This window comes from Gossypium arboreum, chromosome 5 (genome assembly GCF_025698485.1).
Source record: "Gossypium arboreum isolate Shixiya-1 chromosome 5, ASM2569848v2, whole genome shotgun sequence".
Taxonomy (NCBI): domain Eukaryota; kingdom Viridiplantae; phylum Streptophyta; class Magnoliopsida; order Malvales; family Malvaceae; genus Gossypium; species Gossypium arboreum.
In genome coordinates this window covers 47019166-47091254 of record NC_069074.1, presented here as the reverse complement: position 1 = coordinate 47091254, position 72089 = coordinate 47019166, and the positions used below count along the sequence as shown (strand labels likewise).

The window sequence follows — 72089 nt, the reverse complement described above, 5'->3', positions numbered from 1 at the left end:
ATTGAAAATATTAAAAATAACTAGCACAAATCAAATTGAAGTATAGCAAGGCAGAAAAGAATGAAAGTATCACACGTCCATGAAAATAGTATTTTTTTTTTCAAAATTACACATCTATAATGGAACAGGGTAAGTGGTGGGATAGAGTGTGCCAATTATCAAAAGGTAATGAATTTGATAACATTCGTTTCCACCTCGCTCTATTTGCAAGTAGGGAAAATTAGAGAGTTCCAAGTAGTGATTTATATTAATATAAAGTATTAAACTTCATTTCGTGATCCATCATTCATGGCAGCCAAGCCAGCCTATTTTATTCAATGGTTGGTTATTTGACCAATTTCGTGGACCTGCCCCGTATGATAACATTGTTATGTATATATCAAAAGATCAATGAGAGAAAATTTATTTTCTTGGTTCTATATGTTGACGGTATTTTTCTTGTTGCAAAGGATTTTAATATATTACGTGGGATGAATGTTTTTCTCTCTAATAACTATGAAATGAAATATATGAAAAAGGCATCCTATGAGATATAAATTGAAATATTTTGTGATAGATCATAAAAATTGTTAGTACCGTCTCATAAAAACTATATTGAAAGAGTTCTAAAGAGATTTAATATGCATAATTGTTCGGTAGAAATTGTTCATATACAAAAAAGGACAAATTTAGTCTTATGTAGTGTTCAAAGAATGATGTGGAATAAAAAGGAATAGAATCATTTTTTTATGCTTCTGTTGTGGGTAGTTCAATGTATGTCCAAACTTGCACAAGCATTGATATTAGCTTTGCAGTTGGGATGTTTGGTAGATATCAAAATAATTTTGGAATTGATCATGGGAAGGGTGCAAAGAAAGTTTTATAGTACCTACAAGAAACAAATAATTACATGCTCATGTATAGGAGATTTAATGGTGATTGAATATTTGAATTCAAATTTAACTAGATGTCTTGACAATAAAAAAACCCACTTTTGGCTATTTATTTTCACTTGTTGAATGAGTCATATCATGGAAAAGTGTTAAACAGTTTGCCATTGCATCATCTACAATGGAAGCAAAATTTATGACATGTTTTGAAGCCACTATTCATGCATTATTATTGCAAAATTTTATTTCAAGACTTGGGGTAGCAAACATCATTACCAAGCCATTATAAATTTAATGTGATAATTATGTTGTAGTATTTTACTCCAAGAATGATAGATTCCAAAGTGCAAAATATATGGAATTAAAATATTTTGTTGTTACAAAAGAAGTTCAAAAACAAAAAAGATCTATAGAGAATATTAGAATCAATCTCAGAATTGCAGATTCATTAATTAAAACATATTGTAACACCCCTCACTCGATCTGATCATCAAACCCGAGCTATAGGGTGCTACAATAGTTAACAGAGTAACTCACACACAATTCAGGCTTTAAAATTCAATTAAAAACACATTTCATAATCCATACATAACATGATTTACAAACTAATCTGAGTCTCAATTGAGCTTACGAAAGCTTTCAAGTAGACTCAAATGCAAACGAGGACCAAATTGAAAACTTTTCAAAAGTATGATAATTTTTTGAATTAGGGGTTACACGGCCATGTGTCTAGGCTGTGTAACAAGCTGTAACTGTGTAAAACTAGAGTCACACAGCTGTGTGTCAAAACCGTGTAACTCCTGTGGCTGTGTGGGCCAAATTGCAAATATTCATCAAAAGTCACACGGCTATTTGACCGGGTTGTGTAACAAACTGAGACCGTGTGAAAAACTAAATGACCAAATCTATAGTACATAAACGGGGGTGTGGCCAGCCTGTATGACAATCGAAAATCGTGTGGTACAAATACTTACTATTTTCCAGTGAGCACACAACCGTGTCACTAGCCCGTGTGTGAAACATGGTCGTGTGTCAGTACGTGTGGTGCAAAAATAGGTTATTTGGTGCTTGTTACAAGTCTAATTCTTAAAAGTGACCTATAATGCATTTTTTTCCATTAAAAACTTGTTCAGAACATGCCATTTCCATACCAATACCTATCATTTAATCACCCAATGAATTCATAAAACCAATATGCCATATTTGGCACCTAAACACAACAATATTATGTGAACTACTTCAACCATTCCAACTATTGAATCTCTTTCATGCCATACATTCAATCCATAGTACAAGTAAAATATATGCAATACCTATTGAACATGTTCTTCCATATTTGTATACCCCAAATACCAAAATATTGAACATAAACATTTTATCACATCCAAAAGTTGCCGCAAGTTTTCAACATCGATTATACCACATACATACTTAATTATAGCCACTTGACACTCCTATGTACATGCCATATATAACCAAGTTCAAAACAATAAAAAGTCTACTGAATCGGGAAAAGGATAGTGTGAGCTTCTCGCTGATCCAATCGACACATTTCGAATATCCAAAATCTACAGAGAAAGTAGTAATGACGGGTAAGTATTACGAATACTTAGTAAACTCATACAATATAAACAATTAACTTAATCATTTAACATATACAAATCATTATACAAAACAATTTCACCATCATGGCATAACACAACAACATCAACAAGGTAAGATTTGATATATAATCACACTCATAATTCTCAAATAAGAATATTCCAAGTTCAAACCAACATACTTCACATACTAAATTTCAGTTCATCATTTACCATTATCAATGTCATAGTTTCACATTTAATATCTTTTATATTTGTAACACCCTTTACCCGTATTCAATGCCAAAATAGGACTCGAGGCATTACCAAACTTTTATCACAAACAAACATACAAATCGAGTCATAAATTTTGCATCCAAATTAAAATCATTTGCATTTAATCATAAAGTCCCTAATACGAGCCTACGAGGCCCCAAACATGTTTAAAAGTGGTGTGGGACAAAACCGACAACTCGAGAAATTTTTACAAAACTTAGAAATTCTTGCTATGAACAAGGGTCACACACCCGTGTGGTTTGGGACACGCTCGTGTAGGCAGGCCAAGTGGTCATACATGCTCGTGTCTCTAACCCGTGTAACTCTCTATTTTGCAATGCATGAACAAATTGAAGTTACACGGCCAAGTCACACGCCCGTGTGCTAGGCCGTGTAATTAATTAAATTTTCATAAAATAGGTGCACACTTCACACGCCCGGGACACACGTCCGTGCCTAAGGCTGTCTCCCTCACACAGCTGAGACACACGTCCGAGTCTCTACCCTGTGCTCAATTCTGAGCATTCTGTTCCTCAAAATTAAGGTGCAGGGGACACACGGCCAAAACACATGCCCATGGGATAGGCCGTGTGTCACATATGGCCTAGACACAAGCCCGTGTGTCTACCCGTGTAGACAAAATAAAGGCTATTTACCAAGCCATTTGCCACCCTCATTTACACCTACACTTTTAAAATTTCAATGGCACAAACCATAGCATACTTAGACAACCAAACATTCACATATCATAGCTAGAACATGTTAATGCAATACCATCATCTATAATGTTCATGACATTTCATTATGCCAAATCAAACATACCAATTTCACATTTAAGGCATCCACACACATACTTTCATCATGTATAATATTCTACTTAAATTTTCTAAAATACCAATGAATTATACTTAACCATTCATCAACAACCTATTAAGCCATACTCAACCATTTGCCAAGCATTAGTATACCACATCACCAACAAGGCATTGGCACATGCATAAATATAGAAATAATATATAAGTTTACAACCAATTCCAACTAAAATGAGCCAAGTTACATGGCCAAATACCACATCAAACCTTTGACAATTACAAGCCAATACATTTGACCAAATTTACAATGACACATATAACAAAATGACCAAGTCCCTATATGTAACGCCCCTTACCCGAGACCGTTGCCGGAGTCGAGCACAAGGCACTACTAAACTTATTTGAGCACTTAACCAAATTTAGATAATTTATATAATACTTTTCAGACAAGCTGTCCAACTGTATCATAGTTGCTAAATAATTCATATATCGAGTTATAAAACTCGAAATCCAAATCCGTAAATTTTCTCTGAATTTATACTCATATATCTACTTACCAATTTTTTTCTAGAATGTTTGGTCAAGCCAATTAGTACAGTTTATTATTTAAAATCTCCCGTGTTTCAGGGTTTGACTACTCTGACCTTTGTGTATTACGAATCAGATATATCTCTGTACAGAGCTTCAATGACTATGCCGTTTGTCTCTAATAAAACTAGACTCAATAAGGAATCTGTACATATAAAGTATGACTTCTAACTATCTTTGTAAAATTTATGGTGAATTTCCAAAGTCAGAACAGGGGATCCAGAAATCGCTCTGGCCCTGTTTCACAAAAATTTAAACATCTCATAAAATATAGCTCATATACCTGTTTTGCTTCTTCCATATGAAAATAGACTCATCAAGATTCGATTCCATAATTTATTCATTATTTAATTCCATTTCTACTATTTTTAGTGATTTTTCAAAGTCAAACTACTGCTACTTACGAAAACTGTTTTAGTACAAATATTGTTAACTAGTTTATAACATCTTTACTTCAATTCATTCAAACTCTATACATGCCATATAAATCTTTAAACATAAAACAAAAACTACCGAATTGATCTGAATAGTGTGCCCTGTTGTGTTGATCCGATCTACCCACTTCACTTCAAGTCAATCTACATAAAAATATTAAACACACACAAGTAAGCTTATTGAAGCTTAGTAAGCTCATAGGCATATAAACACAAATCATATCAAATATCGTACACAATCATATATCTATTAGTTTAACTATTTCATCCTCCAAATCACAATTTCATTAATAACTCATTGGAATAATTTCCATATGGCAACTCACAATTTAACTCCCTTAGGCCCATTTCTCATTTACTTCATTGTCAAATTAGGGAACAATAAGGGAATTGAGTGCTTCATTATCACATTGCCATAGTAAACCATGGACTTTCACATTGATACGCATCACACACCGAAGCCATAGCCTTGCCATGGTCTTACACGGTTCACATATCATACCGAAGCCATATCCCAGACATGGTCTTATACGGAATCACATTATCACATTATACCGATGCCATAGCCCAGCTATGGTCTTATACGGAGTCACATTATCACATTGCACCGATGCCATAGCCCAGCTATGGTCTTAAACGGGCACACTTGTCACATATGTTTCGTCAACTCATCAGGGTCACAGAATAGAAGCACTCAAATCCATTGTTCCTACTAATTTGTACTTTTAGTTACACATTATTCATTAGTTAATGCAAATTGATAGTATTCATCAACAATAAAATACTTTAACAATCATAATATTTTCATATCAAAACATTGAACTTTGCCATATGAACTTACCTGGACTAATTTGTAAAAGTCGTAGAAATTCAGGGACTATTCTTGAATTTTCTCCTTTCCACGATTCAGTTCGTTTTCTTGATCTATAATTATAAAATCATTCCTTCATTAGCATCCATTTCAATTCTATTTCACTTCACAATTTATGCTGTTCAAATTTCAAAATTGCACTTTTACCCCAAAATTTACAATTTTCACAATTTAGTCCCTTCTCAATTCACCCATCAATTGAACTAATTTTTCTCAATTAACACTTTATTTTATCATTATAAACTATTTCAAAACCTTTTATATTCTTAATTTCAACAGAAACCTTCAATTCACAACTTTTTCACAATTAGGTCCTAAATATCCTTTCCTATCAAAATCACTTAATAAAACCACCTTAATATAAAATTAGAACTTAAATTTCATAATAATTCATCATAAAATTCCCTTATCCATCCAGGGTAACTTCCAATTTCACCCATAAAATCAAAACTAATGAATTCTACAAGTGGACCTAATTGTAAAAGTCATAAAACATAAAATTATCAAGAAAAGTAAGAATTAAACTCACATGATGTAAAATATGAAAACCAGCTTTCTCCAGACCTTCTATGGCGTTTTAGCTGAGAAAATATGAAGAAATGTCTAGACTTTTCAATTACATCATTATTTAACTATTAACTTTTATGCTATTTCCAATTTTGCCCTTGTTCCCATTGTTTTCTTGCTTATTTCATACCCAAACCGTCCAGCCATTAACCTTTGGGTCTAATTGATCTTTAAATCCATCTTTTAAATACTTAAGCTATTTACTCACAATTTAACAAATTTTGCGCTATTTTCAATTTAGTCCTTTTAATTAATTAGCCATCCAAGCGTTAAAATTTTCTAACTGAAACTTTAATACTAACTCAATGACACTCCATAAATATTTATAAAAATATTTATAGCTCGATTTTCAACTTTGAGGTCTCGATACCTCATTTTTGACCCGTTTGACCTAATAAATTCTTTTAATTCACTAATTTCACCATTTCACAAATTCTTCTAAATTCTTACTTGACTCATAAATATTAAATTACTATCTTGTTCAATCTTATTTGTCGAATTTAGTGATCTCAAATCACCATTTCCGACACCACTTGAAAATTAAGTAGTTATAACTCTCCCCTTTAAAAATTTCGTCCTCGAAATTTGTTACACAACAGATTTGGATATTGTGATCTCATTGACTCCTCTGTTTCCCAGGTTGCCTCCTCCAATCCATGTCGATGCCATAACACTTTTACTAACGGTTTCGTTTATTCCGTAGTTCTTTAACTTCCCGAGCTAATACTTTCACTGGTTCCTCCGAATAAGTCATATCTGATTGTAGCTCTATCTCAGTATGAGGAATCACATGTGAAGGGTCTGATCTATATCGTCTCAACATAGATACATGAAATACATTATGGATCTTCTCAAGTTCTGGAGGCAAGGCCAATCTATAAGCTACCGGACCGATCCTCTCAATGATTTCGTATGGTCCGATAAATCGTGGACTAAGCTTTCCTTTTCTACCAAACCGTAAAACTTTCTTCCACGGAGAAACTTTCAAGAACACACGATCACCCACATTGAACTCTATATTTCTTCTTTTCAAATCAGCATACGACTTTTGACGATCGAGCGACTTTCAAACTTTCCGAATAATCTGAACTTTTCTTTAGTTTCCGAATTAAATCCACTCGACTAATTTCGATTCACTTAATTCGACCAATACAACGGGTTCGTACTTCCTTCCATCTGAGCTTCAAACGGTGCCATTTTGATACTAGCTTGATAAGCTGTTATTATAAGCAAATTCATTTAAAGGTAAGTACCTTTCCCACCGCCATCGAACTCGAGTATACAACACTTTAACATATCTTCCAAAATCTGAATCACTCGCTCGATTGTCCATCATGCGAGGGTGAAAAGTCGTACTAAATTTTAACTTAGTACCTAAAGCTTCTGTAGTTTATTCCAAAATCTCAAGTAAACCTCGGATCTCGATCGAAATAATTGATGTCGGCACCCCATGTAATCTCACAATTTCGACACATATAATTCCGCTAACTTATCAAGTGAAAAATCTATTCGACGGAATAAAATGCGCCGATTTAGTTAATCATCTACTATCACCCAAATCGAATCTTTTTCTTGAGTCACCGGCAATCCAGATACAAAATCCATCGTCACATGTTCCCACTTCCATTCGGAATCATTACGGGTTGTAACAAACTGTAGGCACTTGATGTTCGTTTTTACTGTTGATGATTAAACATTTTGCCACAAATTCACAAATTTCCGTTTCATACCGGGCCACCAATACATTTTTTCAAATCACAATACATCTTCGTACTACCCGGATGAATCGAGTACATACTACTATGAGCCTCGATAAGATATCCTTCTTCAATTCTAGATTATTCGGGACACAAATTCTATTACGATGGTATAACATATCACTATTATCAATAGAGTAATCTAAGTTCAAATTATCCCGAACCATTTGTCGTTTCAACACCAACTTCGGATCTTCATCTTGCAATTCCGAATTCGTTGAAAGAATACTGGTTTTGTCTTTAATTCAACTAATATAGAACCATTTTCATTAATGAGACAAATGAGCATTTAACGCTCAAGAGCAAATAATGATGATTTCGACTAAGTGCATCTGCCACTACATTTGCCTTACCGGATGATAATCAATGATAAGATCGTAATCTTTCAATGACTCTAACCATCGCCTCTGTCTCAAATTCACTCTTTCTGCGACATTAAATATTTCAAACTTTTATGGTCTATACACATAACATTTCTCTCCATATAGGTAGTGTCTCCAAATTTTAAAGCAAATACTATGGCGCTAACTCAAGATCATGTGTAGGGTAGTTCCTCTCATGTGGTTTCAAGCTGTCGAGAAGCATATGCTACAACTTTTCTGATCGCATCAATACACAACCTAAACCATTCAGAGACGCATCACTATATACTACATATGGCACACCTGATTCAGGCTGAGTTAACACCGGAGCCTCTGTCAACATTTTCTTTAATTGATCAAAACTTTGTTGGCACTCATCAGACCATACAAACTCAACATTCTTCTGTAATAATTTAGTTATCGGTGAAGCAATCAGTGAAAAATCTTTCACAAATCGACGATAGTAACCACCTAATCCAAGGAAACTTCGCACTTCAGTAACATTCTTTGGAGTTTTCCAATTAATCACCGCTGACACCTTACTCGGATCTACCCGTATACCATCAACTGACACAATGTGACCCAAGAATCCCACTTCATGAAGCCAAAATTCACATTTACTAAATTTTGCATATAACTGTTTTTCCTTCATATCGTAGTACAATTCTCAAGTCTTGAGCATGCTCGGATTACGTCTTTGAATAGATCAGTATATCGTCAATAAACACAACCACAAATCTATCTAGGTAAGATGGAAAATTCGATTCATTAAATCCATAAAAGCGGCAGGAGCATTTGTCAAACCGAATGGCATAACTAAGAACTCATAATGACCATCTTGAGTTCTAAAAGTGCTTCGGTACATCACATTCCTTTACCTTTAATCGATAATACCCAGATCGAGATCTATTTTTGAAAACTCTTGTAGCATCCTTAAGTGATCGAATAAATCATCAATACGAAGCAAAGGATATTTATTTTAATTGTTACCTTATTCATTTGCTCGTAATCTATGCACGACCTCAATGAACCATCCTTCTTTTTCACAAATAAGACAGTGCACCCCACGGCAACATACTCGATTCGATAAACCCTTTATCTAATGACTCTTGCAACTGCGTTTTTAACTCTCTTAATTCTGCTGGAGCCATTCTATACGGTGTCACCGATATGGGAGCTGTTCCCGGAAGCACATCTATCACGAACTCAACTTCTCTATCGGGTGGTAACCCTGGTAATTCTTCGAAATACATCCATGAATTCATTTACAATAGATAGTTGCTCTAACTTTGATTCGAACTTGAGTATCAAGAATATAGGCTAAATAAGCCTCATTTCCTTTACGCAACAATTTACGAAAGACATAAAGGAAATCATTCTAACCATGTCATCCAAATTTCCAGACTCAACCAAAATAATGTCTCTGTTTGACATTTCAAACTAATTCGTTTTCTCGACAATTCACTATTGCGTCATGTTTCATTAACCAGTCCATGCCCAAGATAACATCAAATTCCCGAAAGGGTAGCAGCATCAAATCAGCGGGGAAATCACAGCCCTTAACTTTCAGTGGACAGTTATGACATATTAAATTAACTACCACACTTTGACCTAACGGATTTGTAACTTGTACATCATAATCGTGAGGCTCAACAAATAAGTTCTTTTCAAATGCTAACATAGTGCAAATATATGAATGAGTAGACCGTGGTCTATTAAAGCATACACAGGAACATCATAAAGATAGAAAGTACCAGCAATTACATCTGGAGCTATTGCTTTTTCTCTCACTCGAATGGCATAAATACGAGCAGGAGCCCTAACTTCTGATCGGCTAGCAGTATCTTTCATACCCGAACGAGTAGCCCAGAAGTAATCGCTTTCCGACCGAGGCGTCTTCCTTTTGAGGAAGAATTTTGGTTTCTCCTCTGTTCCACTTCTTCTACTTGTAATTGGGGACAATCACGAATAAAGTGATCAGTGGCCCCACATTTATAACAAGCCCCTAATTTACTTCTACATTCACCGGGGTGACTTCTTCCACAATGTTGACACTTGGGCCTTTGGGTATTTTGTACACTACCCACACTAACAGCAGGTCTGTCAGATGCTTTGTAATCAGATTGTCTTGGCCTACTTTTTCCTGATCTTTCTGGTACTGAAGTGGCTCGACTGAATTCCTCTTTAGATTTCTTCACTGGTAAAGCCGAAAATGACTTAGATGCACTTCTTTTGAAAGATTCTTTACTTCTTCTATCTCGTTGCATCTTTTTATTATATACTTCTTCAAGCTTCTGAGCACGATCTGATAGAACAACAAATTCTCGTATCTCAATGCCCCCTATCATCATTTTAATCTCATCAGCCCTTCTTCAAATCTGATACACATTTCTTCTTCAGTGGGTACTATATCTCGAGCATATTTGCTCAGATAAACAAATTCTCTTTCATATTCAACCACTGACTTGTTTCCCTGTCGCAAGTCGAGAAATTCTCTTTTCTTCTTATCCAGATATCTTCTACCGACATATTTCTTCTTAAATTCATTTTGAAAAAATTCCCAAGTGATCTTCTCAGCCGGTACAACAGCTTCTATTGTTTCCCACCGGTTACAAGCTTCTTCTTTCAATAATGACACGGCACATATTAAGTAATCATCTGGTGAGCACGCCATTTGCTTAAAAACCCTCATTATACTTTGTAACCAATATTCAGCTTTAACGGGGTCATCGTCTGTTCTTCCCCGAAATTCTTCAGCCCCATGTTTTTTGAGCTTTTCAAATGGAGAACGTTTGCCAGATTCAGTTGTCGGAGGAGGTGGAGGAGCAACCGGGGTACTACAGATGTTGAGATAAGGGAGGAGGTTATGAGTCTCGATTTCTTTCTCGCACATTCTCATTATACCACCGATTCATGAATCCATAAATCATATTTTGAGTTCTTGTTCTCGCATCAATGAAATCGAGCTTCACTACTTGTTCCTTGTTCAGAGATTTGTACTCTGCAATTAACTTCTTCTTGCTCAGTTTGTTCTGGTCTATCTGACATCTTTTCAAATCGAAGATAATCTATAATAAAAACAAGGATTAGATCGGATCATACACAACACACTATCACAGATTTATATGGCATGTAATTCTAGACACTTTTCACATCATACATATTCCGAGAATTGGCTAAACCGAAGCTCTGATATCAATAAATGTAACGCCCCTTACCCGAGACCGTTGCCGGAGTCGAGCACAAGGCACTACTAAACTTATTTGAGCACTTAACCAAATTTAGATAATTTATATAATACTTTTCAGACAAGCTGTCCAACTGTGTCATAGTTGCTAAATAATTCATATCTCGAGTTATAAAACTCGAAATCCAAATCCGTAAATTTTCTCTGAATTTATACTCATATATCTACTTACCAATTTTTTTCTAGAATTTTTGGTCAAGCCAATTAGTACAGTTTATTATTTAAAATCTCCCCTGTTTCAGGGTTTGACTACTCTGACCTTTGTGTATTACGAATCAGATATCTCTCTGTACAGAGCTTCAATGACTATGATGTTTGTCTCTAATAAAACTAGACTCAATAAGGAATATGTACATATAAAGTATGACTTCTAATTATATTTTTAAAATTTATGGTGAATTTCCAAAGTCAGAATAGGGGATCCAGAAATCGCTCTGGCCCTATTTCACAAAAATTTAAACATCTCATAAAATATAGCTCATATACCTGTTTTGCTTCTTCCATATGAAAATAGACTCATCAAGATTCGATTCCATAATTTATTAATTATTTAATTCCATTTCTACTATTTTAGTGATTTTTCAAAGTCAAACTACTGCTACTTACGAAAACTGTTTTAGTACAAATATTGTTAACTAGTTTATAACATCTTTACTTCAATTCATTCAAACTCTATACATGCCATATAAATCTTTAAACATAAAACAAAAACTACCGGAATTGATCTGAATAGTGTGCCCTGTTGTGTTGATCCGATCTACCCACTTCACTTCAAGTCAATCTACATAAAAATATTAAACATACACAAGTAAGCTTATTGAAGCTTAGTAAGCTCATAGGCATATAAACACAAATCATATCAAATATCGTACACAATCATATATCTATTAGTTTAACTATTTCATCCTCCAAATCACAATTTCATTAATAACTCATTGGAATAATTTCCATATGGCAACTCACAATTTAACTCCCTTAGGCCCATTTCTCATTTACTTCATTGTCAAATTAGGGAACAATAAGGAATTGAGTGCTTCATTATCACATTGCCATAGTAAACCATGGACTTTCACATTGATACGCATCACACAATCAAGCCATAGCCTTGCCATGGTCTTACACGGTTCACATATCATACGAAGCCATATCCTGACATGGTCTTATACGGAATCACATTATCACATTATACCGATGCCATAGCCCACTATGGTCTTATCTGAGTCACATTATCACATTGCACCAATGCCATAGCCCAGCTATGGTCTTAAACGGGCACACTTGTCACATATGTTTCGTCAACTCATCAGGGTCACAGAATAGAAGCACTCAAATCCATTGTTCCTACTAATTTGTACTTTTAGTTACACATTATTCATTAGTTAATGCAAATTGATAGTATTCATCAACAATAAAATACTTTAACAATCATAATATTTTCATATCAAAACATTGAACTTTGCCATATGAACTTACTCGGACTAATTTGTAAAAGTCGTAGAAATTCGGGGACTATTCTTGAATTTTCTCCTTTCCACGATTAGATTCGTTTTCTTGATCTATAATTATAAAATCATTCCTTCATTAGCATCCATTTCAATTCTATTTCACTTCACAATTTATGCTGTTCAAATTTTGAAATTGCACTTTTACCCCAAAATTTACAATTTTCACAATTTAGTCCTTCTCAATTCACCCATCAATTGAACTAATTTTTCTCAATTAACACTTTATTTTATCATTATAAACTATTTCAAAACCTTTTATATTCTTAATTTCAACAGAAACCTTCAATTCACAACTTTTTCACAATTAGGTCCTAAATATCATTTCCTATCAAAATCACTTAATAAAACCACCTTAATATAAAATTAGAACTTAAATTTCATAATAATTCATCATAAAATTCCCTTATCCATCCAGGGTAACTTCCAATTTCACCCATAAAATCAAAAACTAATGAATTCTACAAGTGGACCTAATTGTAAAAGTCATAAAACATAAAATTATCAAGAAAAGTAAGAATTAAACTCACATGATGTAAAATATGAAAACCAGCTTTCTCCAGACCTTCTATGGCGTTTTAGCTGAGAAAATATGAAGAAATGTCTAGACTTTTCAATTACATCATTATTTAACTATTAACTTTTATGCTATTTCCAATTTTGCCCTTTGTTCCCATTGTTTTCTTGCTTATTTCATGCCCAAACCGTCCAGCCATTAACCTTTGGGTCTAATTGATCTTTAAATCCATCTTTTTAAATACTTAAGCTATTTACTCACAATTTAACAAATTTTGCACTATTTTCAATTTAGTCCTTTTTAATTAATTAGCCATCCAAACGTTAAAATTTTCTAACGAAACTTTAATACTAACTCAATGACACTCCATAAATATTTATAAAAATATTTATAGCTCGATTTTCAACTTTGAGGTCTCGATACCTCATTTTTGACCCGTTTGACCTAATAAATTCTTTTAATTCACTAATTTCACCATTTCACAAATTCTTCTAAATTCTTACTTGACTCATAAATATTAAATTACTATCTTGTTCAATCTTATTTGTCGAATTTAGTGATCTCAAATCACCATTTCCGACACCACTGAAAATTAGGCCGTTACACTATACATGCCATATACTCAAAATGCTAAATTTCATCAATACCCAAATTGATAGTTTTGATAGTGTGAGGCGAATCTTCGACTATCCCCAATCCAAGCTAACTTGGCAGCACTATAAAACATGGAAAATAAACGGAGTAAGCTATATAGCTTAATAAGTCCGTATGCAAGAAATAAGCACGCTATACCATACAATCAACGTTCAAGAGATAAAATATAAGATGATATAATTTACCATAAGTTTCACTATTATAATTCATTCCTTCACAAACTTACCTTGAATTTATCATTTCTCGAGATTCAAATAAACATAAGCTTTATGTACATACCTGTACCATCTCGAAATGAACTTACATGTATTCTCATCTTTGGCATACCCATGAACCATTCGGAATAATAATGTCGGATACTCAAGAATTTTGCACACTAAGTGCCACATATGTAGCCAATGCTACTTAAGTCTTATATATCATAATTGCTCGCTCTCGAGCTATTGACGGGACTACTCACACAAGCTGTCAGTCCAGACGTAGCTATACGGTGCTGCTCACACAAGCTGTCAAGTAATCGCAACATATGCCAGTATACTCAGCCACCGGTAGGACGTATAGGACTAGCACCTGAATCACATAATCACATAACACAAGGTAACCCTAGTGACATGTCACTTGTATCCTAATCTATTCCTAAGGTTTAAACGAGATTTCTTACTTGTCGAATCATCGTCGAACTCGTTCATAGAATTAAACTTGTCGACATAGTAAATCATGCAGTTCATGCAATATTAAAGCATTTAAATACAATTATATTAAAACTTATTTAACATACGAACTTACCTCGGTTACAAAAATGACTATTAGTTCAATTTAGTCCACAACCTTGTTCTTTCCCCGATCTAAACTCGAACTTTATTTTTATTGATCTATAATATCAAATTTAACTTATTTAATCATCACATTATTCAATTCAACCCAAAAACACACTATGGAAAAATTAAATTTTTACCCCTAAACATTTGACATTTTATATTTTAATCACTAGGCTTGCAAAATGATTTTCATTCAATTTTTTCATTACCCAAGCCTAGCCGAACCTTTTTCATACTCATGACAGCCCACATTTTCCATTTATTCACATTTTACCACATTTTACAACCTTTTACGAATAGGTCCCGTTTTGACATTTTCATCAAAAGTCACTTTATAAATGTTGTTTAACTAACAATAAACATGCATTTTCTACCATTAAATATCAAAATACAAGTTTATTCAACATGGGTAAAAATTTTAGACTTAGATTTTCTTTCAAATTAGTCCTTAGAATAGCTAGATCAAGTTACAACATTCACAAAAACGCAAAAATCATTAAAAACGAGACAAAGATGGACTTACAATCGAGCTTGGAAGCTTGGCCAAACCCTAGGTATGGTTTCCTCTTCAAATTCGACTAAGGGGGGACTAAATTGAGAAGATGGACACTTTTATTTAGTTATTTTTGTCTTTATTTACTAGATTACCAAAATGCCCTTCACTTAAACTTTGAAAATTTTCCCTAACCATGTCCATTTTTGTCCATACTGAAGTATAATGGTCTAATTACCATTTAAAGACCTCTAATTTAGAATTTCATAACAATTTACTACCTTTAGCCTATAGAACTCAAAATTTGCACCTATTGCAATTTAGTCTTTCTAGTCAAATTGAGTACTCAATCGATAAAATTTCTTAACGAAATTTTCACACAATTATTCTATCATACTGTAGACCTTAATGAAATAGTAAAACAAATATTTTTACTTTGGATTTGTGGTCCTGAAACCACTATTCTGATTTGAACCAAAAAGGGGTTGTTACAATATTACTCGATGAAACATTGTAAAAGAACTCAATACATAGGTTGAGATCATATTTGATGCTTGACCACCTCTCGGTGTACTAACGTCAGAAGTGAGAATATTGCAACTAAAGATAAGAACTAAGGTGGTGTCCGCAAGTAAACGGGTGAGGTTGTAATATAAAAGTTACGACGGACACAGAAGTATTCTGAGGATCGTACCCAAAGGAGGATTGATTACATTAATACTAACTTCTATGCTAATAGGTTTAAATAGTACTTAATCCAAATTATATTATGATTATTCATAAAATAAGTAAAAACAAAAATAATGCAAAGAATATAAAATATCGGGAGAAACATATTATAGATTTCTCATATTCTAAAAGCAGAAGACTAACTTGCTTCAGTGTTCATAGTTAACTCCTATTTCGGGTTCTACTCAAGCAGCTAGTCATTAACTAAGTAGGGCCTCTTAGCCTTCTACTAACCTAATGAGTCGGCAAGCACTACTTATCTCTCGATGTCACAGGTCAAATCGGGTCAGGCTAAAGGGTGCCCAGTTAACTTCTCCTCTCAGATTCTTTTCTACTTAGATAACTTCCTAGGGTCGACAAGACTAGGGTTTAAGTCATCTTTTCCCAAAACAACTGATCTACTAAGAAGCCCTAATTAATTGTAAACTAATCCCACATTCGCTTGTTAATTTCCCTAAGGGTTTAGTTATTCATAGATCTATCAAACATCATCATAGATTTGAATTGAAACATGTAAATATTGAAAAACAATTAAGGAGAAATAGAAAGATTTTGAAGATTGTATTGAAAACTTGAAGTGTAATCCTTAACAAAGTCTAAGTGATCCATAGTTTGAATCAACCGAATGAATGGAATAAGAACAAGAATAAATTGAAAGTAAAAACTTATAAAATAAAAACCTAAAAACTAAAAGTATGAAAAAATAATAGAGGGGGAAAAATCCTTTAAACAGTTCTGAGTAATTAGATTTATAGGCCCTGGGTTAGTGTTGTGTGTGAATGTGTAATGCGAATGTGCAAGTATATACGTCAAATCAAGTAATAAAGTGATGATTGAGTATCGTCTCTACAGGGATCAGAATTGACTAAAATAATTGGTTATGCTATTACTATAAAACTAACTAATTAAACTAAACGAAAGGAATAGGTGATTAATTGATAAATAAATGTAATGAATGATTAAGAAAATCAATTATGACTAAAAATATGCTAGGGCAATTAAAATGTTATTGTAATTCTCAAAGAATAAGTGGGAAAGAGTTTGTACTATTGAATGATAAAGGTTGGCATTACTTGGGTTTATTTCTATAACATAATAATGCGATGGAAAAATCTTGACCATTTTACTGCTCAGGGAATCACTACTGCAGCCTAATTTTTTTGAAAGCCAAGCTTTAAGCTATCATTCTGAGTTTTTGTATGTCTACAGAACTCAAGAATGATATCCAGATTTTTCTCCCTTTCCCTGTACAAATTGCAACTTCTATGTCTAGAGTGCTACAAATATTCTTTCAAATACTTGCCTGTATCAACCAATTATAATAAAATCTAATTAATCTTTTCAGAATTAAATCAGATCTAATAACATGCTACACAGTCATCTATGTCTAGAGCTTGCATGCATGCATTAAAAATAATCACAAATCGAATGAAACAACATTCTACTCAAAATCAAACCATGGTCATTACAGATAATAAAAATTCACCCAAAATAATTCCAACCCAAAGAGAATTAACTCATGGGTTGAACATTTGAATCCACAATAAAACCATTCAACAACATTATTTAAATCCATAATATTAAGGCTATTATTGTTAATTTTTCATAAGTCTGCCTATTAAGATTTTTAAACTAGAAATTTATAGTTTTATTTTCATTTAGCAGGTCAACTAATTAAACATGTTAAGACGTTACCGATAATATGTGAGCTAAGTTAAGTATGATTAAAGAAGACATATTTGGTTGTTTTAGTCATGTTAATCGTACAATTTAATTGTAAATTGTTCATAGTTTTTTTAGATATGACGTGACATTTTGTAGTCAGACCCATTGATCAGGTCGGGTATAATGTGTTACATTAAAGCTTTTGACCAAATATTGGTTAGTACAATTTAGTCATGTTCTTGTAATTTTATAGATTTGAGGTCATGAGAGCATGATTTAGCTAGCCCATGTATCAATTTGTAAAATTGTTGATTTCTTGAAGTTTTTTTGTGTTAAATTGATACATTTTAAGCTTAGATGTGAAAAGGATTAAATTGTAAAGCTTAATTGATAATTCCGTACATTAGGGACCAAAGTGAATAAAATGTAAAATTGATTTTATAAATAAGAAATAGGAAGTCCCTAATGGATATTAGTGAAATTTGATTTCTATTTGGAGCTTTAAATTGAAATTTAAGTTAGTCTCGGTTTTAGGAATTAAATTGAATAAATTGCAAAGTTTGTGTAAATTGAAGATTGATTGGGAATTGATTGATTATTGATATTTTTATATGTTTTATGTTAATCTGTAGCTAACGTCGACCTGGATTCGTTGAGAAGGAAAGGAAAATCCAAAATCGTTGAAAAATAGCTTAGAATTTTTTGTTTGTATTTGTATGATTCAAGACCAATTTAATTGTTGCATTTTCATGTCACTTTATACAATTATTTAAGGTGATTTATTTAGGCTTACTTGAACTAATTTGATGTGTTTGAGATTAATTTCCGAGACAGGGACCAAATTGAATAAAGTAAAAAACTTAGAATTTACTTGATATTTGATAATTGACATGAAATTGTGTTGAAATATGTTATATAAGTTATTGAATTGTGATATTTTGATTGATTTGTGATTATTGAATTGTAAATTGAACTATATATAATTAATCGAAAATGGAATACCTTATTAGTTGTTCGAACTGAGTAGGATATAGTTGGTATGCTATAGGGTTAGAGTACTGAGTAAAAACATCGTTGTCAGGCAATTTGAGGTGATAGATATTATGTTTTGAGTCATCATTTTCGGGTAACCCGAGGTGAAAGATTGATTGAGTTGACAAAACCATTATTGTTAGGCAATTCGAGATGATATTATATATCGTTATAGCACCATCATTGTCAAGCAACCCGAGGTGATGGATCCATATATCCATACCGAGTCCATATTTGGTTAATAGAGTTAAAAATTCAAGAATTGGTTAAATGGTAACGAATGAAATGTATTGGAAATGTGAAATACGATATTATGCGAATTAAGTTGAAAATGAGCCCCAAGGGTTATTTGAATAATACTAATGCTTATGGACTCGGAAAATGTGGAAAGGATACATGAAATTGAGCATATATGAATGTGTAGTGTATGCTAAATTATTTAATACATATTTTTCAAATGAATATGAATAGGCTATATGGTAAACTAAGCTAATATGAATACACACTTGAATAGGTAAATAAAATTGGTGTAAGAATGATTACTTGGAATTGAAGTGTTTGATATAAATGGCATGAGAATGAATACGAATTGAGCATGATTTAGATTTGTGCATTGTATAACCTTTTTTTATGTTATCTTGATTCATAAATTTACCATTAAGCATTTTTCTCATCGTATAGTTTGTTTTTTGTGTACAAGTTAGGTTCAATTCGAGATTTCGAGCATCGACTTCAGCATCTAATCAACGATCTTGGACTCAACAATGTTTGTTCATTTTCTATTTTGTTCTTAACTTGGCATGTACCTAATAGGTTGAGTCATGTTGAATTTCATGTCTTAAACATGTTATATATATTTAGCTTGTTTGACATGTTAATATATCTATGCAACTTAGAATTGCCATAGTTTAATTAAGGTATGAAAGATGAGATGATGCCTTGAATGCAATGTATAATTGAACTAATCAAATGACTTGACATATGCTTAAATATGGTAGTATAAATATTATGAAAGAATGAGTATGTATATACATATATGTGAACATGTTTAAGGTGAAAGACATTAGGTAAAACTGATAATCTTAGTTTATAGGTTTGAAAGTAAAAGTTTTGAATGAATTTCATTGATTATTAGGTTTACGATTAATAAGATATTTGAGTGCATAAATTAATGTTAGTATGTTGCCTATATTGTTGTTGATGAATGGACTATGTCTAGAATTGAATTGGTAACATTGCAGGTTAGTAATTCATTAGAATTGCAAAAATAATATGTGACGTCGCGACGAGTAATGACCTACAATGTCATGGCGAGACGAGGAACCTCGTCGTCCCGATGAGACCAAAACAATATGTCACGTCACGACGAGGAACTTCCTTGTGTCGCGATGAGGAACTCCCTCATGTCGCGATATCAATCCTATAATTTGAATTTTTAACAGTTCAGTCCTAAATAGATCTCGGGTTAACTTTAAAGCTTTCGTAAGCTCGTATAAGACTCAAGAATGATTATTTATTATATTGCCTACTTATAATTTGTAATCCATAATTTCATCATAGTAGCTCTGGCAACAAATGTGGCACCTTATAACTCGAACCCAACGACCGAGTTGGGTATAGGGTGTTACATGAATAGTCCACCCACCGATTCTCGAAGCAATTAGTGCAATCGATTCGATCGCCAGACTAAAAATTATTAGATAAATAATTAAAATTTCATTAAAATTTTAAAAAATAAAAATATTTAACTAGTTCAACTGTTGATTTTTGTCTCAATTTTCAATTTTTACAAATTTCAAGCAACTTTTGAGTCAATCGATTCAACCCTTTTGTTCAGGCTGTTATATCAATAAGTTTTTGGCCCGTTTGATCCGGTCATGTTCCAGTAACATTGGTTACATCATCAAATTTTGACAGATTCCAATTGCAGGCACCAAAACGGATTTAGTTGTTAAGTTCAACAATCAAAGTAGAAAAAAAAAAGTAGAGTACTAAAATGGACCTAGCTACCAAATTCAAGGAATATGTAAAACTACTTCCTTTTATATCTCTTTGTATAAGTATACTTGAAGTTGTTAATATAAAATATGATAATTGAATTTTTTACAAATCCGAAAAGGTGTAAACTAAAACACCAGTGTAAATAGATCATCGCCTAAGGGTGTTCAATTGGTTATCCTACTCGAACTACCATTAACCGAATTAAACAACCCTTTTAAACCCTTAACCCTTAACCGAACCGAACTTTTTTCAAAAAAAATTAACCAAATCGAATTTTTTCGGTTAATTCGGTCAGTTAATTGAATTAACCGAAATTTATATTTTTTTTATTTTTGATTAAAACAAGTATAAAATATATCAAAAATTAACCAACTTAACCGACCGATTAATTTATATTTCCAAAAAATTAACCGACCAATCGAATACTTATATATTATAATATTATTTATTAAATTCGATTAATTCGATTATCTGACAAATTTAGAACTGAATTAATTGTTAACTAAACTTTCAAAAAATTATTAATTGATCCCGACCAAATTAATTCAATTAATTAACTGATTAACCAAATTCGATCAATTAATCAAATTAATTCAATTTTAATTTGCACACTTGTATCCTTGTATCCTCACCTAGTGATATTCGATGATGATATAATTTCTTACTATTTTTATCATAATGCAGATTTTTTTTGTTATATTTTAATGGGGAGCTGTAGCAAAGAACTACCCTTTTTTTTCTTCTCTGTGACAAAGGAAAGCTTCCAGGAGACTTTCAATTCATGGAAAACTGACCATTTTTATTACAAATACAACAAACGACAAGGAAACAAGGCATAGAAGGAAGCGAACCAGAAACAATGGCCACTCAATCCTTTCTTTCCAGGTAACCCACCTTTTCCTTTCATTCAATGTTCCAGAAATTTCATAGAAATCCCACTTTACATAGGATGTGAACCCTTTCTTTCTTTTCTTACATGCAAAATTTTCCTTCCTCGGCTGTTTCTAGTTGGCGTTTTCAATGAATTTCATTAGGCTGGCAATCACCATTGTTGATAAACTTATAATTGCAAAGACTTGTGTGGTTTGCCCTCTGTTTGTTTCTCCGTGTTTTTCTTTATTTCTAAAATTCCCATTTCTTGGCCATTAAAACTTGACTTAATGCCAACTAAATGGCATATACATTTTTTGTGAGGCTATGTTTTTTTTTTCCTTCTATTTTTTCTGGAACCCACAATTTTTTATTTTCTTATATTATCGTAAAAGCAAAAGGAAAAATGGAATTTTTGTTTCTGACTACTCTTGCTGAATTATTTCCCACCACTATTTTTGGATTGGTTGAATTTGCAGTACTTTATGTAGGAAATGTTATGAGGAAAAAAGAAAAAAAAAGTAGACTGGTTCACGTTTGTTTGTAGATTTCTGGTTGTCTGCTGTTAGATGATGTGTTTTGCCTCAAGGTAAGGTGTCCAAGAATATTCTGTTGGAGGCGCCGCCAAGAAATTTATATTAGGAACCGGAATAAAATAGGATCAAATTGTAAAATTTTGGGATAAGTAAGAAAATTACTAAGATCCTAGTGAGTTTAGAGGAGCCAAGTTGCTTCAAAGGTATCCGGTTTATCTTATATAATACAGAGAATTCGTAGTAACTTAACTTCAATAGTAATTGAGATATTGTTTGGAAGGAAAATGATAAATGTCTTACAATTTTACATTAAGCATTCTCACATATAGGTTGCTGGAGGAGGGCCTCCTTTATTTGTTTATTTCAAGCTGTTTTGTAAAATAGCCACGCGGAAACACCAGTTCAATAATTACTACTACTAATAATAGAAAATCTGACAAACACAGGGAAACTCCATTCATTTTCATTCTTAGTAACTGGGAATGATAATTGGGAAACCGCATTATGAAGTTTGCTTCTGCCTTTTAGAGCTCCAACACCAGATCTGCGAACACAAACCATTTTACGAATTAGGAATCTATTTTGATAACTCGAAATAGTCACACACTGGTATATATGTGCAACAGTTGCAAACAATCGACTTAAGCATATGCCTTTTTGGTATTCAATTCCACCATGTGCAAAAAATGTCATGACTCATCGACTGACACTATGCTCACTGTAGGGTCATTATGCTAGAAGGATAAAAAGACATTAGAACTATAAGTCGCCACTAGGTTTTATTGCATGGCTATAGGCATCCATATTAGGATCTCTATAATGGAAAGTAATTATCAGAAAAAAAAAAAACCAAATATTCTTAGAAAGAAATCAAGAAACAAACAACAAAATTAGACAAGTATGAGATTTCAACAATGAATTATAGGCAGTCCATGAACAGGGTTTCTTATGGATACTGAAAATGTTAAATGCTTGTATACTTACAGTCTGCATCTGTTTTGATCCAGCACTCCCTGTTCCCATTCGAATCATTGCAGCTAAGTGTGAATTGAGATGGATTTGCTTGGCTATTGTAACGTCGCATGTCCTTTGAAAGGGCTCTTTGAGGAAATATCACTATGTCTTCCTCCGCAAGGATCGGAACTCCATTCTCTTGACCTCCATTATAACCAATGCTTTTCTTGTTCTCATTCTTTTGGGGCTTGCCATGCTTATATGTGGCTGCTGAGCTTTCAGGATGAACTTTTCTGTGGAACTTGTGTAAAATCTACATGCCACAGTTCTGGGAATTAGGGAACTTGACCTTGTCTATAATATTAATCTTAAGCACATTGATTAAAACTCAAACCAACGGTCATTTTTTAATTATTTGTAAATCATGAAATAAAGAAGATATAGAGAAAAAAGCAACAGAAGAAAGAAAAAAGAATAGGAACTATCATGAATGCATACTTGATATGCAGACCATTCAAATTGGTCCTTATCTTGGTTGAGTTCTTTTTTTTTTCTTTTTTCTTTTTGGTTTCAGCATACCTTGTGCAGTTTTGTTTCTGCTGAGGCAGAATCCATATTTCCGCCAGTAGCTGCAGCAGAGCTCTTGGATGCATTGAGCATTTTTTTCTTCAAGATTTTTTTCATAATGTGCACTGCAGATTTATCTCCTTCCTTCTCCATTCGCTTCTCCTCCTTGTCATATTTACTCCCAAAACTCTCCTCTGTTAGTTTAGTCCTCTGAAACAGCTCTCCAAGTGAGGTCCTGTGTTCCTTTTTCGCTACTGTAGTTGTTTCTGACAATTCAATTGCTGAGCCAAAAAGATAACCTTGGAGTGGACAAACTGTATTGCCATTCCCATTGGAATCTAAACCTTCGATTGACTTTCTACTAAGTGTAATTGTGCTGCCATGGCTGCTTCTTCCAGTGCTTACGTGACTGCTTCTTCCAGTGCTGACATGACTGTTTCTTCCAGATGAGTCGTTGCAGCCTTCTTCTTTTGCTTCAGCTCCTAGAACCCTCTCCAACTCATAATTAATGAGCTTCAGCTCATTCTCTGTCACATCTGTTTCTTTTTCAGTTATGTTTTCTACAGAAATAGTAAATGTTGGTGTTGATGGGTCGGGAATGTTTGGGTCCGAACCAAGGGTACCAATTGCAAGAAAGCCATGGAATAGCTCAGATATTGCTGATGATGATTCTTCTTCATAGTCTTCTTCTTCTACCTGTGCTGATTCTATACCAGCAAAAGACTTCTGAAGATGACTCTGGGGTTGCCTGAAAGGCGTGGTGCCATAGTATGGCTTTGAGTAGAATTGTTGGTCATCCAATGATGGCTGCCCTGTAAGACAATTACAAGAATATGTTAAAATAGAAAATTTTGGATGATGGTGAGGTTAGATGGAAAATAAGTGATGGTGAGGTTAGATAGAAAATAAGTTCTAGCTTAACATTTCAGCAATGACAACATTTGAGTTAGAAGGGAAAAAAAGCTTTATATTTATTCCATTTCTACGTATTTATCATTATAGAGTTTGCTTTAGTTCATCTTAAGTCCTATCCAATATCAAAGTGAGCAACATGAAGACTATGATGTACAGATTTCTTTAGGATTCATGTTTTAAAGGCTCTTGTGGACATGTAAAATCAGTCATTATAAATGTCTTCGTAAAAAAGTTACATTGCAAGATGACACTTACCAATGGCAAAATCCTTGAGCGGTTCACTGCTATTCTGGCGGAACTTACGGTGCATCCAACCTAGTAACTGCATCCAAGAGAAAAAAAATCAACCCATAGAATTGAACATCACTTTGACCTGCCATAAGTGAAAAGTGTAGACCTTCATCTCTGCTCTCTTCAGGATACCAAATTCGGTCACTTGTTGTAGATGGTGAGTGGAGTTTGATCTACTTAACAATTTGATGTTGAACTGTTTATGAATGTGAGATAAATTAGGTCGTTGGTGCCTCCTATCGTCTGAGATAAAGATGGCTGGAGAGAAACACAGAGATCATTACAAGATTTGGGTTGGCTATTATTTGTCAAGATCACATCAGGTAGCCTAATGGAGAGGTGGGTCCTTTAGTCCTAGAGCTCGAAATTCTTTATGAGCAGGGGCGAAGCCAGAAAAATATTTTTTTTTTTGGGGGGGGTCAGAATTAAATTGTATAGTTTACAATAGTAAAAATGCAATTTCACCGTTTAATAGCCTATATCTTTATAATTTTTAAAGGATTAAATCAAATTTTTATTATTTAGGAGGGCAAAGTGCAATTTTACCATCACTAATTTAAAATTTTATAAATTATAAAGGGGCCTAAATGGAAAATTTTAGGGGGGGGGCGAGGCCCCTGCCAGCCCCCCTGGCTTCTCCACTGCTTATGAGCCATCCGCTATTGTTTATGTGCATGGTGGGTATTAGGAGTTTTGACTTTTTCCTTTCTTTATTTTGATTGTCACTTTTTTTTATAGTTATTTTTGCATGATTTGTCACAGATTGCTACACTTGAAAATCTTTCTTATGGTGGCACATATGAATCACTCACATGTCCATTAAATCTGTATGCTAAGATGCAATTAATCACCACATTCAACTATTTCAGATCATTGTTTTGAAGTGTGCCATGTTATATGTTACCGCCCTTTCCAACATGTAAATCTGCATTCAACTTTTTGCTTAGGATGTTGATGATTGACTATTATTATTACACTAAATGATTTACTTTGTATTTGGTGAAATAAACTAGTTTTACTAGTGGGGGCTTTGGAGACTATTTTGTCAGATTTCAGTTGGTTCAAAGGATATGACAATAGAAGATCTTTTCTCATTATGGACACAAAAGTTAAGTCTGCCGATGCTCCTTGGTTGGTCTGCTTTTGTGTGGGGTATTCCAACTGAATAGCCATTGTGTGATGGATGAGAATAAATGATAATTTACTCAAATAAACATCTTAATACTCAAAACATAACAATAATGTTGAAGTTGAATTTAAAGAATTTTAATTTTTCAACCAATGTTCTATTTAATTTTGCCAGTTTGGAACATGGAAAGCATTGAGTTAGCTTATAACCACAGTTGTGACTAAAATCTAACTCTTCACATACACGTTTCTTCCCATGTTATGTTTCATAAATCTAGTTGCATTTAGTATGTTGTCAATTTGCCACTGTATATGAATAAACCCTCAATCAGATTTTACATCTTTACAGTGACTGCTAAGAAATTGTCTGCTGTCTACTTGACTGCTGCCAATTAATGAACATTAGCAAAAGTTCATGGCTTGTGATCTCAGTACTTCGTAGTATTGCTTCCATGGAATCTTGAAGTTATTTGCATTCTTAGCCAGTCTCAGACATTATTCATTGACATTAGCATTTCTCTATAATATGTATTTTCTGCATTTGTTACTGTTGTCCATGAAAATGTCTTGCTAGCAACTTGGTGAATATGACTGAGCTGAAAAAGCGGCACAAAGGTAATAAAGCCATATTTCATGAATGGCTACAAATATGATAGACTATGTTGCTTGGACTCGATTTTTCTTGAAGTAAAACTGCCTGAGACTTATGTTTGACACATGGATATAGGGATATAGGCTCCACAGATTCTCCAAATATATGGAAAAGCTTAGAAAAATCTAATTATACCTGTTTTAGATACATACCCATATTCGACACTCACACCTAAGTCTGAGTAACATAGATCATAATAGATGTTGCTAGTGGATCTTTGCTAAAGCTTTAATTAACAACTGTGAAAACAATATATTTGAATTCCTTTCTAGTATAAGTTCCAAATCTAAAGTCTCTAATTTAGCAAAGCTCGTCTATGGATAGATATTCTTGTTTTTGTTGTACAAAAGGGAGTATTTGATGAAGCATTTAAATTTCTGCTAGATCTATTGCAAACTTGGGATAGTATATAAATTGATTGCTATGTAGTAGCAATGGATGTAACCGTTATCATGATGGAAAAAATATCTAATTAACTTTTCAAGAAATGTAGAAATTGTGAGTTTAATGAAGCTCCTCTTTATTATGCTATTATAGCAACTATTTAATCACTGAGATGTTAAGTTGAAGATATTAACTAGTCGAATGTGGCTGATAAGAACAATAGAGGGCAGTCAATGTTGAATACTTTTACATGCTCTGATTATTCATTTTTCTTGAAGTACCTGCATCCGAGATGTCCTATACATTTTAGGACATTGGTATGTAGATGACCCTCTCAATAAAAGTACATTTCAAAAAGTTGAACATATACATGTTGAACACATTCCCATATTCGAGACTCGCACCTGAGTTTGAGTAACATAAGAATTACAAAATGACTTGGTTCTAGTTGGTGATGGAAATTCCTGCATGGTTATCTACATATCCATCTTTGTAAGACTATAAAGTTACTGTGTGTGTTACTGCAGCTTTAGTGATTCTTGGTTTTAAACCAAATTTGAAAGTTTTCAGCCACTAGTTCAGTAGGTTAACTAATTCATAATTTTCCTTCTTTTTAGTTTTCCTTTTCGTCCTTCTTACTGAGAGTCTTATGTCGTGTGTGATATGGTCATGCATGAGAACAATTACATACAGACAAAATAAAATGCTTGGGAAATGAAAAATGGGTCTGACAGAAACAAAATGGCATGTTAGGCATCCGTGTTGAAAAATGATAATATACTACAAGTGTAGGGTCAGGTGAAATTTCATGCTTTCCTGTTTCACTTATCCAACATGAAGCTAGAATACGAACTGTTGTGATAATTTACGGTCTCAAACATGGTAAAACTGACAGCTTGGAAGACACTAAAAGGTTCATTTATTCCTTGTTGACTTATTATATTTTATCATTGAGACCGAGTGCATATACCCTACTGCAATGTGAATTCATGGTGGATATATTGTTATGGTCATATTTTTACTGAACCTTACCAAAGGTGGGTCTGTAGGTTCTCTCTTTGCTAAACAAAGGATTCTTGCAACCAAAACAGAGGAGAATCAGTCAAATAGATAGTGTCAAGCAGGCGGCGCAGTGGTGAATCAGTATAAATCAATGCTGTTGGATCTGTGGTCAGTGATGTTGATTCTGCGCAATGATTGGCCCTCAACTAATTGAACTGTGGTATGTCCTTATGATCCTTTTGCTTCTTCTGTAGATTGTAGAACTCGTGAATTGCTGCCACACACTTGTAATGTCATTGATCGAGCAAATGTAGATAAACAGTAAGTGTGCCATCGATTCTGGCTTTCTATTTGGTAAGCGATCAAGAGACAACCCATGTTTTTGATCAATTGAGAGCATAATGACTTTCTATTTGGTTTTTCATGCTCGGTTTGTGCTGGACTTCTAAAAATCATGAATAGGCTAATTGCCCCAAATCCAGATACATGGCTTAAAAGCTCAAAAGAATCTAAGGTTGAGACATGCCTTCAAGCTTTTGTGGTCAAATTTTGTTATAGTACAAGGAGAACAATTAGGTTTCGTTTGGCTGGTTAGTGTAATAACGTTAAGAAAAGTTTATTCAACTCATAAGTACTAAAATAGTTGTAATGACATCAGTACTAAAATAGTTCACTGTTTGATAGAGAAAAATGTTGAACAAGTGTATGAAATATCACTTTTATCCTTAATGAAGGGAAAAAACCTAATAACTTAATTTTTTTCCCGACTTGATAAAAATTTAAATTGTACTTCTATAAATAGTCTTAATTTTTATTTTTCAGAAATGATATACCAAATATATTATTTTTATAAAACTACATGCTAAAGTTTTATAATTTTTTATGTGCCTATGAAAAATTTTTAATTCAAAGAATATTGTTAAATGATTTTATAAAATATTTATAAAATAAAATTCAAACAAAATTTGGCATGTAATTTTATAGGAATAATATATTTGGAAAAAATTGAAAGTTATTGTTACTTCTTTTAAATACTTTATAAAATTTTTAAATTATATAATTTTTAAAAAAATTAAAGAAGAAAAAACATATTAGTTGAAAATAATGCTAGGAGTAAAGAGGGAAAACATATAATTGTAGTTTTATTTTTTGGAGGAAGAACAATCTTGGAAACATAAAAATTAGAGGGAGGAAAATTTTTTGTATTAGAATTTACCATTTCAATAAGTTAAGGAAAAACATAAAATTCCCGAGTTAAGGAAAAAAGTCCTAAGTGGTGTGATAAGTAGTTGGTTCAAACAAGTGGATATCATTAACTAGCATACTTAAAAGGTGTATTACAATGTTACTACTCCTCCAAACGAGGGCTTTTAATTGTTCGGGTTTCTAGTTTCCTTCGTTAGTTTTTTTTTTTTTTTTTTTCTCCTTCTTCTAATTTCTCACTTTTACATAACTTTTAGGAGCTAGAGCTGCCTGTTTTGACTAGCCATGTACCAAATACTGCTAATTTATGTTGTTTGACTCTTCATTTTGCTTGAAGTACTTGTTTCTGACTTATATCTGAACATAGGTATGGAGATAAGACCCTGCAATGACCTGTATATACATGTTGCTCCAGCCCTTCATTTTGCTTCGAGTTCATGTTTCCAACTTATATTTGAACTCAGATATGGAGATAAATCCTTCAATGACCCACAAACTATGGTACTTCAACTTTCAGCTTTCTTAAAGTATCTGTTTCCGACTTATATTCAGACATGGATAAGGAGAAAAGACCCTCTAATGACCCTTCAAATACATTGAAAAGCTTAGAAAAAATTGAACATACTCATGTAGGAAAACAACCCAATTCCAACACTTACACCTGAGTCCAAGTAACGCAACTGCCAACATCATGCATTCAATGTATCTAATTTCAATTAAACTCTTAATGTTAAAAACATTAAAAGAGACAAAGAGCTAAAGACTAGAAATAAAATTGCTCATGATATTTTAATTCTATCATTTGATTTACTAGTGCCAAAAGCTAGCTGATGATTTCTCTTTGGAAATTTATGTTCACTGGAAACTATTAGCAAATTTGTCCCCTGTTCCTGCTTGCCACAAACAAGCACTTGAGCCAACTACTTTGGCTCTCTTTTTTGATCTTTGTAACCATTATTTGCTGAGCATCTCATGAATCAAAATTGGTTGTGCAGTCAGTTTCATTGCCGTTCATCTCAATGGACCCGCTTCTTTTTTCACTTTCAGTCGGATGATAATATTTTGATTACTAATGATATTCTTTTGTCATGTCTAATCTGGAGCCAGTTGCATTAGCAACAATATAGGGTAAGTTCTGATATCAAGCTCAGGGCCTGCCAAGCGAGGGTATGACCTAGTTGGTAAGGCAATGGGAAATTATGTTAGTCAGACTGGGTATAAGTGCTAGATACATGTATGTTTTTTCATATATTTGGAGGGTCATATCCCTATACCCATATTATGATGTTAAGCTCAAGTAGTTAAAAAGAAAAATGAAAGAGTCATAGTAATTGTGGAACTAATGCATTTCAATCCTTATTTTAGTTAAGAAAGTAAAAACAAAAAATCCCAGCAGTGTTGTTTGATGTGAGATGACTTCAATCCTGGCGAGGAGTTGTTTGTTATTGAAGTGAATGTGAGACATCATTGTTTTGTTGGTGATAGATTTAATATAATTTCAGTAGTTGAAATATGCTAATTTATTGCTCAACTTGTTTGTAGTAGTCTGTTGGGCATTTGTATTTCAAGGATTCTTCAAATATAGATGAAAGCACATATATGTATCCGATATATAGAAGTGAGTTGGGAGTAGCATCGTCAAGTTTACTTGTTGCACCCAAAAGGAAACTGTTAGTATGGTTGAATTACATTTTTGGACACATTTTCCTCATATTTGTACTAAATTAAGCATATTCTGTTAGATTTGGACTTGGATTGAGCTCAACTGTGATACAAACTCTTAACTTAAAATCACTAACCTGAATTTGTTGTCATATCCTAATGATTGTCAACTCACTAAACAATCATTACTCAACTTTATTGGGTGCATTCAATCAAGGATTTTAATAATATAAAGGTTAATTCTATTTTATTTATCTCAAGTTACATTTTAATTATTTTTATTTAAAATGTTATATTTTGATCATTTACGTTATTATTTTGTTATATTATACTATTAAGCTCTATTATTTTTTTTAACGGCGATTTTACGTAACAGTTTAAATTAAATTTATTTAATTAAAATTTATTTTATCCGAATAACTAAATATCTAAATTGGCTTCATAACTAAAATATAAAATGTAAATAAAATGACTATTTTTATAGTTTATTTAAAATAAAACAAGCCATTAGTGCATCAAATTAATAAAACGAAAATATTAAACTCGTGGAAGAAAAATAAAATAAAAATAAAAATATGTATTTTAGTGCCATATTCATATTTAAAATAGCTTATACTCATTTAAATTTAAAAATTTTATTATGTTTAGGTTTATATAAATAGAAAAATAAAGTAAGATTACAATAATAATGATAGTTGAATTAAATGTGAATTAAAATACAAAAATCTAATGCAATCGTAAAAGACCTAATCTTATCCGATACCTTTTATGAAAAGTGCCTAATCTTATAACTTAGTTCCTAAGACAAATAAAAAGCCATTAAAACAAGAATTAAATAATAAATAATAATTTCTGAATTTTAAGGTCTCGAAAAGTTCCCCCCAAAATATTTATACATTTGGATTCCAAAGACGCCATAAACGAGAATTAAATAATCCTAATACGTCCGGCAACATTTTCCTAGCCAAACCTTTGTGGTTACTCGTCGCCGTCGCCGCCGCCGCCGGCCGCACTTCCCCGTCAGCATCCTTCGCTACTTCCGTCACTTCTTCCACTTCATCTACCTCTTCTTTCTCCATTGAAATGACGTCATCAGAAAAAAGGGTTGCTTCCATGGTAGGATTCTCCAAGCCGGAAACCTCGTTGTCGGGCTGAACCGGGCTACCGGATACCGGTGTAGCGGTTCTGCTGCTACAGTCCCTTCGTTTGGGGCGGGCGTTTTTCTTGGAAAGCTTCTGGGATTCCCCTTTGGTTAAATGATCTTCGAAAGCTTCAATAATTTGATGGATAAGCTCAAGGTTAGGGGAAGAATCCCAACGAAACCAGTAGCTCGTGTAGCAGTCGAAACAATCGCAGTCGAAAACAGGTGGTTTGTGGGTGGAAGCGCCACGGTTTTGGGTCAGTTTGGAGACGGTTGGCGGTGGCGGCTTCTTGGGAGATGCTTTCTTAGAAGAGGGGAAATCTTGAGAGGTCAAAGAAGGGTTGTTGGAGGCGGAGATGGCGCCAGCGGCGACGGTGGTGGTCGTTTTGAGGGACCTGGTTATCATGTAAGCTAAAACTTCTTTGTCTTCGACGGAAAGGAGTGAAGCTAGAGCTAAAATGGCGGCTGGGAGAAGCTTGAGAATCGAAAGATAGTCATCGCCAGACGAAGACGGCAGAGGCGATGGAGACGGAGACGGAGACGACGACGGCGGAGAAGGGGAGGGGTAAACTTTACCTTTGTTTTTGTGCTTCATGGTTGCTTTTGTTTTGTTCCAAGGTTGGTTTGTTTTGATTTAAAGGAGAAAAAATGGGAAAGGGATTTTTGTGGAATAAGGGAAAGAATCGGACAATGGTCTTTGTATTTGTATATGTATTTGTATTGAAAAGGTTTAATGCATAATTTTCAACTACATTATCTTAACCAATAGCGTTTTATAACCGGCTGACGTCGTCTCCATTGCCCACTTCCATCTAATTTTTATTATTTATTTAAACATTTTTCAAATTTATTATTAAATTTCACTCACGTTTGAGTTGTTGATGATATTTTTAAATATTTTAATAAATCTTTTAGTTTCTCTAGCCCTATTTTTCCTTATTCAAACTTAAAACATTTATTCGAAATTTTAGAGGGTTCTGATCAAAATATTAAGCTCGAAAATAGACTTGGGCTTGGGCAAAAATGTTTGGCTCATTTAAAATATGAGATAAGCTCAAACTCAAATATTCAAGGTCCAAGTCTGGCTTGACTCGAGTGGTTTTCTAAATTTATAATATATTATATTATTTTTTATATATTATATAATTTATAACACATAAAAATTAAATCTATAGTGATATATAATACAAAAATATAAACATTAAAAAAATATAAATTTCAAAAATAAAAAAAATATTAAGCTAATAATAATTTTAATATTTTAAAAATAATATGGGCAACCTTAAAATGAGTATGAGTTTGCCATTTATCGAAAATTAAACATTTTAAAAAATTACTGTTAAGTTTGACCATCATTGATCGACATTGACTGACGTTTGAGTTTGACCAATGCTGATCAACCGTTGATTGATGATGATTAAATTTTTATTTCAAATTTTTTAATATTTTAATAAATCTTTTAGAATATTTTTTTTTCATTTTTTTTAGAAAAGTCATTAATTTTTTTTTGTAAATCTATTTAAAGGTCGGGTTAACTGCTCAAATTTGAAGATTTATTTGAAATTTTAGAGGGTTTTAATCAAAATATTAGGTCTGAAAATGGGTTTGAGCAAAAAAGTTAATTTAGAATATGGGATAAGCTCAAGCTCAAATATTCAAGGTCTGTGCTTGGCCTGACCCGAGTAGTTTTCTAAGTTTGTAATATATTATATTATTTTTATATATCATGTAATTTATAACACATAAAAAATTAAATCTATAGTGCTATATAATACAAAAATGTAAACATTAAAATTGTTAAGTTACCTATATATAAATTTCAAAAATAAAAAATATTAAACTAATAATAATTTTAATATTTTAAAAATAATATGCGCAAGCTTAAAATGAGTATGGGTTTGCCATTTATAAATATCGACGGGCTTGAGCAAAATTTTAGGTCCATTTTCGGGTCAAGTCGGGCTTGGACAAAACATAAAATGTGTTAATATTATGCTTGAGCTTAGCCCAGATTAGCCCATAAATACATCTATTTTGTTAGTATTTATATATAGGGTGAACTACCCGGTTGGTAATCCAACTTTTATAACGCTTTCGGTAAAAAAAACTTTACAATTTTGTCAATCAACTTTTAGAACACTTTCATTTTAGTCATTCAAGCCTTAAGTCCTTAAGGTGACTGGCTGTACACGCCAAATTATGTCTATACTGGCACACCATGTTTACACTTTCATTTTGGTCACTAAATTTCTAGGTCACTTTCATTTTGATCACTGATTTTAAAGTATTGGTTTGGGTAAAAAAAATAAGGATTAAAGTGAAAAAATAGTAGAATCTAAATGTAACAGCTTGTTTTTAGTGAAATCGAAACAGTGGTTTCGAGACCACAAATCCAATGAGTAAATATTTATTTATTTTAATTTCTACAACATGTTAGTGGTATCATACAAAATTTTCGTTAAGAAATTTTACCGTTTGCATGCTTAATTCGATAAAAAGAATTAAATTGCAAAAGGTGTAAAATTTGAGTTCTCTAGGCTAAAGTGACCTAATGGCTATGCATTAAATGGTTGAAGGTTTTATGTTGTAAATAAACCATTAATATCATGAGTGGAAAATTATGGACATTATATATGTGTTTTTAAAAGGTTAAGTAAAAGGTTAAATTTGTAATTTAGAAATTTAAAGTAAATTAAAATAAATAAAATGGTTGTATCATCTTCAACCTTGGGTGATACCACTGAAATTGAAGAAAAAAAAAAGAACATTTAGGGCTTGAAAGCATTTGGTCATCTCTCCCTCTTGCATGTAAGCATTTTTCATCCTGTTATTAATGATTTCTATGTTTTTGGAGTCGTAGCTTAATCTAGCTAGCCCAGGGACTAATTTGCAAGACTGTTAAAATACTAGGGTTTTGCCATGGATGTATACATGTTGTTTGTGATGTTTGATGGAAGAAAATAAACCTTTGTTGTTAGATAAACAACTTTTGTAAAGTGAATTTTGTTGAAAATGTCAATTAGGGATTAAACTAAAAAATGTGAAATATTCATGGTGAAAATTGAGAAATAATGAAACGTATGAGTTGATATGGATGCATATGAAATTTGGCTAGACTTGGATAGGGATGAAATCCCATGAATTTTATTTTACGAGCTTAAGGATTGAATTGTAAAGAAATCAAAACATTAGGGGTAAAAGCATAATTTTGAAAAAAAATGAATTTGGATTGAATTGAATAGAATGGTTATTAAATGAATTGAATTTATTCGTCTAGCTCAAGAGAGACCTCGTACAGCTTTAGATCAAGGGAAAGAAAAATCTTTGGATTAGTTGATTCCATTTTTACGTTTTTATCGTCGAGGTAAGTTCGTTATACGTTTATTATTAATTGTATTGACTATTTTATATTATTTCATTATTGGCTAAATTTTGAATGTCATTTAGCTATGTTTTAAGAAATAGAAACATAACGTTATTCGAGCTTCGTGCCTAGCAGGCTTTGTGCCAGTGATATTTGGGCTCACTGCCTAACAGGCTTTGTGCCGATGATATTTGAGCTTCGTGCCTAGTAGGCTTTGTGCCTATGTTATTTGGGCTTTGTATCTAGCATGCTTTGTGCAGATATTATTAGGGCTCCGTGCCTAGCAGGCTTTATGTCGGTATATTAAAAATTAATATCAATTTGAACATTTTTGGTTAATAATAAAAATGAAGCTATTATCGAACTTACTAAGCCTTCTTATGCTTATTAGTTTGATTTAATTTTTGTAGGATTTTTGGAACCGTTGCCTTGATTGGATCGACTCGGAAGTTTCACATTATCATCAACATCTCGGTAGTCATTTTAGTTCTTGCTAGTTGGTTTAAGGGGCATGTATTAGGAAAGGTTTTTAGTATTTCAATATTTTGTAAGTAAATATTGAATGTTGATACTTTTATGCTTGTTGCTAGTGAAAGACATTTTGAACTTGTGTGCACAATTAGGTAAATCTTTTGGAACACGTGTAATTAGAAGATGTACAAATCTCTTTGGTGCCAAATGGTGATACTTGAATACTTCAAATATGTAATGTGTATTAGCTTAGCTATAATGAGCTATGATGCTTAATTATGTTAAGTTTTTAACATGTTTGGATGATTTTGTTGGTTACTTGAAATTGAGGTGCCTTGTGGGTATATTGGTTGTATGAATAGATACCATCTTGACCTAGCTTTATTATGCATAATTTAGGTACATCTTGAATGCTTGAATATATGTACAAATGGCTTGTAGGTGTGACCATGGTTTGGGTGAAATAAATGGCTTGAACATGGCTTATTTCTTGTCCACACGGCTTAATACATGGGCGTGTGTCTCAGACTGTATGACACATGGCACGGCCATGCGACACGGCCGTGTGTCCCCTGTATGTTTCAAAGGGTTGCAAGTTAGGCAATTACACGGCCTAGCACATAACCTGGCACACGAACGTATGAGGCTATTTTGAGAGCTACACGGCCTGGCACACAGGCGTGTGGCTTGGCCATATGACCCAAGTCAGAGAGTTACATGGGCACAGACGGGCTGGGACTAGACCTGATTATGGGTTGGGTCACCCAGCCCAGCCCGAAGGCCCGCCCGAAATGTGGGATGGTTTGAGCAAAAATATAGGCCAAAAAATAGGTTTGGACAAAAAATAAGGCCCGTCTAAAAAACAGGTCGGGCCTCGAGTAAGGTATTTTTGGCCCGAGCCTGGCTCGGTCCAGCCCAAATTCACTAAAAGACAAAAGAAATCTGCTCTCTTTTTTTTTAATGTTATTTTCTTGTTGTTTTCTCCTATTTTGCTACCATTTTACTATTATGTTGCTACTATTTTATTGTTATTGTTTAGATATTGTATAAAACTTATTTTATTGTTAATTTTGTTATAATTTTAAAGGCATTTGTTAATTTTATTATTATTTTAGAGGCATTTGCTTGTTAAGTTGTATTTATCTTAGTGTTATTTAAGTCTACATATTTTTAAAATTTATTTTCAATTTGTTGGGAAATATTTATTTTGATATTTTTAGTATTTTTGATGTATTATATATATTTAAAATTATATAAAAATAATATAAAAATTAATACTGGTGGTAGGGTCGACACTGGTTTTAGCATTTTTATTTGGGTCGGGCTTGGGCAAAATTTTAGGCCCATTTTTCGGGCTGGGCCCGGGCCTAGTAAATGGGCCTAAATTTTTAGTTGAGCCCGACTTGAACCCGGCTCATGAGCACCTCTAGCTGGGACACGGCCATGTGTCCCTACTTCGAATGTCCACATGGCCTGAGACACGGGCGTGTGTCTCAGCTGTGTGAATCACTCGGCCTGGCCACACAGCCGTGTGACCCCTACAGTGTGAAAATTTTTATATTTTTCCTTAAGGTTTCAAATGTTCCTGAATTAGTCCTGAAACGTTTTTAAAGTATTTCTAGGACCTCCAGGACTCAAATAAGAGATATTAGGCATGTGTTTGAATGAAATTATTATGAATTATGAAATGTTTAGAATTGAAGGTTTTAAGTTATGATTTATTTATTAATGCTCCGTAACCTTATTCCACGACGGATATGGATTAGGGGTGTTACACTAAAATTAATGCATTAATTTTTTTTTTCAAATTATACTTGTTTATCTCATCAGCAGAAATTCTAAATTAATTTTTTTTCCAATCTTGAAATTATAATAACATCAAAGTCAATTAAATAAATTCTTGCAATTTTTATCTCTTGCTAACGTCGATCGATCTACTATAATATTGAAATTAATTAAATTAATCTCCTTCAAAATTTTAAAATTTTATTTCATGTTTTAAATTATCCTTAACGAAATCAACTCAAATAACTCATATTTAAAATTGTATATGAAACATAAATTTATTATTATTTAATTAATTGTAAGGATTTTTCTTTGTTTTTAGTTATTTGATTTGATTTTAGTTTGGAAACATAAAATAAAATTTAAAATTTAGAAGGAGATTAAATTAATTAAATTAATTAATTTCAATATTATATTTTGGCACAACTATGATTTGAACGAGGAAAGTGAACACCGACCAATAGGCCACAACTTAAAGTTCATTAATTTCAATATTATAATAACAAATCACTTGACTAAGGGATAAATTTTTTCAACATTTTATTTATTTGATTTTGTTTTTTGAACTTTAAAATTTTAATATTGAAAAAAAGAAAATTTAGTACTTTTTGTGATGCGGTAAATAGATACAATATAATAATTTTTAATATATTATTTTAGTTTCTACCGCTTCTTTACTTTAATCCTTAATGTTTTTTTACCCTTGTTAATACTTAAAAACTATTTTTTTAAACAAAATGAATACGACCTAGAAATTGGGTGATCAAAATAAAAGTGTAAGTATAATGTGGCGTGTACAATCAATCATCGTTATAGATTTAGTACTTGGGTGACTAAAATGGAAGTATCCTAAAAGTTGGATAGTTAAACATATATATTTTCTAAATTTAACTATTTTTTTTCAATTTTTATTTTTTCCTTATATTTTCGGGTTTTTTTTCCTTTAAATCATTGCAATTTGTTTGGAGTAATTATATATGTTAATTTTGACTTCTTTTCTAATTTTTAAAGTTTAACTTTTCTTTTCAGAGTTTGTTAGTTTTTGTATTTTGAATTTATATATTTTAAAAGTTTGTAAGTTTTTAGAATTTTGAACTTTTTTTTGTAAATTCCTAAAATGTTAACTAAAATTTTCATTTTTTAATATATAATTATATATTTACAGTTTTCTGAAATTTTATTTTAAAAAATTCATTGTTTTAGATTTTTTTAAAAAATAAAATTAAATTTTATTCACATGAATGCCACATGTGACATTTTGATCGGATTGAAATGTGACAATGGGACTTTTCAAATACGTGAAATGTGTTGGTCGTTCTTTTAATATTGTTAATGTCACATGTCCAAATCAGTTAATGGAATGTAATGTTAACTACTAAAATCTAGGCGGTTTATTTATAAATTGAAAAAGACAAATCGATATAATTTAGGGGTTAAGTCATGCAAAACAGCCCAAAACTGTCCCAACAAGCTGACCCAATCAACTTATTTAGCTTATTTGATTACTTGCAAAACAGCCCTCAAAGCTTCCTTAAACTCCACTCAAACCCTCAATTTTTTTGTGCTTTTGAATATTTGCCCCAAACTAAATTTAACAAAGTTTGAATTATTCAAACTTGCTCCTGGCCCGCCAAGAGAAAGTGCATGGTTGCTAATTATTTTCTATTGTTAGCAGCCACTCTTACCTATAAATACCCCTTTTTCTACTTCATTCATCACATCTTCATTTCCCACACATCTCTTCTTTCCTCTCTTCCATTTTCCTTTGTTTTCCCATTTCCCTTGTCCATTTGATTGCTGATTTCCCGTCTTGAAAAAGAGCCGCCATCCACCTTTGTTTAGTAACATTTGAAGTGTTCATATATACCTCGGTCAATAGAACGAACAAAGAAGAAAGGGAGCGTATTAGTCTGGCTAAAGAGAAACAGCAGGATTACTTTCTAGTTCCCTTCTCTTTAGATTTTCTTGTTTATGTTATGAGCATGATGATGAATATTTATTGTGTTGTTATTCTTGATTTAATTAAAATGACTTAAATTTTGTTACTTCACTTAAACTTTTATATGCTTATTGTTGAAAAGTCAACAAAGGTAGGAAGCAACTTGTTAAAAAGGTGAAGCAAGTTGCACCGAATGTTGAAAAGTTGAATGGGATAATTGCAATTTTGGTCCCTAATTTTTTAGGCCATTTGCAAGTTAGTCCCGAACTTCAACTATAAATAGGCCTTTTCATTTTCATTTCAACCATCCCAACCAATCTTTCTCTCTTAGTTTCTCTCTTCTCCCATTTGAGAATTCTTAAGGAATTCTATTTGTTTGTAATATTTTGGAGATAGTAAAGTTATCATCCGGTGTTAGTGCCCGAGGACGTAGGTATAATTTATCGAACCTCGTTAAAACTCTTGTGTTCTTTCTTGTCCTATTTTTCTTTCAATATTTGAGGGTATAATAGTAGTATTTAATTGTGCTATTAAATTACTATAAAAGGGATATTCGACTAAGGAAAGACTTGGTATTTAAGAGATCCTTGTGATCCACTCTCTTCCCCGGAATTGAACTTTGTGTGATTTTTAGTACAATAATTTACACGCTCGACCCTATTGAAACAACAAGTGGTATCAAGAGTCAAGGTTAATCGTAGTATGTTCGTGGTTGCGTTTAAACCGATCTTCCACATCGAAAAGATTTCCTTAGGTATATTGAAAGATTATGGAGAAAACGGTCGGTGTAGAGCTTCAACATCGTCCATGTGGACAAGACCGACAATTGCAAATGCAAGATTGGCCGTGGAGATCTTTGATGGCACGGGCCATTTTGGTATGTGGCAAAGTGAGGTTCTAGATGCCCTTTTTCACCGTGGTCTAGACATTGCCATTGATGAAGAGAAACCAGATGATGTATGGAAAAAGATTGGAAGGCGATCAATCGGTTGGCATGTGGCACAATTCGATCATGCCTTTCTCGAGAGCAGAGGTATGCTTTTTCAAAGGAGACTTCTGCAAATAAGTTGTGGGTGGCACTTGAAGAAAAATTTTTGAAGAAAAACAGTCAAAATAAGCTCCACTTGAAGAAAAGACTGTTTCGCTTCACTTACGTCCCAAGTACCACAATGAATGATCACATCACCAAATTTAATCAGTTAGTCACTGATTTGCTGAATATGGATGAGACATTCAAAGATGAAGATTTGGCTTTGATGCTGTTGGGGTCACTTCCTGAGGAGTTTGAGTTCCTAGAAACTACTCTACTTCATGGCAGGAGTGATATATCTCTGAGCGAAGTCTGTGCGGCCTTATACAGTTATGAACAGAGAAAGAAGGACAAACAGAAAAACTCAATCAGAGATACAGAAGCTTTAGTAGTCCGAGGTCGTTCATACACTCGGAAGAAAACTCAAAAGGGGAGATCAAAGTCAAAGTCCAGACTCGGGAAAGATGAATGTGCCTTTTGTCATGAGAAAGGCCACTGGAAGAAAAATTGTCCAAAGCTGAAGAATAAGGGAAAAGCTGCTGTAGATGCTTGTGTTGCAAAGCATGATACCAGTGACTCTGAATTATCACTGGTTGCATCATCATCGCTGCTCCATTCGGATGAGTGGATATTGGATTCGGGTTGTACCTATCATATGTCCCTAACCGGAGTGGTTCTCGATTTAGTAGAACTAAATGGAGGAGTTGTTTATATGGGCAATGACAATGCTCAGAAACTGTTGGGATAGGTTCAATCCAATTAAAGAATCAAGATGGATCAACCGAGTTCTAAGCGATGTTGACGCGTGCCCGGTTTGAAAAAAATCTCATCTCATTGGGAGCCTTGGAATCCAATGGTTCAGTTGTTACTATGAGAGATGGGGTTTTGAAAGTGACATCTGGCGACTTGTGATATTGAAGGGCATCAGAAAAATAACTTGTATTACTACCAAGGTAGTACAGTTATTGGAGCAATCATTGCAGACTTCCTAAGAACAAAGAATTGGACTCAATGCGGTTGTGGCATATGAAGTTGGGACATGCCAATGAAAAATCCTTGCAAATTCGACAAAGCAAAGATTGTTGAAAGGTGCAAAGGCTTGCAAATTAAAATTTTACGAGCATTGTGTTCGGGAAAGCAAAAGAGAGTGAAATTTAAGATCGCTATCCATAATACAAAAGGTATTTTGGAATATGTTCACTCAGATGTGTGGGGGCCTTCCAAAACACTTTCGTTGGGAGGAAAACACTACTTTGTTACTTTTGTTGATGACTTTTCCAGAAGAGTTTGGGTGTATACCATGAGAACTAAGGATGAAGTGCTTAGAGTTTTTCTTAAATGGAAAACTATGATCGAAAACCAGACTGGCAAGAAAATCAAGCGGTTTAGAACGGACAATGGAGGGGAATATAGAAGTGATCCGTTCTTCGATGTGTGCCAAGAGTATGGTATTGTTCGACACTTCACAGTCAGGGATACACCACAGCAGAATGGAGTGGCAGAGCGTATGAATCGAACATTGCTGGAGAAAGTTCGATGTATGTTGTCCAATGCTGGGTTGGGCAAGCAATTTTGGGCTGAGGTCGTGACATATGCCGCCATCTTGTTAATCGCTTGCCATCATCTGCATTAGAAAGAAAAACTCCTATGGAGGTATGGTCTGGAAAACCGGCTACAGATTATGATTCCTTACATGTGTTTGGATCTACTGCATATTACCATGTGAAGGAGTCAAAGTTAGATCCGAGGGCAAAAAAAGCTCTCTTTATGGGAATCACTTCTGGAGTGAAGGGATTTCGTCTTTGGTGCTTAAGCACAAAGAAAATGATCTGTAGCAGAGATGTTACCTTTGATGAATCTGTCACATTGAAAAAGGTAGCAGATGAAGATATTCAGACAAGCGATACTCCACAGCAGGTGGAGTGTACTCCAAAACAGGTGAAGTTTGAGCAGATGGGGATTTGCCCAGTTAATAAGTCTAATTCTCCAGCCACAATGGAGGAATTAGAGGTTGAAGAGGTTCTGACCCAAGAACCATTAAGTACACCAGAACCAGTTGCAGTTGCAAGGCCAAGGAGAGAAATTCGTAAACCTGCTCGATTTACTGATATGGTGGCCTACGCCCTTCCCGTTGTTGATGATGATATTCCTATCACTTATCAAGAAGCAATGCAAAGCTTAGAAAGTGATAAATGGAAAAGCGCCATGGATGAAGTAATGCAATCTCTCCTGAAGAACAATACTTGGGAGTTGGCGCAATTACCGAAAGGTAAAAGGGCAATCGGATGCAAGTGGGTATTCGCAAAGAAAGATGGATCTCCTAGCAAGAAAGATGTTCGCTACAAGGCAAGGTTGGTAGCTAAAGGCTACGCTCAGAAGGAGGGAATTGACTACAATGATGTATTTTCCCCTGTTGTGAAGCATTCCTCCATTAGAATTTTGTTGGCCTTGGTAGCACAGTTGAATTTGGAGCTAGCTCAACTTGATGTTAAGACGGCTTTCTTGCATGGTGAGTTAGAAGAGGAGATCTATATGACTCAGCCCGAAGGATACAAAGATGCTGGTGGTAGAAATTGGGTTTGTAAGCTGAACAAATCGCTATATGGATTGAAGCAATCCCCGAGGCAGTGGTACAAGCGATTTGATAGCTTTATGAAAAGGCAGAAGTACACAAGAAGCAAATATGACAATTGTGTGTATTTGCAGAAGCTACATGACGGATCTTTCATTTATCTACTCTTGTATGTTGATAATATGTTAATCGCTCAAGAGCCAAAAGAGATAGATAAGTGAAGGCTCAGTTGAATCAAGAGTTCGAGATGAAAGATCTAGGTGAGGCCAAGAAGATTCTCGGCATGGAGATAAGTAGAGATAGACAGAGAGGCAAGCTTTGTTTGAATCAGAAGCAATATCTGAAAAAGGTATTACAATGTTTTGGTGTAAATGAAAACACAAAACATGTAAGTACCCCACTTGCTTCTCATTTGAAACTTAGTGCTCAATTATCTCCAAAAATCAAGAAGAAAGAGAATATATGGCAAAAGTCCCATATGCTAATGCAGTTGGGAGTTTGATGTATGCGATGGTGTGTACGCTACCGACATTTCACAAGTCGTTGGAGTTGTGAGCGGTATATGCATGATCCTCGAAAGGGACATTGGCAAGTCGTGAAATGGATTCTGCGGTATCTTCGAAAAACCGTAGATGTTGGTTTAGTTTTTGAGCAGGATGAAACACTTGGTCAGTTTGTAGTTGGATATGTTGATTCCGACTTTGCTGGTGATTTAGATAAACGTCGTTCAACTACGGGGTATCTGTTTACTCTTGCTAAAGCCCCAGTGAGTTGGAAGTCTACCTTGCAGTCTACAGTAGCTGTGTCTACTACAGAGGCAGAATATATGGCAGTTACAGAAGCTGTTAAGGAGGCTATTTGGCTTAATGGATTGTTGAAAGACTTGGGAGTTGTTCAAAGTCACATTAGTCTATATTGTGACAGTCAGAGCGCTATTCATTTAGCGAAAAATCAAGTCTATCATTCAAGAACCAAGCATATCGACGTAAGATATCACTTTGTGCGGGAAGTCTTTGAAAAAGGAAAAATTCTACTTCAGAAGATTCCGACAGCAGATAATCCCGCAGATATGATGACCAAAGTGGTAACAACAATCAAGTTTAATCATTGTTTGAACTTGATTAACATCCTGAGAATTTGAGCACCTTCAGGTGTATGGCGCTCGAGAGCGCATTTGGAGGCACTACAAAAGATAACTTTATCGAATTTGGGGAGTTGAAGGAAGTGTGTGAAGATGCGATTATCCTAATCAAATCTTCAAGGTGGAGATTGTTGAAAAGTCAACAAAGGTAGGAAGCAACTTGTTAAAAAGGTGAAGCAAGTTGCACCGAATGTTGAAAAGTTGAATGGGATAATTGCAATTTTGGTCCCTAATTTTTTAGGCCATTTGCAAGTTAGTCCCTGAACTTCAACTATAAATAGGCCTTTTCATTTTTCATTTCAACCATCCCAACCAATCTTTCTCTCTTAGTTTTCTCTCTTCTCCCATTTGAGAATTCTTAAGGAATTCTATTTGTTTGTAATATTTTGGAGATAGTAAAGTTATCATCTGGTGTTAGTGCCCGAGGACGTAGGTATAATTTACCGAACCTCGTTAAAACTCTTGTGTTCTTTCTTGTCCTATTTTTCTTTCAATATTTGAGGGTATAATAGTAGTATTTAATTGTGCTATTAAATTACTATAAAAGGGATATTCTGACTAAGGAAAGACTTGGTATTTAAGAGATCCTTGTGATCCACCTCTCTTCCCTGGGAATTGAACTTTGTGTGATTTTTTAGTACAATAATTTACACGCTTCCGACCCTATTGAAACAACACTTATGAAGATTGATTAATTGTTTGAGTTGGCATTGGAAAATGTTCAAGAGATTGGTTAATTTAATAAGTATATATGTGCATTAGCTAACAAATTACCAAATTGTCATGAAATTATTTGTAACAATATGAGCATGAGTTTAGTCATTCTAAGTTAAAGAATGTGATTGATCCAACACAATTATGCCATCTTGATTTAAACCCATCTTTTGAAATCGTGTTTTGAAAGTTTTATTTTTATTTTTATTTTATTTTACTTAGTTAAATTTTAAGTTTTAATCAATTCCTCAAAATCAAATATTTTCATTCACCAAATTGTCTTAAATTGCATTTCATAAATATTTTCTTTCACAGTCCTATGGGTACAATAACTCGAAATTTACTTGTCACTTTATTACTTGTTGCAATTATATACACTTAGCACATTTTCATCTTTTCATTTATCTTATAGTGGGACCATGTATATTAAATAAAATAAAATTATAAGGAACTTTGAAAAGAAAAGAAAAACTCTTCAGGTGGAATTTGAAAAGGGAAATTAAGGCACTAAAATTCCTTTTGAAATTACTCACAAAATTTGAAATTCTCCAAATTTTTTTACCAAAATAAGTAAATAAGTAGCTCCTTATAGCCATTATAAGGCTAGGTCTTGAAACTTATAGGCCAACTCTTAAGACTTACAAACTAAGTCCCAGTACTTGGTCTTCCAGGTGAGTTTTGAGGACTTACAATCCGAGTCTCAAGACTTGGTTACTAAATTGTCTTGTAAACCTTAAAAACACTTGGAAATACTTGACGAACAACTCAAAACATTTGATTAAGAAACACATTAAGTATTTTGTATGCCTTGGTCACTAAATGAATTAGAAAATAAACAACTAAAATTTATTTTAAATATTATTATATTTACATGAAATTTTAAAATTCAAATTAATATACAGGTGTGTTTTTGAGTTAATATATATTTTGATAGTAATTAATGAAGCAAAAAAAGAAAAACAGTGAACACTTGGGGCAATTTGCTAAGTTTTGAACATAGATGGTAAAGAAATAATAATGCATTTAAGAGCAATTTTCATTGTGATCTCGTAACGCATATATAAAGTAATTAAGTCGTAATTGACATCCATCCATCCATTCCTTCTTTCTATTTTGTTCTATTATTCCTAAAATACAGATATTATTGTTCACCTATAGATATTAGATTGAGTAAAAAAAAAAGTATCCAAATATTAAACATCGATACAAATTGTGAATTAAACATATTATTTTTATATTTATTAAAAGTTTCATATTAAAGCAAACAATATCCTATTCATACCTCACTCTACTATATACCTTTAACTCATGTAGTCAAAGTTTATGAGGATTACTCCATCAAGCATTAGTATTAGTTTTTTTAACTTTTTTTTCTCTTTAATTAAGGGGGAAATGAACAAAACATGGGAAATAAAGAGCAAATTGTAGAAGAAGAAATTGTGTTGAAAATTTACATGCATTGTGAAGGATGTGTTTCAAAGGTTATCAATTGCTTGAAAGGTTTTGAAGGTTAGAAAATTTTCACTACAAAAATTTTAAGGTTTTTTTTCCCTTTTTTTTTTTTTTTGTAATTAAACATGGTTTGAATTTACAGTCAAATTTAATGTTTGGGGTTTTGTTAATTTGATTAGGGATTGAAGAAGTGAAGACAGATATGAAAAGTAATAGAGTGGTAGTGAAGGGACAAAAGGCTGATCCATTGAAGGTCTTGGAAAGAATTAAGAAGAAATACAGTACAAATGTTGAGCTTATTTCTCCCAAACCAAAAATTATACCTAATGATCACAAAGTACAAGAGAGGTAATCATCCCTTTATTTACTTTTCTATTTGATAATTTCTTCTAATTTCATGTTGAATTGGATGAAATGAGTTTTAATAATTTAAATTTTGATATCAAATCGAGTTTAATTTATCGAATCAAATCAATAGATGAGGTTTTAGGTGTTTAAGAAATTACTTTTATTTATACAAACATATACACATATCTGTATTTAATTATTAGCTTAATATATAATTTGGTATTTGAATTTGACATTTTTTTATGTAGTATGCGTGTTATTTTTGGTTTAATTTAGTACCTATATTTGACAAAATTTATATATTTTGATATTTGATGAAAATTTATAATTAGCTAATAATATTAGCAATTAACTTTTATCAAATTAACCTTAAAACCCAAATTAAATCATATTTATGGGACTGTATTTAGTAAATTAAATATAAAATTAAACAAATTCATAATTACACTAAATTTACTCTATTAATAAAGTTGTAAAAATTCAAACCTAGTAATATTAATAATTATCTTTCATCAAATCAATACTAAAATCAGAATTAAATACTAAAAAGTTAATGCCAGTACATTTGGGTAACAAAATATATTACTTTTAACAAACGCATATCTAGATTAGATAAAAAAAAACTTTAAGAACCACATCAAAAAAATATCAATGAGTAAAAAAAAATGTCAAACTTAAATACAAAATGATATATTAACCCTTAATTATTCAAAGAATCTTTTGATATTTGAAAAAAAAAACCTTCTAATTTGTTAACTCATTTGAAAAATTATAAAAAAATATTATTTAATAAAATATATTATAATGAGGGTGTTTTTGTTCATATTTTCATATAAAATCAATAAAATCTCATATTTAATACATTATAATTTTAAACTTCAACTTTTATCATTTTAGTAGGAAAATATATATACTTTTTAATAATTACTAAATCATGGTACATTTACGATGTGCTGTGAAATATATATAAAAATTAGATGTGAGTTAAAATTAAAATAGTAAAATTAAAGTATTAAAGATGTCGAGATTTTTAGTTCAATTCTGATTATGTATACACATTTTCCCTAAATTATATATAAATTGATAAAATATTCTCAAAATTATATTGACCGCACTTTTAGAATTTTAACAACTGACTTGATATTTTAAAAAGAATTGAATACTTTATTTTTGTACAGATTATAATTCAACTTGTTTCGCTTCAAATCAACATACACTGTGAAGGTTGCGCAAATGATATTAAGAAATGTATAGAGAAAATGAAAGGTAAACTCTTTTCTCTTTTAATTTACAATTTTAATTATCCAAAATGTACTCTTTTTTTTTTTTAATTCAAACATTGTGAAAATTTGAGTGTTTAATCATCAACCCTAAATATTAAGTTATTATTATTTTTATTTAAGTTCAACCATCCATTGTATCTAGATTTGTTTATGATCTGACCCGCCGAAAAGTGAAAGGGTTTTTGTAAAATATATATCTAAAAAATGAGCTTGGGAAAAATATAAGGCTCATTTAGAAAATAGGCTGGGTTTCGAGTAAGGTTTTTTCGGCCATGCGTTTGGCCCGACTAGAATATGAAAAAAAAAATCATGCTATTTTTTTTTCACTATTATGTTGTTATTATTTTATTGTTATTGTTTGAATATTGTATAATTTTTATTTTAGAGGCATTTGCTTGTTAAGTTGCATCTATCTTAGTATTATTTACGTATACATATTTTTTAATTTATTTTCAATTTGTTGGAAAACATTTATTTTAATGTTTTTAGTATTTTTGATGTATTATATTTTTAAAAAATTATATAAAAATATAAAAAAATAATACGGGTAGGCCAGGGCTAGGTTTTAGTTTTTTTATCTGAATCAAACTTGGACAAAATTTTAGGCCTATTTTTCAGGCCGGACCTAGCAAATGGGCCTAACATTTTAATTGGGTCAGCCAAGCCCATAAACACCTCTAATTGATAATTAATTTAATTTAAAAATTCCTTATTATTAAATAGTAATTTAAGTCAAATAAAGTCAAATCGTATTTGAAAGACTCATACTCTTACGAGTCGAGCCTACTAAAACAAGTAAATAGTCGGAACCTGAATAAATCTTACATAAAAAAATATATATGTATATATATATATATATATATATATATATATATAAAGTATTATTTAGATTTGTGTCTATGAATATATAATAAGAGGAAGTCAATAAATAAGAAAATATAATTAATGTTGATGATTATTAGGGATTTTAAACGTGGAAGCAGATATGAAGAAGTCGATGGTGAGGATTACAGGAAGTTTGGATGCATCAAATATTGCTGAAACCATAAGGCGACGACTGGGAAAACATGTTGAAGTTGTGGCAGTGGAATCCAAGGATAAAAAGACAAACAACGATAAGGGAAATGAAAACAGCAACAAAAAGGGGGAGGAAGAAAAGATTGTAGTGTTAAATTACCCTCCACAATATTCCGCACAAAATATTTGTCCCAATCAAATTTTTAGCAACGAAAATATCTTTTCATGCTCCATAATGTAAATCAACTTGTTGAATTCCGTACTACATTTTTCTCATTAGTTCAAAATAAGGGAGGACTGGATTGTAACCATGGAACATGTTCCCAATAATTTCTTTTCTTTACCTTTCTAGGCATCCGAATGTAGCATTGCTTTCAAGTAATTGTTTCCAAAAGGATTTGGGGGATCCCAATCCATTGCTATGAACATAGGCACTTTGTACTATAATGGGAATTCATTTGCATGTTAATATTGCACCTCTTCTTTCCGTGGCAGTGAGCAAGTGTGCTAGAGATCCACCTTTTTATGTTAGAAATTGTGCAGCCAATGCTCTTCCCAAATTGATGCACTCATTAGTTTTGGAGAGGATGGTATTTTTGAGCCATTTTCATCCCATTTTGGAAATTTTCCTCTTGTTACTGGATTTAATGTGATGCTATATCATTTAAATTATATTTTATTGCAAGGTATATTGAACAAATTTTATTTAATCTTGTTTACAATTTGATTCATGATTGTTTGAAGTGCTTGAATACTTGGTGTTGTACCCAACTAACTTGTTTGTATGTCTTTGAAAAAAAGGATTGTATGAAACTATGATTCCACGTCATCCCTATAACTTTTCTTTAGGAGGATGACAAATCAAATTTTTCCTACTGAAAAATATTCAAATCCAACTAATTATAATAAAAATCAGAAGAAAAAATTTAATTTGTCATTCTCTTATTGAAAAAGGGAAAAGGATAACGTGAATCCTTTCTAGTATATCTTAAGTGATCGGTCAACTTTGAGTCTAGGAAATAATAGCATTTTTGGCTCATATAATGCCATGTTTTAATAAATATTAGTACAACCTAATTTTATATGGGGCATTGATTATCTTGCAAATTCAAGGAGTGGTATGTAACTATTACTTCATAGATTCTACCTCTATTGTTATTAAAAAGAGCTATATTCACAATCAATTTTTTTTAGAAGAAAAATATTTGTTTCCATAGAAAAAGCTTTTCAAACTAATGTTATTTGTTGATTTATATTTAATACTTAAATTTATTATTTAAATTAACTAATAAAATAATATTTTTCTGTCATTAAAATATTTATGTTGTATTTGTTTCATTAAATTAAATTTTCAAAAATGAGTTCAGAAAAATTTATCAAATAGTGAAATATTTTACGTAAAATCAACCAAACACTTTAAAATCATATCATTTTCCAAAAATCTTACAATTTTTAGAAATCATTTTCTGAAACAGCTTTTTAGTGAATCAAACAGACCCTAAATAAAAACTTATGTATTATTATTATTTAGACCACTAACTAGGTTGAAAAATTACTAAACTAATCTTACATATTTGAAATAAGTTATATTCTTGTAAGGGTATTTTAATCTTTATACAATTTAAAGAACACCAATATAAAATTTGCCTATTTTAAGATTCAAACACATATCACCATCGTCTATAAATTATTTTCTTTAATATTTCAACCAAAATTTTATTTTATGGCTTAATGATATATTTGGCCCACCAAATTTACGAAAAAAAAAGTCATTTGATCCATTCAGTTAATTTTTACCTTTTTAGTTCTTAAACTTCCACTATTTATCAAATCACTCCAAAATAGTTAAAAAGTTAACATTGGTTAACTTTGCTGACGTGACATAAATGTGGATTGCCACATTAGCAATTAATTAATTTTTAAATATAAAAAAATAAAAAAATTAAATTATTTAAAAAGTATAACATTAAAAAATATTTTTAAATTTTTAAAATTAATTAATTGCTTACTCTAACAAATGTTATCTTTTCCATCCATTTTGGGGTGATTTGACAAACAATGCAGGTTTAAATACTAAAAGAGATGAAAAATTAAATGGGGAGCTAAAATGACTTTATTGTAAAGTTGGAGGGTCAAGTAAGACATTATTTTATTTTAATATTTTGTACATTTCAATGTTATTACACAAATTGGTTCATCCACATTGTTTGTACACATATAATGTTTATAATCTATGTAACACCCTGAAATTTAGGGTCAGAAGTTTTGGAGTTTGTAGTTAGGGTCAGTGAGTAGGTTGAGCAATTGGGCTTGTTTTCGCATTTTAATGTTAAAATGAGCTTGTTGGTTTGGTAGTAGAGAGTATGTTATAATTAGCTTTGGCTTAATTACCCTTCCTAAGGCTTAGCCAAGATTTGAAACACAAAGACACATTTTCAGATCGTAAATACACACAGAACCAAAATAAGTGCCTTAGAACCACACGCCTGTATGCTCTGGCCGTGTGGAAATACTTAGGCTGTGTGGGAGGTCACAAGCCCGTGTAAAAAGAGGCATATGGCCGTGTGGCTGAGGAACACGCCCGTGTGAATAGAGGCACACGCCCGTGTGACTTAGGCACGAGCTCGTGTGGACCAGGGACATGGCTGTGGAAATAGGTCGTGTAACTCTCTGTCCAAAATATGCTAATATAGAGTACAGGGCAGACACAACTGTGTGAGGGTCTCACACGCTTGTGTGCTCACCAGACATGGTCGTGTGTGCAAAACACACACTCGTGTGGGATCCCTAAATCCCCAAATTAGCCACACGATCGTGTGGCCAGGCCGTGTGGCACCAAATCACTCAAACCCTAATTTCCAATCACACAAGCCCATATGAAAATCGACTAATTTTCCCAAATCAGCCATACTGCCGTGTGGCGCCTAAGTCAGCCTAGAAACCCTAATTCCCAAAAGCACACGGCCGTGTGTATCGGCACACGTTCGTGTGGCCAACCGTTTGGTCACGAAACCACCCTAAAAATAGCCTAGAAAATGTGCTTTCAGCCACGAAGCACTCTTTAGCCCTTGACAGTTCGAAAATATGCCAAAACACATAATTTCTAAGCATAAGACAACGATACAACATTGAAACTAACAGGTTTGCAAACACCTACACACATGATGTCAATATTCACAAAAAGAACAAAAGAGGATGCAAAACCCACATTTGATTTGACGACAGTGAAGCAAAATTGTTCGATATCTATGCAGCAAAAACCGTTTTCCCCAAGCAAATTGTTTAAAAGAAAAATCAAGAAGAACCAAAAAGAGAAGAAACGAAGAGAAAAAGAAGAGGAGAACGTTCAGGAGAAAGAGAAGAAAAATTTTCAAATTAATTTGATAACTTCAAAAAAAAAATATTATTACTAACTAAAAATAAAAAAAAATAAAAAGGCTCTCCAAAATGCACACCTAAAGACTTGAACTCTAAACCTTGAGAAACACTAACACATAACTTACCACCAGACCAACAAGCCCATTCTAACACTTAAACACGCGACTAAACACAATAACTTGCCCTTCTCTATGACCCTAACCACAAAACCCTAGAACTTTTAACCCTAAAATTTGGGGTGTTACACCGAAAATAATGAATATATACGTTGAACAATTCCAAAAAATGAAATAGTTCTAATGCATGAATATTTCATATCACTAAGAGTAAGATTCAGACTATGACAAGCACAAGACATATATAATGCTCTTGGATTTATTTCAAGAAATTGCTTTTGAACACCTTGGTGCTTCCTTTTCATATTGGAGTCATGATCATAATTCTGACCCCTTACATCATCAACATTAAGATCAAGAGAATTCAAAACATCTTGTAATTTATTAAAAAGTCTCAATCCAGATGTAGCATCTACCTTCAAAAACTCTAAAAAGTACTCTTCAATTTTTATTTTATTAGTTGAGATATTCATACATCGTACTATTAGAGTCATTTGTTATTGATGACCAATATCAGGGGTACAATCAAGAATTATAGAAAAATATTTTGTATATTTGATGATATTAATTATAGAACTTTTAACACTATCAACCAAAAGGGAAATCAACTCATTTTGAATTTTAAGCCCAAGATAATGACAATGAATTTTACGGTTTTGTATGCGTCTAACATGATCTTACATTATCACATCAAATTTTGCAATCATTTCAATCAACCTCAAGAAATTACTATTGCTATCTTGATAGAGTTTTTCATTGGATCCTTGAAAAATCAAATTATGAGTAGTAAGACATTTCACAACTGAAAATATTTTAGGCAAAACTTGCCTCCATCGCTCATTCTCTTTCATAATTTGTTTTAAAGCTTTTATAAATTGTTTCATTTTTATCCAACCTTACTCTTCTTTTATTCCAAGTATTCATATTAGTCATATGCTTAACATTGTTTTCATGTTGTTTGAACCTCTCACTAATATGCCTCCAATCATTTAAACCTTCATTTGCTAACAAACTTTTGTTACTATAGATTTGAATAACTTACAACAAAAACAAAACACTTTGTCAACATGTTTGGAATAAACCAACCATTTTTCTATCACTAATCTCACCATTGCTCAACCTCCTAGAAAAATAAGTATATGAAAAATGCCTATTATTATTATTATTGAGAGGAAAATCAAGATTCATTTATCTTATAGGACCATTTTCAACTGAAATGTCTCTTTTTTTATTATCAAGATTAGCCCAATTTCTAGGATCATAAATATCCAAAGAAGGAATTGTTTGCTCTTCATCAATGCCAATATTATGAGGAATTGTTTGTTCCTCATTAAGAACAAGATTTTCAATAGTGGATACATTTGGCACATCATTAGGCTCATTTGAATCATTAATTTCATCGTTCTCTTTGAAATCATTATGTAAACTTTCATTTGATTGATCCAAATTTCCATTAAAAATTACTTTTTTAAAAATAAATTTATCAATAGCACATTGCTGTGATTTTTAGGCAACATTATATATAAAAGATAAATTAGATACTCAAGTAACACAAGAAAATAAAACAATAACACCTAATAGAAGAATTCCAAGTTGAATATTTTCTTTAACATTTGCTAATTTCAAAAGTCAAATCGAGTCATTGGAATTCTAAAATATAATTATAATAATCAATTAATAATAGACACTGTAATTAACAATATCCAATTATATGTGAGGAAAATGCAACTAAAAAATTAAATGAGTAACAAAAACAATTAAAATTTCAATTGTATAGAATCATAAAGAAATGGTATGTAGTAGTATACTATACGATGGTTCATCAAAAAGGGAATTAAGGGAAGAAGCTAAATATAAGGCTGACTTAATGACTTTATTAATTAAAACCCAAAAATGTCATCAAATTAAGAATGAAAAGATTACAAGAAATAAGAGGAAGGATAGAGATTTATACCTGCAACAGTGGTAGATCCAGCAGACTGCGGATGGGAGGCTCTCAATCTCTCAAATATAAAGTAAAAATTAATAATTTCAATTAATTGATGCTAATGAATGATGAATAATGTATTACTCAAATAAATTTGGCCTTATTTAATTTGTAGAAAATTTCTCCCGTTGCCATGATTATGAGCAAACAAAAAAGGTTGAATGCTAGTAACGGTTAATTTTTTTGGGGAAAATTGAAATTCATTTTCAACTTTAATGGTAGGAGTTAGATTTTAGGAATTAGAGAAGGTTTGGAGAAGTCAAGGAGTTGAAGATGAAGTATTTATGACTAATAATTGAAGGCCCTAGGCATTTAATTAATTTATTTTAGTTTGAAGATTTTTTCCCACATTAAAAGTTGAATAAATAAATTTTTTTGGGTTCCTTTTAACTTTGGATCCTAGGCGGCTACACTTCAAAATAATTTTTATATATTTTTCTAATTTTTTTTATATTTTAAAAATTAATTAAATGTTAACATGTTATCTACATGTATGTCACGTCAACAAAGTTGGAAAAGGTTAAAATTTTTATTTATTTTGAGATGATTTGATAAAAACTTAAGTTTAAAAACTAAAAATAAGAAAAATTAAATGAGGAGCTAAAATAATTTTTTTATAAAATTGAAAATTCAAATAAGTCATAATGCGAAAATTAATTTATGTAAAGATACATTAAGGAAGGTAAAGAAAAGGGAAGACAAGAGTCCTTTTATGGGAGAAATTGATAATTTATGTTGATGTAATCGTTGTTATGATAAGTTAAAATTAGCCATTTAACTTAAATATTTAAAGTTGGTCATATCTATACTATTAGAGATAAATATCAAAACTATGTATGAACTTTAATTTAATGTACAATTTTATATATGAACTTTGATTTTATACAGTTTATACTTGAAATTTTTATTTGATTCAATTTTCACAAATCACTAATAGCTTTATTGAATTAACATAATTTTACATTGATATATTGCATAAAAAATAATTATATTAATCCAATATGAGAAATAAATATATGTATTTATTTATTTAAATGTGTACAGTTGAATCAAAATTAAAGTTTCATATATATATATATGAACCTAATTTAAGTTTCATGTATATAATTGCACCAAATCAAAGTTTATGTATCAAATTACACATTAGACCAAAGTTCATGTATAAATTTGATGTTTATCCCATACTATTATTTAAATTCCTAGTTAAGTTAATGTCACGAGCCAATTGAGCACAAATTTGATTAGAGAATTTACTAAAATCTTCATTCATATTTAAAATAAGTTATTTTTAGAGTTGTGTTGATCCTAGCAGTTATGTTATTCAAGAATACTTTAGCTTGTTTATTTTAAAAGCAAATAAAAAATGGTGTGATTTGAAACTATGCCAATTGTATCAGAAAAACTTAAAAATAAGTTTTAACTTTATTTTACACACTTTATTACTTTTATCAATTGTATATATCTATACTATTATTTAAAACTCCAATAAATTGATGTCAAAAGTCATCTAGGCACTAACTCGTTAGGGAAATTATTAAGATGTCCTTTCGTATTTAAAAATAAATTATATTATTTGAGGATACTTTAATATTTTTATTAAAAAACAATAGAAATATGTAGATGGTGATATTCAAACCCATCCTAATTGCATTAAAAACCTTAAATTTACTACTCAACCAAAGCTTCATTTTGATATTTCTTTTATATATTTTAATTTGGGGATACTAGTAATGTACTTTTTTTTATTCTATAAGTAACCTTAACAAATTGCCACATGTTCTTTTATTTTTAAAATATTTAAATATTTTATTATATCCCTATAAAACACTTGTTAGCCCCTGACTCTACTTGTGGAGTCTAAAAACTCCACTGATAGTATATTAAATATTATTCATTTTAATTTTAGGGTAATTATCTAGTACACAGGCGGTGAAAATTTTTTAACTCCACAACCGTGGTTAAAATTTTGTCACATGTCATATTTATTTATTTGTAATTATTTTATCCACTGCCAGTTAGGTAAAAAAACTTCATAATCAGATTTAGGATGATGTTGAGTGTCCTTTTTAATTATTTAATTATACCCTAAAAACAAATGATATCATTCTAGACCCACTTGTGGAGTTCTTTTACTCCACTGACAGTGTATAAGATAATAATTATTTATTGATTTTAAAAAATTAAAAATAATTTAAGGACACATGACAAAATTTCAACCCCGATTGTGGAGTTAAAATTTTTCATTGTTAGTGTGCCAAAAAAGTATCCTTAATTTTATAAGTGAGTATTTGGTACACTAGCAATGTACTTTTTATATTCTACAAGCAGCCTTAAAAAATTGACATGTGTTTCTTTTTTTAAATATTTCTTTTTTTAATATTTTATTATACTCCTATAAAATATTTGTCAACCCCCTGACTCTACTTGTGAAGTCAAAAAACTCTAGGGGTAATGTACCAAATAATTTTCCTAATTTTATCATGCACACTTTATTACTACATCAATTGTAAATGTCTATACTTACTATCATTTAAATCCTTGATTGAGTTGGTATTATGAATCAACCAGACATTAACTCGATTAGAAAAATTATTAGAATTTTTTTCGTATTTAAAATAAATAATATTATTCAAGTGTAATTTAGTTTTTTATTTTAAAATAAAAATAAAAAATATGCATATTGTGAGATTTGAACCCGTACCAATTGTATTAGAAAAACCTTAAAATTACCAGTCAACAAAGCTTCGTTTTGATATTTTTTTATACATTTAATTTTATTATGCATATTTTATTACCTTCATCAATTGTATATATTTATATTATTATTTAAACCTCTAACTAAATTGATGTCACAGTCAATTGGGCATCAACTCGATTAGAAAAATTACTTAAATATCCTTTTGTATTTAAAAATAAGTTATATTATTTAAGAATATTTTAGTCTATTTATTTTAAAACAAGCAACAAAAAATATGCATTTGGTGAATGTGAGACTTAAAACCATGCCAATTGCATTAGAAAATTTTAAAACTAAAGCTTTATTATAATATTTATTTATACATTTTAATTTTATTATGTGCACTTTGTTACTTTCATCAATTGTATATATATTAATAATGTTGTTGATAAAGTTAGTATCATAAATTAACTAAACACCAACTTAGAATTGCTGATAGTACCATGATAAATAATTGTATTGATTTAGTATTCTAAATCTGATAGTATTTATGTGTTTAAATTTCATTTTACTTATAATTTGATCTATTCTTTTTTATTTTAATATTGTAAATATTTGATTTTTTTTTTTATGTTGTAAAAGGAGAGGCTAACAGTAGCCTAAGCAATTATGTGTTCACTATCTACCAAAAAGACAACATTCCATGTTTATCCTGCTCAAACGGTTGCAGTACTGCTCGTGGGGGCTCTATGAAGGCATGTAATCCGCTAGTTGAGTGTTGTCCAAGCCGCTCCATGCCATCAGCCACCGTGTTCTGTTGTCTGCTAATGTGCCGAAAAACAATATGGCAATGCATCTTACCTAGCCTTTGAATTTCCCTTATTGCTGTCATCCGGTTCCTTTCTGCATATCCACTACAGACAACATTTATCAGTAGCGCATTATCGCTCTCAGCTTCAATCCTTTGAAATCCTCTCCCCCAAGGTTACTGGATCCCCTGTAATAAAGCTCTAGCTTCCGCCTGACAGACAATTATGTTGCCAATCTTTTGTGAAAATCCCAACAGCCATACACCCTGAGCATTCCTTATAACTCCCCCAATAGTGGCAGTCCCAGTTTCTATCACAACTGAACCATCAGAGTTCACTTTCACCCGTCCTCCCTTTGGTGGTGACCAATTGCTAGTAGAGGTGTCGTCGATGTCCAGATTCATACCTATACGAGCAAATCCAATATTCTTGGCCCACGAGATACTTGTTCCAAGGATGTATATTGGAGATGCTACTCTGCCCACCATTAAACAGAAAATCATTCTTGTTTTTCCAAAGTTGCCACACAACAATAGAGAACATAGAACTACAAGTGGTACCCTCCACTATTGACTGAAAGCTGTTGTTCAAATTCCAGGTTATCCATTCAGGCAACGAAAAAGAGAAGAGCATAGAGCGAACTTCATGGGGAACAATTATGTTCCAAATACTCCTAGCAAAACAACAATCCCTCGTTACATGCAACCCACTCTTCCATGAAGCCCTGCGCCGTGCGCAGTGACTTTCCTCTGTCATACCCCGCCTTTGCCGCTCACCATTGGTTTATAGTCTATCATTAACAAGAAGCCATAGGAACTGTCGAACTCTCTACGACGCATTAAATTTCCACGCAAAACTCCAATCGGGCTATAATCGCCCTCATTGTCCATGATACATAGCTTTATAAGTTTCAGAAACAGAGACTATCCCATTTTTTAACCATCTCCTAGTGCACATATCAATACCCGCATTCTCAGTAGGAGGTAATATACACTCAATCATACGTAGGATATGACGAGGTAATATCGCCTCTAAACGATGCCAATCTCATTCCCCATTTTGATCCACCATAGCTCGAACTGGAATAGTATCATCCACCTCGTCATTCCCAGTGTATTGATTTTTAAACGGTCCAATCTCAGTAATCCAAACATCGTTCCAGAAATTGACCATTCCCCTGTCACCTAAGGACCATATAATTCCTTCAATAACCTCAGGCCAAATGTTTGACAAGGCTCTCCAAATATGAGAGCAACAACTCCTAGCAACCAAACACATTTTATTTTTCTCAGTAAATAGTAGCATAATAGTAATTTTCAAATTCATTATTAAATCTGATTTTTTCTTCTAATACTAAATTTGGTATAATGGTTATACCCCTATTTATTCTATTTATTTTTCGTCTTTTTATCCCTTAAATTTATATTTTTTATTAAATCACACTAAGTGGATGAAAAAATTTAATTTTTGCTAAACTTGTTGGCATGACATTTACTTAAATTACTATATGGATGACATCTAAGTATTGACTATTGATGAGTGAGCTTCCTTAATCTAAATCCTCCTTAATTTAGTGGTTAACAACATTGATCCCAATTAACAAACGTAGGTTTCCTCGCCTCAGATAAAGATCCCCAAATGAAGGCCTTAGCTAGTTTTTCAATTTCATTACAAACCGTCACATAAATGAGTGCTCATAGAATAATCCGAAATAGCCAATAACACTGCTCGAGTGAGGGTGAGCAGCCTCGCTATTGACAACTTCTTTGCATTCCGTCCAATCAATTTCTTTTAGACCTTCTCAACGAGGAAATGGTACGTTTCTATTCCCAATCGACCATGGATATGTGGGCTACCAAGGTATTTGCCAAGGTCAGTAACCCTCGTAAAACCTGAATTATTGCTGATAGTAAAAGCTAATTTCTCTTGCGTATTCTTCGAGAAAAAAATCTTCGTTTTAGCAACATTCATTCAATGCCTAGAGTAAGAACAATAAGTATCAAGAATATCCCTCACCACCCGAGCATTTGTCAAATAACCTGATAGGCTCTCAATAATCTACAACCGCATCTTCAATCAATTGCCCAAGACGCTCCATCCTTAATACAAAAAGATACGGTGATAGGAGATCCCCTTGACTTATTCCACTAGAAGGCATAAACTCATACGTGACCTCTCCATTCCACAAAATCTACATGAAATGTGTAGATTTACAATGCATGATTACCCGAACAAGGCCGGTAGGCAAACCTACATCAACTATGGTATCCTCCAAGAAATCTCATCTTAGGTGGTCATAAGTTTTCTTCATATCAATCTTGATAGCCATCTACTTATTTTTACCCTTACAAGTGTGTATAGAATGCATGATTTCCTGGGCAACTAAGATGTTATCACGGATATGTTTTCCAGCTATAAAACTGACCTGATTAGGCTAGTAACTTTGGCCATAATTGGTTTCAGACGATGGACAATTAGCTTCGTAACTAGCTTATCAAGTACTATACATAAGCTAATAAGCCTGAACTGAGCACGAGATTTTGGATTCCTAACTTTTGGAATAAGAATCAATAAAGTTTTATTCGAGCCTTCATCTATTGTTATTATTAATTAGTTTCAAACCATACGTGGTTTCCACATATATCGATGTCATAAAATTTTTTATTATTTATAATGTTCCTTTTATTTACTTGAATTTTCAATTTCATTTTTAAAACATATATTTTCTAGTTATTTAAATATTGTTTTGTATTTTCAATATTACTAATACTTTTAATTTTATTTATTTATTTTAATATTAGTTAAGGTTTATTATTTTTGTTGATTTACTTATTAAATTGTTAGCGTTGGAAATTAACTCAATCCATATTCATACTCCTTAGTATTATTCAGTTTCTGACAATAATCTTACATTAGCTTTCTCTCTTTGTTTTAAAATTTTGAGTAAACTATATTAGTAGTCACTTAATTAAGATTTTTTTGTTATTTAATTATGAAATATTACAAAATGGTGCCTAATTATTCTAATTTTCTTTACAAGTGAATTATCTTTTTGCTCCCCTTCTATTTGTTAAATCTCTTCTTTATTGTTTGTCTTTTTTTTTTTCTTTTTTTCTTTTTGAATTTACATATGGGGCTTTGTTGTAAATGATAGATATGTTAGGATTTACTCTTAGCGCAGTCAATTCGTCATACTACTTGTAATTTACAAATTGGTTGAAAAAAATAAATAACCATATGTTTGATTGATTTAATCTTTGTATGAATGTTCTCAATGTTTTTGCATGAAAAAAAAATGTATAGTAAATATATGTTCTTTGATGACCTAAAATTGAACTGACAATAAGTTGCATTATATGAGTGGATTATAATGAGAGAAAACAACTTATATTAATAGGTAAATTAAATTGTTCACAGTCTGCAAAGTAAGATAACGCAAATGATTCATGCAATTGCAAAGTTAGGGGACTCCAAAACCTTGTAAAGTCTTGATGCATGCAGGGTCATAGCAACGGGTCTTGTCCAAGGGCAAAGCTAGGAAACTTTTTTAGGGACAGCCGAAATTAAAATGTAATTTTTGTGATAGTAAAAATGCAATTTCACTATTTTAACAGCCTATATCTTTATAATTTTTAAAGAATTAAATCAAATTTTTATTTTTTTTAGGGAGACCAAAGTACAATTTTACCTTTACTAATTTAAAATTTTATAAATTTTAAAGGGTCTAAATGAAAAATTTTTCATTTTAGGGGGGCCAAGGCCTTTGCCAGCCCCCTTATCTACGCCTCTATCCTTGTGCCCTCTCCCTTCAAGCTGAATGAGTAAATTGCTCTTTAGCTCTTCCATAAAATTAAAAGATTCAATTTAGGCTTTTTAGCCTTTGATTAAATAGAAATTTTCTAGTTTTAGCCCTTTTGAAAAATTAATAATTGAATTTAAGCCTTTTTAATAAAAAATAGTTTTGCCCCTCCCCAATTTTATAATCTTATCTCGGCCCCTTTAAATAATTTTGTTAGCTTCACCCCTAGATGCATGGTCAATCGAGAGGTTCACCGTGAAATTCATGACATAATTTGTTTCTTGAAAAACATGTTGGATTCTTACCTTTCAATGTTTATTGCGGAGTTTGGAAATACTCCTCACTAGCCCTAAATTGTTGCTTTGAACATCAACAACAATTACCATGTTGACGATTGAGATATCATCACGTTCTACAATTACTTTATCAAAGCCATACTCCCAAGTTATCTACAAGCTATCATATATACCCCACAGCTCTGACCGAGTGATTGTACACCCCTTTATTTCAAGAGTAGCCAAAAACCCATCAACCAAAGTTATCAAGGAGAATAGCCCCTATTGTCGCTTTATTCATACGTGCTTTAACAATCGCGTCAGGATTTTGTTTGACCTAATTCTCTTTTAATTTAAGGTAAATTATTAAAATAGTCACTTTTATTTATCTCAAGTAATATTTTATTTACTTATGTTTGAAATGTTACGTTTTAGTCACTTATTTTATCGTGTTGTAACATTTTAGTCACTGAGCCATTAATTATCATTAACGATGTAATGGTAAGCAACATGCCACGTTAAATCATCTTTTCAAACCAAAATTTTAGGTTAAATTCTACAATTTGTCCCTATATTGTTTCATTTTGAGCAATTTAATTTTTTTCTTTTATGTTCTTTGAACTTTTATTTTTTTCTTTTTATTTTCCATTATCTTCTGCTTCTCTCTATTTTCCTCCCTTCTTCATCTCTTTTAACGTAGTTTTTCTATGTTTTTCATTTCTTAAAACTAGTCCACAACCTCGTCTCACTCGAAAAAATTAAATTGTTGAAAAAAATAAAGTATAGGGACTAATTTAAAAAAAAATGGAAAACATAAAAAAAACTATGTTAAAAGAAATGGAGAAGGGAGAAAAATAGAGTTAGAAGTAGAAGAGAATGAAAAATAAAGAAAAAAAAAGAAAGTTAAAAAAACATAAAAGAAAAAAATTAAATTGCTCAAAACGAAAAAAATATAGGGACCAATTGTATAAATTAACCTAAATTTTTTATTTGAAATGATGATTTAGCATGTCACGTCAGCACCGTTAATGGTAATTAACGGCTCAGTGGCTAAAATGTTATACCAGATAACGTAAGTGACTAAAATGTAACATTTCAAATATAAGTGACTAAAATGTAACCTGAGCTAAACAAAAATGATTGCTTTAATAGTTAATCCTTCAATTTAACCCATCCAATACTTTGGATAGATCTAGATGGTTTGTTCATTCTTTCGATAGGAGCATTCATCATAGATCTCATCCAAGCCGTACTATGCCTAATGACCTCATGTTGCACATACGTTAGTGAAATAAATAGTAATATATAATATTATTTAAATCACAAGATCGAACCAGAACAATATAGATATACATACATATATAAAATTTGAAAATAGAAACTAAAGATTGGCTCGAAATATTATCCTCGTAAGTAGGCAGGAAAAACAAAATGGTAGTTGAGGCTTGTTTTCAAAATTTCCTTAAGACAGATTCGGCCACTCCTTTGGTGCTGGAGAAACGTTGGTTGACTGTCTCCCAGGATACAACAACAAGATGAGCATGGTAGTAGCACAACTGTAGTGATCAATGCACTATAGCCTTGCCTTCGTCTATCACCGAAAACAGTTTTGAAAAATGTGCAAGGTCTCGAAATTTTGGAAAACTCAGTGTGTATACGTGTCTGTGAATAAAGGAGCCATAGAAAGACCCAACCGGTCCAAACATTTTGCATCACCCACGTCATGCTGGTGCATCCCAACCCCGGCAGGTTTGGGTTTGCAACCCCCTACGTGCGAGAGAAAGCATTAGTTTAGTCATTCAATAACCACTTATAACACCCCTAACTTGGGTTAGACGCCAACACCGGGTACGAGGTATTGCTGTTCACAAATCATATATATACGTACAAGTCGAATCATATGAGCCCGTTAAAACTTAAAAAACTTTTTCAAACTTTATCTAAAACTTCTTATCATGGGCCCATAACACCTCTTAGAAGCTACTTGGGACCAACTCGGGTCCTTTAACCAACACTAGGAAAATGACCTTTGAAACAGGGCACATGCCCGTGTAGATGGCCTGTGTGGATGGGCAACATGCCCATGTAGAACTTGAACATGGTCATACTGATGGCCCGTGTGGCAAGCACGGCCTAATCACCTAGGGACACGCCCGTGTCCTATATCCGCGTAGATTTATTTTTCAATTCGAACCTACAGAGGTTTTCACACGGCTTGGCACACGTCTGTGGCCAAGGCCCGTGTCTTTCACACGGCCTTTACAGGCCCATGTCTTAGCCCGTGTTTGGAAACCTTAACATTCTGTTAACAATCCTTAAGGCTCACACGGCCAAGGCACACGCCCGTGTGCTAGGCCGTGCCCTTCACATGGCTGAGACACATGGTCGTGTCTCTGCCCATGTGTTTACTACCATGCATACTGACTTGCAATTTTTACGTGCAGGGGACACACGGCCAGACCACACTCCCATGGGGTTGGCCGTGTGTAAACACACGCCCGTGTGTCTACCCGTGTAGAATATATGAGGCTATCTACCAAGCTTTTTGCCACCCTGAAACACAATCTAATGCCGACTAACATATCAAAATCTAACTTAATATGATTTCTCGACCAAACAACCATAGCTAAGGCTTGTATACATTTTATGTACTCAAACATGCCAACAATTTCACATTTATGAAAGACTATCTAGCATTCATATAATAACTTTCAATATTAGCCATTTTTCATGGCCTTATACAAAATGAATCAAATGCTAAAGTAAGCCATCACATTTGGCCAATTAACAATGACACAAAACTCAAAAGTCTAAGTTCCTATACATGCCATATTCAAAATGATAAATCTAATTATACCGAGTGCTTCAGTTGATAGTGTGATTGATGCCTCCGACGTCTGTTAATCCTCGAGCTAGTTAGGCGGCATTATAAGAAAATGGAAAAGAGAGAGAGTAAGCATAAAGCTTAGTAAGTTGCATGCAAATAAATATAACAACAACATTACCATTCATCATCATGCTTATTGTACAAAAGTAGGCATAAGCACAACTTACTCATCACTAACCAATACTTCACATAGCATATATTGAGCTCACGTCTCATACATTTCAAATAGGTACCTGTACCACTAACAACATGGTTATAATTTTCTCATTTAACTTTAACTGTAACTCTCACCGTTGAACCATTTGAAAGCTATCGGATGTTCACTAAGCCTCAAACATAGGGTATATTACACTAGCTCATCCATCAAGTCGATGCCATGTCCAGACATGGTCTTACACTAGCTCTCACGTATCCGTACCGATGTCATGTCCAAGACATGGTCTTACACTGACACCTCTATACGTGTTGATACCATGTCCCCAGACATGTCTTACACTGGTTTACATCTCGAGGCTGATGCATGTACTAGACATGTCTTACACTAGCTTTCATTTTAATGCCAATGCCGATGCTATGTTTCAAACATGGTCTTACACTGGCTCTCATAATATGGTCGATGCATGTCCCAGACTTGTCTTACACTAGCACATAAATAACCCGAATGTCATGGCATAAATATCCGATTTATTTTCTAAGGTTCAAATGGGAGCTCTTCTATCTTAATATTCATCATACATAATCATTTCCACAATTAAGTAATTTATGCTATATCAATTCAAACACATATAATAACAATGTAGTTGTATTATCTACATACAACTTACCTCGAATTATAAAATGTAGATGACTAGTTCAACTTAGTCCACTTGCTTTGTTTTTTCCCGGTCTAGGCTTGGATTTTGTAATTCTTAATTTGCAAAAGATACTAATGGCTGATATTTTTAACTCTCTAAACCCCCTTTTTGATGCTAAAAATCGGTGAAGAAGAAGAAATAAAAAGATGAAGCCTTTTATGTTATTTTAATATTATTACTAGTCAAAATAGGTCACCAAAACCTCACCTAATTTTGACTTCCTTGTCTCATGGCCGACCAAGCACTATTCTAGGGTCTATTTTTCCTTTAAAGACCCCCAATTTATGATGCATGGCAATTTAACACCCTTAGCTATCAAATTAAGACTTTTGCACTTTATGCGATTTAGTCCTTTTTCGCAATTAGGCTCCCAAACGCTAAAATTTCTTCACCAAATTTTTCATGCACTAATATAAACATGCTATAACTCTAAAATAATAATAAAATAATTTCTCTGACTTCAGATTGGTGGCCTTAAAACCACTGTTTTGACTAAGCCCAAAATCGGGTTCTTACAATTCTCCCCCCTTAGGGATTTTCGTCCCCGAAAATCATACTGGTGAATAAATTCAGGTATTGGCCTCTCATGGTCTCCTCGGGTTCCCATGTGGCTTCCTCGACTTTATGTTTATGCCACAAAACTTTCACGAGTGCTATACTTTTATTCCTCAATTGTTTGACCTCCCGAGCCAAAATCTTAACCGGCTTTTCGCCATAAGTCATGTCTGAGCTAAACTCAACCTTTGTTGGCGCGATCACATGCGAAGGATCCGATCTATACTGACGTAACATGGACACATGAAATATGTCGTGAATCTTTTCCAACTCTGAGGGCAAGACCAATCGGTAGGCAACAGGCCCTACTCTCTCGGTAATCTCATAAGGTCCAATAAACCGTGGACTCAATTTGTCTTTCCTTCCGAATCGGAGAACCTTCTTCCACAGGGACACTTTCAAAAATACTTTATCTCCGACTTAAAACTCGATCCTTTTCTATTTCAAATTCGCGTAAGATTTTTATCTATCCGAAGCGGCTTTCAAACAGTCGCGAATCACCTTAACTTTCTCCTCGATCTCTTTAACTAAGTCAACCCTGTGTATCTGATTCTCTCTTAGTTCAGTCCAATACAAGGGTGTTCGACACTTGCGTCCATACAAAGCCTCATAAGGCGCCATTTTCAGACTTGATTGATAACTGTTGTTGTAGGCAAATTCGACCAGCAGTAAATACCTTTCCCAACTTCCTTGAAACTTGAGAACACAACACTGTAACATGTCTTTTAAGATCTGAATCACCCTTTCTGACTAACCGTCAGTTTGGGGGTGAAAAGCCGTGCTAAAATTCAGTTTCATCCCCAATACCTCTTGCAACTTCCTCTAAAACCGCAAGGTAAACCTCAGATCCCTATCTGAAATAATCGACAAGGGCACTCCATGAAGTCTCACGATCTCAAAAACATATAGATTGGCCAATTTCTCAAGGGAATAGTCAGTACGCACTGGTATAAAATGTGCCGACTTAGTAAGTCTATCAACAACTACCCAAACTAAATCCTTTTTCCTTGGTGTCAAAGGCAACCCTGACACAAAATCCATGGTTACTCAGTCCCACTTCCACTCGGGAACCATCACAGGTTGAAGTAAACCTGAGGGTACTTGGTGTTTGGCCTTTAATTTTTGACAAACTAGACACTTAGAAACAAACTCGTCATCCCCGACCACTAGTACATTTTCTTCAAGTCGTTATACATTTTTATAATACCCGAATGGATAGACAAGCAACCACTATGTGCCTCTCGTAAAATCCTCTGAATAAGCTCATTATCCTTGGGTACACAAACTCTGTCTCGGTACATCATACAATCGTCGGTACCAATACTAAACTCTATTTCATTTCTCGTATCACACTGAGCCATTTTGGCTTGCAAGTCCCTATCACCTTTCTGAGCCTCACAAATCTGTTGAAGGAACGTAAGTCTAGCTCTCATCTCAGCTAGAATCAAGCCATAATCAATCACGGTCAACTGAGTATTCATAGCCCTCAAGGTGAACAATGATTTCCTACTCAATGCATTGACTACTATATTAGCCTTTCCGGGGTGGTAGTCAATCACCAACTCATAATCCTTTATCAGCTCTAGCCACCTTCGTTGCTGTAGATTCAACTCTTTCTGAGTCATTAAATACCTGAAGCTTTTGTGGTCAGTGAACACTCGGCATCTCTCGCCATACAAATGGTGTCTCCAAATTTTTAATGTCTGAATCATTAAAGCACATTTTTGGGGTTGTTTTTGGGTGGTTTCGTGACCACACGGATGGCCACACGGGCGTGTGCCGATGCACACTGCCGTGTCTTTTTGGGAATTAAGGTTTTCGGGCTGATTTAGGTGTCACACAGGCATGTGTGTTTGGGAAATAGGGTTTGAGTAATTTGGTGCCAGACGGTCGTGTGGCTAATTTGAGAATTTAGGGATCCCACACGGGTATGTGTTTTGGACACACGGTCGTGTCTGGTGGGCACGCGGGTGTGTGAAACCCTCACACGACCATGTTAACCTTACACTCAAGTTTAGTGCAAATAGACAGAGAGCTACACGGCCTATTCCCACGGCCATGCCCCTAGTCCACACGGGCATGTGCCTCTCTTTACATGGGTGTGTGTCTTAGTCACACGATCGTGTGCCCCTTTCTACACGGGTATTTAACTTCCCACAAGGCCTAGGCATTTCCACACGGCCAGAGCAAATGGGCATGTGGTTCTAGGACACTTATATTGGTTTTGCATGTGTTTCTGATCTAATTACATGATCGTGTGCTTTAATCCTTGGCTAAGCCTTAGGAAGGGTATTTAAGACTTTGATTTTGGCTGCAGCTTATGTGAAATTGGTAATTGATGTGTGTGATGTCTGACTCTGAACTCGGTTAGCTGGGATGTGTATACATATCTGTTTCTTTCTGACTGTCTGTGGTTGTGCTCATTGTTTCCTGTGATAATGCAAACATACATACACTTGCATAAAGTTAAGTTTTGGGGGGGACTGCGAAGAGAAGGGAGTCTGATTCTGATCTGATGTAGCAATTTTACTGCAACTTTTCTATACAGCGGATTACCACATTGCACTGTACTACATGTACATCAGCTTTGCTGCGTACCATTATACGATTTGGGCAGTGTAATTGCAAGTTGTTAAGCCATCGTTTCCGGGCAACCTAGGGTGGCAGGTCATTATTGTCGGGCAATCCGAAATGACTTTACATGGTGTGTAGGTTTGGATGGGCCTTTCGATGTCTTAAGTGGTGTGTTTTAGTTGGATGAGCTTAAATAGCTCTTATGGGGTGTGAATGGGGGACGAAAAGGTGTGTTGGCTAGATGGATAGGTTTTATTGCTTGATTGTTTTTCATACGCATCTATTTGAGCATTCTGGGTGCTTGATTATCTGATTGTATTCTGTCTGACTGGAAACACATTTGACTAAGTGTTTTGGGTGTGATGTGATGTGGGTTTGAAATATTACGTTTCGTTGGGACGTTGATCTCGAAATTACCTTCTGTTTCAGTATATATCTGTAGTTGTTCGATATTGAATTGTGTACTGTATTTTTGTTCCTAGTTTTTTTTTCTGAACACATACTGAGCTCGTGTATCTCACCTCCTCTTAGTATTTCCTTTTTAGGTGCATTTCAGAACTTTGACGCTGGACTTAGTATGCGAAGGTCTCAGACAGTCTCAGTAGGAAATAAACTATTAGTTTGTGTTTTCAGTTTCTACTCTATTATTCAATTTCAAAATGTAAAGTTTTATAAAATGTGGTACAAATTTCGATTTATGTTTTATTCGTTTTTATTCCGCTTAAATATACTACCTTAACTGTAATTTTATTGATTGGATTTTAAATAATTAAATTTTACAATTCGACATGTCAATTGTTTTGTAAAAATTTACCTACGATCACTTCGGTAATCCATGTAACATTCGGGATTTAGTCTAAACTTGTAGGCCAAGTCCAAATTCATTAAATCATTTTTAAACTATTTTTTGCTACTTCAATCCATTTACCTTTGCTATTTTTAGCCAGTAAAACTTCCATGCATATCATGGCTCATTTTCACTCTCTGCACACCTAAAAAAAATCTATCATTCTCCTCTTGCTCCTCCTCCTCCCTTCTTTTTGAGTTCGCTAAATATTTTCTATTACAATCTATTATTAGCTTTTTGTTCATGTTTTATAACGAAAAAGTTTGTTGAATCTTAAAAGATACACTATATGACAAAATATCCTTTTAAAGTCAGTAACCAACACACCTCAAATTATTCAATTTGTATTCTTAATTCATTAAATTGATGAATATTTCTTAGCAAGTTACGTACACAACAAATTCATTTTAATCTTTCTATTTCATAATAGATACTTAATATTTTATTTTCAATTCAGTAATGTATTATTATAAAAAATTGTAAAACGCATTTGTAATTATTTGGTTTTTCTAATATTTCATTTATATATATATATATATTACATAACTGTAATTTTTTAATATTTGCTTGATTTAACTATGTATCCAGGTGTACTCTTTTAAGAAAGACCCATCCATTTAACTTTCAGTCAATGCCAAATATTAAATAAATTTAATATAAATACATTCATTTAATACAAATAATTTCTCAAACAAAATAAATTTCCAGAAACAAAACAATATAAACACCATCATCATTCCCCAAATGCATCCATGAAAGGCCTTACAACGTGAAAGAAAAAAACACCATCAGTTAGTAAATCCAACTTACTAACTTTATTTAAGGACTAAATTGAATAAATGATAATTATTATAAATAAAATAAATAATACAATAAATATGGATTAAATCAAACAAATTAAAATAAATAGAGTTAAATCGGGAAATCAAGTAATTGATTAAGTCACATTACGGGAATAAAATAAACATAGAAAATGACGAGATCATATAAAAACGTGAAATCAGGAAATCAAAGTAAAAAAGCAAAATCAAAAGAATATATAAATAAAGGAAAGAAAATTGAATTGAAGATTCATACAAAAATTGTAAAGAAAAAGAGAAAAATAGAACACAGAGATTTTACATGGACACATTTTCAGGAAAAATATCTAGTAGAGGAGAAGAAAAATTCACTAATTATTGAATTCGAATAATACAAGAAGAGAAACGATTACGTTTATTTATAGGTTTAATGATAAAAGCAATATAGTAAGGTTGGAACATCTTATCCAAATGAATATCAAATAGAAGAAGTATACTTCTATACGGATTTCACTTATGCAGTCTATACCGTACCTCTTATCTTGCCACTTTTTTTTAATAGGAATTTGGGTCACACAACTCAAACTCAATTCATATTTTCACCCTTTAAAACTCATTCTCATTTTCGTCTTTTGAAATCTTGGGAGAGTTTACATGTAGAGGTGAACAAAACTCAATTATATTAAAAAAAATTGAATTTCAAGTTAATTGAATCAAGTTATCTGAGTTTATGCGAGTAAACTCGAATAAGTAATTCAAGTTTTGAGTTCAAATCGAGTTGAACTTTACAATTTGAATAACTTGAATAATTCAAATAATTCGAATAACAGATTGGTGTAAATATCCCTTTGGTCCTTGCTAATTTTGAAAATGAGCAATTTGGTTCTCTCTTAACAAAAATTATATCAAAATAATTTTTAAAATTTAAAATATTTATAAAAATTCTAAAATTTATATTTTTAAAAAATTATAAAAATTTTAAAAAGTCCAAAATATATATAAAGAAAGTTAAAAACATAAAATTTTACTAAAATAATAATTTTGGGAACCTAAATAAGCTAATTAATGATTCATGTTTATCATACTAAAGTATCTTCTTTTTTTCTTTGAAAAGGTTTTTAAATATATATAGTTTCAAATTTATGTGTTTTAACACGTAATTAGTTATATTGTAACAAGATTTTAATTTGACATGTTTAATTTTTAAGTTAATTCAAACAATTTTATTCAATTCGAGTCAATTCGATTCGCAAAAATTTCAAATTGAATTAAGATAATATTCGATTAACTCGAAATTTTTTCATTCGATTTAACTCAATTTAATCGAACATATCTA

At 32.7% G+C, this 72089-nt stretch overlaps 2 protein-coding genes and 1 long non-coding RNA gene across 9 annotated transcripts; 1 reads left to right on the top strand and 2 right to left on the bottom strand.

Annotated features, from left to right (window-relative positions):
- Positions 1–21410: 21410 nt before the first annotated feature.
- LOC108453672 (uncharacterized) lies at positions 21411–30944 on the top strand. 6 transcript variants are annotated; one of them, XR_008283217.1, is made up of 4 exons: positions 21434–21659; positions 28121–28293; positions 29644–29777; positions 30384–30944. It is a non-coding gene; the product is annotated as an uncharacterized LOC108453672 (long non-coding RNA). The 6 variants fall into 6 exon arrangements; XR_008283218.1 differs by having other exon boundaries at positions 30272–30388; XR_001866612.2 differs by lacking the exon at positions 30384–30944 and having other exon boundaries at positions 21433–21659; positions 28121–28427; positions 29644–30069.
- Positions 22450–25218, bottom strand: LOC108453670 (protein LAZY 1-like). 2 transcript variants are annotated; one of them, XM_053028657.1, is made up of 5 exons: positions 25014–25218; positions 24872–24938; positions 23714–24513; positions 23165–23447; positions 22450–22724 (listed from the first exon to the last, which is right to left on the bottom strand). In XM_053028657.1, the coding sequence occupies exons 1-5, from the start codon at positions 25017–25019 to the stop codon at positions 22705–22707; spliced, it is 1176 nt and encodes a 391-aa protein (XP_052884617.1). In that variant the 5' UTR covers positions 25020–25218; the 3' UTR covers positions 22450–22704. The 2 variants fall into 2 exon arrangements, with proteins under 2 accessions (XP_052884617.1, XP_017607410.1); XM_017751921.2 differs by lacking the exon at positions 25014–25218 and having other exon boundaries at positions 24872–24944.
- A 619-nt stretch (positions 30945–31563) lies between the features above and the next one.
- On the bottom strand, positions 31564–32832 carry LOC108451895 (uncharacterized). The gene has a single exon (XM_017749601.2). The coding sequence runs from the start codon at positions 32672–32674 to the stop codon at positions 31829–31831; it is 846 nt and encodes a 281-aa protein (XP_017605090.1). The 5' UTR covers positions 32675–32832; the 3' UTR covers positions 31564–31828.
- Positions 32833–72089: the final 39257 nt, after the last annotated feature.

What these genes read in the sequence shown, in the direction of transcription:
- LOC108453670 (XM_053028657.1), bottom strand. An exon ending in GCTCAAGGATTTTGCCATTG is followed by an intron (nt 24,514 to 24,871) that starts GTAAGTGTCATC and finishes ATTGTCTTACAG; the next exon opens with GGCAGCCATCATTGGATGAC. An exon ending in GATCAAAACAGATGCAGACT is followed by an intron (nt 22,725 to 23,164) that starts GTAAGTATACAA and finishes TTGTGTTCGCAG; the next exon opens with ATCTGGTGTTGGAGCTCTAA.
- LOC108451895 (XM_017749601.2), bottom strand. Translation starts at nt 32,674, where the DNA reads ATGAAGCACAAAAACAAAGGTAAAGTTTACCCCTCCCCTTCTCCGCCG.